The sequence below is a fragment of the Balaenoptera borealis genome (genome assembly GCF_965194805.1).
Source record: "Balaenoptera borealis genome assembly, contig: HAP1_SCAFFOLD_2067, whole genome shotgun sequence".
Lineage (NCBI taxonomy): Eukaryota > Metazoa > Chordata > Mammalia > Artiodactyla > Balaenopteridae > Balaenoptera > Balaenoptera borealis.
This window is the reverse complement of record NW_028122202.1, coordinates 1-60185: the sequence shown is the minus strand read 5'-3', so window position 1 is coordinate 60185 and position 60185 is coordinate 1. Positions and strand designations below refer to the sequence as shown.

At 46.0% G+C, this 60185-nt stretch overlaps 1 protein-coding gene across 1 annotated transcript; it reads left to right on the top strand.

The window, feature by feature from the left end:
• Positions 1-22572: 22572 nt before the first annotated feature.
• On the top strand, positions 22573-54845 carry LOC309622303 (uncharacterized protein; the record flags this gene model as incomplete). Its single annotated transcript, XM_082409420.1, has 6 exons — positions 22573-22656; positions 25549-26298; positions 27577-29488; positions 47898-48013; positions 50902-51651; positions 52930-54845. Coding segments are annotated over 6 exons (5528 nt in total), but the record flags the coding sequence as incomplete, so codon positions are not given.
• Between the last annotated feature and the right edge of the window lie 5340 nt (positions 54846-60185).

The window sequence follows — 60185 nt, the reverse complement described above, 5'->3', positions numbered from 1 at the left end:
GTGTCAACCTGTTTCCCACAGAAACCAAAAAGTCTACATGCATCTCTTTTCTCCTGTGCCCTTTCACCTTACCTGCTCCCAATTCTCCACCAACGTCCTCCTCTTTCTCTAATTATTCTCCTCTTCATTTTGCTTGGCCTTGCCCCCAAGCATGCAAGACAGAGAGTCCTAGAGGTCCAAGATTCTAGAGTGGCTGTTTGCAAGGCGGAGGAGATTACAGTAACTGCCACACTGTATATACTTCTGTGCAAAGAAAAAGGGACAGTGTTCAGAATGTCTCTCACATATAACAAGAGCTGGAGATGGCAGGATACCTGTGTGGCCCAAGGAACTAGAGCTAGCAAATTATGGGCCAAACAATTGCAACCAAAGGCTGGAAGAGGAAAGGTCTGCAACCAGCTCTGTCTCCTAGCTCTCTGGTATTTGCTGCCAACGGGCAGAGTCTATTTCGTGAAGCATCAAGCACTGAAAAGAAGACTCCTGCTGCTGGAAGGTGACAGGAAGTAACGTCCAATGCAAGATCAAGGCTTGTCCTCGAAGCAATGCCCATAATGGAAGAAAAAAAAAAAAGAGAAAGCGGAAGAGAAATGTTAAGTCGCAAGTCCAACCTGGCCCCCAGCCTAGCCCAGCCCAAGGAAGGTAGGAGTCAAGGAGAAGAAACTAAAAGAGAAGAGCCTTGGACCACAACATTCTCCACAAGGTACACTCAAGAAACTTCACCCTACTCTTGAACCAAGTTACAAAGAGAGCTTCTTAATCCCTACTTTGGCTCCTTAAAAGCTGCTATCAGTTCACTCATTAGACACATCTGATTTCAGAACAACTGTAATAGTTCAAACTAGATGGCTCTTTCCTTCCTAAGGATTATTAATTAAATAAGATCTATATAGCTCTAAGTATATGATACATAAAATAGAATACTCTGTAGAATATAAGTAACTCTTAGTTCAGTGTATTAATGAACGTCTGTAAGAAATGTTGCAATGATTTCCCTAATGGAAGAGCCTGGGGGAGGTAAATCTGTCTTCTAGGATTTCCTCCTCCCCAAAGCTCAGAAACTCAGGTGTTGTTTTAGCTCTCCTACACTCTCTTCACCCAAGCCCGCCTTCCTGTTGGGGATCGGACCTCCCTATTGGCTCTCTCATACCTTTCAACTGCCTGCTTTGTGACATCACTCTCCTCCCAAACCTACTACCACTTGGTAGAGCCTTGGGGTTTCCGTGGAGCTGTTTGGACCAGTAACCAGTGACCTCTGTACTGGACACGTGCGCCGTTCAGCTGCAGCCACTCAGACATCCTCTAGTGTTGTCTCCTCATCCCTTGTACCTGCAGTGGATGCTTCCTCTTCTCTGACCATGTCAGGTAAGAAAAGAAACTTTGGAAAGTTTTGCGTTCGATTTCTTTTGCCCCTAAATTGAGTAGGAGATTCAAAATAGCATGGAATAATGAGGGAAAGTATTGAACTACACGTCTGGAGACCTAATTTCACTTTTGACTTTGACGTTTACTATCTGTGTGACTTTGGACAAATCACTGGCTGTCTCACAAAGCCTGTTGCTTTCCTTAACTGTTACGTTAGGATACCACATTGGGTTGATCACTCTGATCCCCTTCTTTTCCAGTATTGAGCCTTAAAGGGTACCCATGTAGAAAACGAAATCAGACACTTCTCAAGAGTGTTTCAACAGAAACACAGAAAAGCCAGGGGACATAGAAAACTAGCAATATATACCAAGATGTTTCATCTCTAATGGTCTCCCCTCCACTAGGATTTCGACTAGTTGAAAAGAGAGAATAGGGAGAGAGGATGGAGAGTACTGGGCTCTACAGGGAGGCACAGAGTCGAGCGTAAGGAAGTTTAGGACGGTTTTCATTAGCACAGGCCAACAGGCACCAAGAGATGGGAGAAAATGTAAGAATGAAGAGGGAAAGCATAGAGGAGCTCTCAAGAAAAACGGAGTTTGCAATGGAATGCTGATGGGAACCAAAGATTTTCAATTAAAGCAGAAACAGCACAGAGGGAAACCTGCTCAGAGCAGGGCAAAACCAAGTTGATGGTAGCAAACCCTTACATTAACAGACTTAAGAAGGAAAGTAAGGCCAGAACAGGGGATCACCGGGAAAGGCAGCTTATCAGAAAAGTCATACTCCGTTTTCTTTCTTTTATTGCCTCTCTGAATACAGTTGGCCACTTGACAGTTTTGAATATAAACATTTTAGAAATACGTTTTAGAAATGATGCCTCCTATAAACAAGCAACCACAGTGGTTATCTAGGGGGCTGCTTTTCAGTGTTTTATTCTTTCTAATTTTTAAACTAGGTAGACATTTCACCAATTCAACATTTTAAGTGATATCTTCTAAATTGAATCAGAAGGACTATTTTCCTTGGTGTGATATGTAGGTTCTAAGGCAAGGCTGCTTTTCATTTTTACAGTTATTTCCTTCCTAACACAGAGAGCACATTGATCAACAGCCATCGTTCGCTTGTAGATCTTAGCTACCGAAGAAGAAGAAGAAGAAGAAAAAGTCAGGCCCCACATCTCTAATTCCCCCCACTTAGGGAATTCCCTGGCGGTCCAGTGCTTAGGACTCGGTGCTTTCACGGCCAGGGCCACGCGGCGCGGCCAAAGAAACAAAACAAACAAACATCCACGTTTATCGAAAACCATATTGTGGAGTCCTGTGGATTTTCTTACACTTGAAAATCTTTTTTAATTGGATTCTAGGCATGATGGTTTTTTGAGGTTTTGGGATGCCATCTTCTTGGATGCTGAAGATGATTCTAATCTAAGTTCTAGGATAAATCCAAAAACCTTCCTGATACATTTTAAGCTTCCTTTCTGCTTATTATATAAGCTATATTCATTGAAATATATATTTCTCCTAGGCTTAATACCTCTTACTTGCTGGGTAAAAATATGAAGGAGCACAATAATGAAACTCTTTTACACTTATTATTTTGCTGTCTGCTTCGTACCGGTTTTCATTGAAATACTTGTCTATATGTGTTGTGGCTACCTATACATGCACATTTATTGCATTCTGTTGCTTGTTATGCATTTTTTACTGACATACCTTCTCTGTCTGTATGCATTGGCTAGGAATTCATTCACCTCTATCACCTCCATCGTGTCTTCTGGTTAATAGTATTCACTAAAATAGAGTGGGCAAAATTCACTTTCATAATATTGCATGGATGGTACAGAATGCCATTTGTTAGTAAATTCATTAGGCTTCGATACTTGCCACATACCCCAGTTTTCATTAATATCTATGGATTTCTTTTTCGTTAACGTAATATGCTTGTCATGATTTTTCTTTGTCTTTCTAGAACTTATTGTATCTTCCTCCATATAAATCATACGCAATAGATCAGCTTATTCATCTATTAATTATTACTGCTATTATTATTGGTGGTGGTGTTATAACCACTTTACAGGTGAGGAATCTGAAGTAATCAGATAACTCTTCCCTTTCCAAAAGCACTTAAGAAATCCACTTTCGGGTAATCATTTTGAGGTAGGATGAGAAACCAGGCTTGAAGAGGGCAAAAATGACTCTTTCAATTCACCAGTTGGACTGAGCTGTACGTCACCTCTAGGTAATAGCGTGGGAACTGCACAAGCAAAGGGAGACACTGAAGACGACAATGGTAACAGCCGTACTGTTTTCTAATGGACAAAAAAAATGCCTATATTATAAGTTCTATTTCTCCTGCTTTCTGGCAGTATCATGCTCAGAGTGGAGTCCTGGCAAGGAAGTCAGGATACTTAGGTTCTGAAACCTGGTAATGATACTAACATAATGAGAGAACTTGAACAAGTCAACCCGACCTCTCTGAGCCTCAGTTTCCTTACTCACGAAATGAGACTGAGAACATCGAAGTTCTCTAAGGGCCTCCTAGTTCTAAAATGCTTCCAGTCTAGGAAATAGCATAGAAGTCAATACGAGTGCAGGCTGAAGGGAAAGACAGGGCAGGGAGAAGGTTGCTTCCAGCCTAGAGAACAATCTCTGAACCACACCACTTGGCTCTTCTGCCCGTCTGTGCCCAAGATGGGAGCACAGGCAGTTAATAGAGAAGAGTGGAAAACTGCTCAGTCCTTACAGCCATCATCAACTGTCTGATTTTGGGTTTCTCAGGAAGTAGTGATAGTAGAGGTGTCCTGATAGCAAGAACCTTCAGATGATGCCGTTCCTCAAACGTAGTGAGAATTTCTCAACCTCCCTGAGTTTTTCATGACCCTCTTGTTCTTACAGAAAATTTCCAACATCCATCTCTACTTGGAACTCTAGATTCTCTGCAGCATTCTCCTCCTGTGGTGAGCAATGCAACTTCCCTAACACGAAGTGTCTGCAACTTCTCCAGAGTCTCTGCCCCTGCCGTCAGTTCGGCATCGGCTACTGGTACCCCTTTCCAGACACTCATGGGTAGTGCCTACCTTTACCAACATTCTAGCACGACTATGTTATCTGGAGTTACGGACCACAGCCAGATCTCCACTTCAGCTGCTTCCTATCCAGGTGTTCTTGAGTGGGACATCACAGCAAGCACTGAAAAGAATTCTTCTTCACTCGGAGACTTTACTCTGGCACTCACTGACCGCCACACAGCTGCCTCCTCCATGTTTCTGGCAGCCCAGTATGATAAAACTTCAGACGCCAAGAACATGGTCCCTCTACATCCATCGCTTTCTGCCAGCCTTGCTCAGGGAACACCATCTCAGATTCCAAATCAGGGGCAGAGCCGCCTGCCACTTCCCTGCCAGGAAGGGAGCCAGGTATATTACTATAACCAAGGCACACTGGGGTCTTTACTGTATGGAGAACTTGGCTCCTGCCCGCAATCCTACGGCTCGGCGTCATACACAGGAAGTCGGGCCTCTGGGCAACCAGAAATGGGAATGGGACCGAAGGAGATTCAGCCCACAAATATCCGACCACCAGCTTCCACCTCTGCAGTCTGCCACCCTGTGTCTGCTCAACGCATCACAGAAACAAGTTTTCAAGGTGAGTATAACAAACGCCAGAGAAAGTTGAAGAATGAGGTCGGCATTCAAAAATGGGGTCAAATCGACAGCTGGGAAGGGGTGTAGAGGCAGGTAGAATTCAGATCCTGAGCCTTTAATAACCACTACCTTCGCTCAGTGCCCTCTGTTTTTAGACTCTCTATGAGAACACCTAGGGCTTCCCTGGTGGCGCCGTGGTTAAGAATCCGCCTGCCAATGCAATGCGGGGGACACGGGTTCGAGCCCTGGTCTGCGAAGATCCCACATGCCGTGCAGCAACTAAGCGCATGTGCCACAACGACGGAGCCTGCATTCTAGAGCCCGTGAGCCTCAACTACCGAAGCCCACGTGCCTACAGCCCATGCTCCGCAACAAGAGAAGCCACCGCGATGAGAAGCCCGCACACCGCAACCAAGAGTAGCCCCCGCTAGCCGCCAACTAGAGAAAGCCCGTGCACAGCAATGAGAGACCCAGTGCAGCCAAAAACATAAATACGTAGAATAAATAAGTTCAAACAGTAAATAAATACATAAACATAAATTACAAAAAAAAAAGAACACCTAATGCAGGTGGGACGGTGGGAGGGCCACTGTAGAGGTCATCTATGCTACATGTACAAGAACCCCGAGAGCACACCAATCGGTACCACACTTTTCACTGCTGTAGCCGATCGTTCCCCCTGTACTGCCACACTGTAGCACTCCCTTCCCTCATCTACTGCTATAGTCTCTTCGGAAGGTGTTTCAGAACTCTTGTTATGAGAGTGCCAGTTGAACTGTCCTCACTTCCTTCATTTATACCAGGATTGAAGACCTTGTGGTCCGAGATCCTGTCCAGAGAGCAAGCAGGCTAAGACTCTGTCTTTGTTGATGTATTTCATCAGCAAGGGCTCTACCCCCTCTCCTAGTTCATGGTGTGACGTGTTCTTGGCCTCTCGGGAAAGTGGGGAGAATGGAAAGGACCCTATATGAGAATGCTAGGCTTTGTAAAACATTTCAGGTTTTTAAAAATAAGACTCATTTTGTATTGGACTTATAAACAGTCCTATGAAATACAAAGCGAGCCGAGAATCAGCGACAGGAAAGGCTCACCAGTAAGAATTACAACAGTCACCGCTTACCTCGTAGCATAGGGCACTGTCCGTGATCCTTAAGAAGAGTTAGTAGAAATGCCTTGCCCATCTTGCCCCTGAACCCCTTGAAAGGTACACGACTGCTGTGTTGGTGTTTAGGGGGAGCATCTCACTTACCAGGGACTGACTTCTCCCTTGATCCCTTTGTAGGGATGGAGACCTCCCCCCTGGTGATGAAAAATTCCCTGGGATTGCAACCTCCAAGCCAGACGTTTTGTGTGACACAAAGTCAAGAACTCCCCAAGTCCTGCAGTAGCAGAAACAGCCACATACTTGAGAGTAACCCACCATCTGAACTTGGGGACATTTCAGTGACAGCTCCAGTCCAGAGTGCCAGGCGTCTCCTGGCCCTGCCTCCAGCTCCAAGCCAGGGACAAATAGAGAGTAAGCACGTGGATGATATCAAAACCAAGCTTTCAAAGCCTCTGGATGCCTACCAGATCCCAACAGAGAACCAAGATCCTCCACTACTCCCTTTAGGAATCCCTGATATTCACCAGCCGCTGGCCTGCACCGATCCCCTCAGCCAAGAGGAGCAGCCTGGTTCTGAAAATGCTGATCTGGGAGAGAACAGCCGGAGTCGTCAGGACCTAGGGACACTTGAAAATGGGATTGAACCTAGCAGTGGTCTTGCAGACATTACTACACTGGCGGAGGATATTCACCTTCCCCAGCTCTTTAATCCTTTGAAAGATCTTGATCAATCCCAAGGTCCCAACGTGATCAAAGCTAAAGACACCAGAGCCATTAAGGTGAATCAGGTGCAGGAAAAGCCAAGTGTCATAAAGGTTCCCTCTGATCAACCCAGGAAGAACAAACAGAAAGCCTCTGAGCCTATCAGTGGCGCTCCCAAGGCCAAAATCCAGCCAAAGAATCCAGAGTGCCTGTTAGGGGGAGAAGTGGTTACATGCCACGCTGCAGTCAGTGACAGGGCTCCTGTGAACACGGCCAAGCACTCTCAAGGCAAACCTCAGAAAGCTGCATCCAGAAAGATCAGCAAAACTAAGAGCCACGGGCAGGAAAAGACCAAAAGGACCAGAGGGAGAAACAAGGCTGAGGAGAACAAGCAGTCAGGGAACAAAGTCAAGGCAGAAGAGAAGCCAGCAATCCCCCACACGAAGCGAAAGGAACACCAAACTGAGCTTCTCCAACAGAGCTTTCAAAAGCCTCGAACCTCCCTTGGCGTGCGCATGCTGGAGTCTGTGAAGGTTCTTCATGCGCTGGGGAAGAAGAATGAGACGAAAACTGGGCTCTCTTCCTGTCGGCTCTTGGGAAAGTCAAGCAACCCCAAAGACCCCCAGCCACCCCCAGCTATCCAGCCATGGCGGCATACCCCACGTGAGGGGAAGGGTCCTGAGAAAACGCAAGTCCAAGCCCAGAAACCAGACAGCAGTGCTGAAACAGAGTGTCCGTCTCCAGCCCAGTATGAGCGGCCTCCTCCTGGGAAGGTCAAGTTGATACCTCTGCCTTTTTCTGCCTGGGACAAGCCTCAAGCTCGACCCGCTCCTCGGAGGCCACAGTCTCTGGCCTCACATCGGCCTGCTGGGGCTTACCGTGCCCAGCCTGGTTCTACTGACTCAGCTCAACCTGCTGCAGCCAATTCATCCCAGCCAGCTCCTGCCTCTTTGCCAGGCCCCGCCAAACCAGCTCAGCCAACTGTGACCAACCCAACCCAACCGGCTTGGCCCAACCATACCCAGCCTCGTGTCCCTCAGTCTGCTGCTCCTAGGCCTGCACCCTCCAAAACTTCATCTGGCGCTCCTCTCCAGCGGGAGCCTGTTCCCCCTGCTGTGAATAAGCGCCAGTCCCCACCCAAGCTCCAAACCCACTTTCTACTCCAAGACTTCAGCAAGCAACGAGTTCCATGGAGGGAACCCAACGTGCCTGAGCCAGTCATGTCAAAGCCCATCGAACAAGAGCAGAGGCCAGAGCGAGAGGCCATGAAGAGGCGGGCTCAACAACAACGGGAGAATGCTGCCAGATACACCTCTTCGGGCAAGCTGCAATTTTTCACCGAGAGGGAAAACGAAATGGAAATTGCCGACTACTACGGATACGTCAAGTGAGAGCTGCTAGGATTCTTGGTGCCACCTTGGCTACCAGCTGTTCTTCCATACACAGGTAAGACAGGTATAGAACTGAATAAGTAAATGGAATACAATTAATAGACGAGTAACAAACCTTTCGAATTTTCAGATGCTGCTAACTGGGGCGTGAGAAAGGAAGGACTGAAAGTTGGATGGGAGAATGAAGGAAAGGGGTAAAAACTGAGCAAAGAGGAAGGAACTTGGCCCAGGGCTAGGAAGGCCAAAAGAGACGTATGGATTTAGGAAAGGAAGCAGGAGCGAGGATGAAATGGCAGAAGTAAAAAGCAGGGTCAGAGGTCTGGGTTGAAAGAACACAATTGGAGTAGAGTTGAAGGTGACAGAAGATGAGTCTAGGTTTACTAGGAGAAATAGAAAAAGTCTCTCGGGGACGCTGGCCTTAAGTCTCACAACCACCAGATAGGTATTTCAGAAAACAAGAGGTTCAGGACACATCTCTGAAAGGTCTGAGTTGCCTTATTCAGGTGTGACTGTAGTGGGGGAATAGGGAAATCTACCAGAGAAGTGGCTAGGGCTCAGAGTTATCCTAGGGGCAGCTGACGACAGGGGCAGAGCCAAGGGAACTGCTGGATCAGGAGGCCCACGAACAAAGCAGGGGCATAGCCGCCTGTCACTTCCCTGCCAGGAAGGAAGCCAGGTATATTACTGTAACCAAGGCACACTGGGGTCTTTACTGTATGGAGAACTTGGCTCCTGCCCGCAATCCTACGGCTCGGCGTCACACACAGGAAGTAGGGCCTCTGGGCAACCAGAAATGGGAATGGGACTGAAGGAGATTCAGCCCACAAATATCCGACCACCAGCTTCCACCTCTGCAGTCTGCCACCCTGTGTCTGCTCAACGCATCACAGAAACAAGTTTTCAAGGTGAGTATACAGACGGCAGAGAAAAGTTGAACAATGAGGTCAGCATTCAAAAATGGGGTCAAATCGACAGCTGGGAAGGGGTGTAGAGACAGGTAGAATTTAGATCCTGAGCCTTTAATAACCACTACCTTCTCTCAGTGCTCTCTGTTTTTAGACTCTATATGAGAACACCTAGGGCTTCCCTGGTGGCGCCTGCCAATGCAGGGGACACGGGTTCGAGCCCTGGTCTGCGAAGATCCCACATGCCGTGCAGCAACTAAGCGCATGTGCCACGACGACGGAGCCTGCATTCTAGAGCCCGTGAGCCTCAACTACCGAAGCCCACGTGCCTACAGCCCATGCTCCGCAACAAGAGAAGCCACCGCGATGAGATGCCCGCACACCGCAACCGAGAGTAGCCCCCGCTAGCCGCCAACTAGAGAAAGCCCGTGCACAGCAATGAGAGACCCAGTGCAGCCAAAAACATAAATACGTAGAATAAATAAGTTCAAACAGTAAATAAATACATAAACATAAATTACAAAAAAAAAGAACACCTAATGCAGGTGGGAAGGTGGGAGGGCCACCGTAGAGGTCATCTATGCTACATGTACAAGAACCCCGAGAGCACACCAATCGGTACCACACTTTTCACTGCTGTAGCCGATCGTTCCCCCTGTACTGCCACACTGTAGCACTCCCTTCCCTCATCTACTGCTATAGTCTCTTCGGAAGGTGTTTCCGAACTCTTGTTATCAGAGTGCCAGTTGAACTGTCCTCACTTCCTTCATTTATACCAGGATTGAAGACCTTGTGGTCCGAGATCCTGTCCAGAGAGCAAGCAGGCTAAGGCTCTGTCTTTGTTGATGTATTTCATCAGAAAGGGCTCTACCCCCTCTCCTAGTTCATGGTGTGAAGTGTTCTTGGCCTCTCGGGAAAGTGGGGAGAATGGAAAGGACCCTATATGAGAATGCTAGGCTCTGTAAAACATTTCAGGTTTTTAAAAATAAGACTCATTTTGTATTGGACTGACAACAGTCCTATGAAATACAAAGAAAGCCGAGAATCAGTGACAGGAAAGGATCACCAGTAAGAACTACAGCAGTCACCGCTTACCTCGTAGCATAGGGCACTGTCCGTGATCCTTAAGAAGAGTTAGTAGAAATGCCTTGCCCATCTTGCCCCTGAACCCCTTGAAAGGTACACGACTGCTGTGTTGGTGTTTAGGGGGAGCATCTCACTTACCAGGGACTGACTTCTCCCTTGATTCCTCTGTAGTGATGGAGACTTCCCCGCTGATGAAAAATTCCCTGGGATTGCAACCTCCAAGCCAGACAGCTTTCCTATGGAATGACAGAGAACTTGTCAAGGTGAAACACCAGTCTGCGGGAGAAAGGGAGGAAGAGAATGATGGAAATCGTTTCTGGGAAACTATTTTTACATTATGTGTTGTTTGTTCCCGGTAAATAAACTGAAATCTTCTTAACAGTACAACAAAATCTAAACCACTAAAGCCAACAATACAGGAGTATAACGTTCGAAAAAAATTTCTTTGGCTGCGCAGCATGTGGGATCTTAGCTCCCCAACCAGGGATTGAACCCACGCCTGCTGCATTGGAAGCGCAGAGTCTTCACCACGGGACCACCGGGGAAGTCCCAGGACTATCACTTTTAAAGGAGAAGGTACAAACCCCTCGGTTCTATGAACTGGAGATTTTTAGTAAGAAGTCAATATATTTGTTGTTAGGCACATTTTATGTTAGGCTGTCTCCCTGCACAGGATGCAGGCGCCTTGAGAATGGAAGTCATATCCCTCTATAGTACGTCCCTCTTCTTTCTGCTTTGCAGTTTGCTGCTCCACTTGTTCAACCCCACCTAGTAATAACCTATACTTCCCTTGTTCCTGTTTTCCCATCTGGAAAACAGACAAAAGGCAACCAAACAACGCAAAGGTCTCAACAAATAAGGGATATCCAAAACCAGAGATGGCCAGAACTTCTGTACCCCTGATGAAATAGTCCTCATAAAAAACCTGATAATCAAATTCCTTAATGCTAGGAATCACAGTGAAAAATAGTATCTGAACTGACTTCTGTCAGATGAGTGAGAACTAAGGTTAATTCAGTGTATCTGAAGCATAGAAAGTGAGGGCAAAAGTGGCACAAGATGGGGCTAGAGAAGCAGAGAGGATTCTAGACCACGCAGAGTCTTAAAGGCCAACAGTGTGTTTTCTATTCTCAAAACAATGTTTGTGAGCGATGTTTATGAGCAACGTTCCAACTTGCTTTGAAGGTTTCTTGTGTGAAGAGTGGATTGGAAGGAAACAAGATATATGGACACCAGTTAGGACCTAATCGCAACAGACAGGCAAGTTCAGTATTAGGAAGTTGAGGAAGAGCTGGCTGACAGATTCCAAAGAAATTCAGGAGATGAACTGAAGCGGGCTTAATGGGGTAGGAGATGGAGGAAAGGAAGGTCTTAGGGAATTCAAGGGTTTACTGCACACATGAGCAAAGTCTCAAAATTAATCATTTGAACGTACAGAGGCGGATCTCCCAAATGACACCGGTTAGGAAGCAACGGTACGCCCTTTAGAATTCCTAGAGACAACACAAATCAACTGTTTCGATGGAAAATTCGGCGGGACTCTTGATTTCCATGGGAATACAGAGAAAAGAGACACTGATCTGGCTTGCAGGTATATTTAGGAAGTTGTTAGCCGGACATCACCTACTAGTATCATGTAAGTAGGCCGTCCGAAGTAGGAAGCTTAGGGGAAAAACCTGGAGGAAAACTTAAAAGCTTAAGCCACACCTCTACACTACACCACCTTTCACAATTTCTTCTCAGATAAGCATCATCCCCATCAGTGAAGAAACTCGTTCGTACCTCATAATAGGAAAAACAGGCCTAAAGATTCAATGTGTGTCTTGGGAGGTCCCATCTATGCGATATCTTCCTGGGACCAGAAAAGGCCCCAGGAAGATCCATCTCTGCACCCCTGAAAGCTTACCACCAAGGAAAATGACTAGGTCCATAGATTTCCTCCCTCAAACCAGCTTACCTCACACATAGATCATTAGCAACTCCGCCCTTACTCACATTATCACAGTCACAAGAGTGGTTAGGGAGAAAAGCACTAACCAGGGGAACTAAAACAGAGGCAATCCAGGCCAAGCTGGGCTGGTGGCAGATATCTTGCTCCTTACGCTCGGGTGCATAATGCGACTCACCACAGTGCCTTTTTCACAGACCCTTTTGAACGTTTCTCCACAGAATCCAACAGCTCAAGTTAGTTCATGACGCTTCAAGGTCAACAATCGTCAAGAGAAAAACATGCAATATGTCTTACAATGTTGGATTCCTTACAAACAGGACAAGGAGATAACCATGTAGACAAAACCAGAGCATTTGAAAACATCTGTATTCTACAAACACACCAGTGAATGCTATAAATAAGGTACTATGACATAAAACAAAATGAAAACTAGATGTGAGACTCTTCTCTTCAGTGTACAGACTTCATGGCAGTTGCTGCACACTATCTAGCTACTTAGATCTTTAACTCTCTGTTCTGTTAATACCAAATGAGGCCCAAGTGTGTCAACCTGTTTCCCACAGAAACCAAAAAGTCTACATGCATCTCTTTTCTCCTGTGCCCTTTCACCTTACCTGCTCCCAATTCTCCACCAACGTCCTCCTCTTTCTCTAATTATTCTCCTCTTCATTTTGCTTGGCCTTGCCCCCAAGCATGCAAGACAGAGAGTCCTAGAGGTCCAAGATTCTAGAGTGGCTGTTTGCAAGGCGGAGGAGATTACAGTAACTGCCACACTGTATATACTTCTGTGCAAAGAAAAAGGGACAGTGTTCAGAATGTCTCTCACATATAACAAGAGCTGGAGATGGCAGGATACCTGTGTGGCCCAAGGAACTAGAGCTAGCAAATTATGGGCCAAACAATTGCAACCAAAGGCTGGAAGAGGAAAGGTCTGCAACCAGCTCTGTCTCCTAGCTCTCTGGTATTTGCTGCCAACGGGCAGAGTCTATTTCGTGAAGCATCAAGCACTGAAAAGAAGACTCCTGCTGCTGGAAGGTGACAGGAAGTAACGTCCAATGCAAGATCAAGGCTTGTCCTCGAAGCAATGCCCATAATGGAAGAAAAAAAAAAAAGAGAAAGCGGAAGAGAAATGTTAAGTCGCAAGTCCAACCTGGCCCCCAGCCTAGCCCAGCCCAAGGAAGGTAGGAGTCAAGGAGAAGAAACTAAAAGAGAAGAGCCTTGGACCACAACATTCTCCACAAGGTACACTCAAGAAACTTCACCCTACTCTTGAACCAAGTTACAAAGAGAGCTTCTTAATCCCTACTTTGGCTCCTTAAAAGCTGCTATCAGTTCACTCATTAGACACATCTGATTTCAGAACAACTGTAATAGTTCAAACTAGATGGCTCTTTCCTTCCTAAGGATTATTAATTAAATAAGATCTATATAGCTCTAAGTATATGATACATAAAATAGAATACTCTGTAGAATATAAGTAACTCTTAGTTCAGTGTATTAATGAACGTCTGTAAGAAATGTTGCAATGATTTCCCTAATGGAAGAGCCTGGGGGAGGTAAATCTGTCTTCTAGGATTTCCTCCTCCCCAAAGCTCAGAAACTCAGGTGTTGTTTTAGCTCTCCTACACTCTCTTCACCCAAGCCCGCCTTCCTGTTGGGGATCGGACCTCCCTATTGGCTCTCTCATACCTTTCAACTGCCTGCTTTGTGACATCACTCTCCTCCCAAACCTACTACCACTTGGTAGAGCCTTGGGGTTTCCGTGGAGCTGTTTGGACCAGTAACCAGTGACCTCTGTACTGGACACGTGCGCCGTTCAGCTGCAGCCACTCAGACATCCTCTAGTGTTGTCTCCTCATCCCTTGTACCTGCAGTGGATGCTTCCTCTTCTCTGACCATGTCAGGTAAGAAAAGAAACTTTGGAAAGTTTTGCGTTCGATTTCTTTTGCCCCTAAATTGAGTAGGAGATTCAAAATAGCATGGAATAATGAGGGAAAGTATTGAACTACACGTCTGGAGACCTAATTTCACTTTTGACTTTGACGTTTACTATCTGTGTGACTTTGGACAAATCACTGGCTGTCTCACAAAGCCTGTTGCTTTCCTTAACTGTTACGTTAGGATACCACATTGGGTTGATCACTCTGATCCCCTTCTTTTCCAGTATTGAGCCTTAAAGGGTACCCATGTAGAAAACGAAATCAGACACTTCTCAAGAGTGTTTCAACAGAAACACAGAAAAGCCAGGGGACATAGAAAACTAGCAATATATACCAAGATGTTTCATCTCTAATGGTCTCCCTCCACTAGGATTTCGACTAGTTGAAAAGAGAGAATAGGGAGAGAGGATGGAGAGTACTGGGCTCTACAGGGAGGCACAGAGTCGAGCGTAAGGAAGTTTAGGACGGTTTTCATTAGCACAGGCCAACAGGCACCAAGAGATGGGAGAAAATGTAAGAATGAAGAGGGAAAGCATAGAGGAGCTCTCAAGAAAAACGGAGTTTGCAATGGAATGCTGATGGGAACCAAAGATTTTCAATTAAAGCAGAAACAGCACAGAGGGAAACCTGCTCAGAGCAGGGCAAAACCAAGTTGATGGTAGCAAACCCTTACATTAACAGACTTAAGAAGGAAAGTAAGGCCAGAACAGGGGATCACCGGGAAAGGCAGCTTATCAGAAAAGTCATACTCCGTTTTCTTTCTTTTATTGCCTCTCTGAATACAGTTGGCCACTTGACAGTTTTGAATATAAACATTTTAGAAATACGTTTTAGAAATGATGCCTCCTATAAACAAGCAACCACAGTGGTTATCTAGGGGGCTGCTTTTCAGTGTTTTATTCTTTCTAATTTTTAAACTAGGTAGACATTTCACCAATTCAACATTTTAAGTGATATCTTCTAAATTGAATCAGAAGGACTATTTTCCTTGGTGTGATATGTAGGTTCTAAGGCAAGGCTGCTTTTCATTTTTACAGTTATTTCCTTCCTAACACAGAGAGCACATTGATCAACAGCCATCGTTCGCTTGTAGATCTTAGCTACCGAAGAAGAAGAAGAAGAAGAAAAAGTCAGGCCCCACATCTCTAATTCCCCCCACTTAGGGAATTCCCTGGCGGTCCAGTGCTTAGGACTCGGTGCTTTCACGGCCAGGGCCACGCGGCGCGGCCAAAGAAACAAAACAAACAAACATCCACGTTTATCGAAAACCATATTGTGGAGTCCTGTGGATTTTCTTACACTTGAAAATCTTTTTTAATTGGATTCTAGGCATGATGGTTTTTTGAGGTTTTGGGATGCCATCTTCTTGGATGCTGAAGATGATTCTAATCTAAGTTCTAGGATAAATCCAAAAACCTTCCTGATACATTTTAAGCTTCCTTTCTGCTTATTATATAAGCTATATTCATTGAAATATATATTTCTCCTAGGCTTAATACCTCTTACTTGCTGGGTAAAAATATGAAGGAGCACAATAATGAAACTCTTTTACACTTATTATTTTGCTGTCTGCTTCGTACCGGTTTTCATTGAAATACTTGTCTATATGTGTTGTGGCTACCTATACATGCACATTTATTGCATTCTGTTGCTTGTTATGCATTTTTTACTGACATACCTTCTCTGTCTGTATGCATTGGCTAGGAATTCATTCACCTCTATCACCTCCATCGTGTCTTCTGGTTAATAGTATTCACTAAAATAGAGTGGGCAAAATTCACTTTCATAATATTGCATGGATGGTACAGAATGCCATTTGTTAGTAAATTCATTAGGCTTCGATACTTGCCACATACCCCAGTTTTCATTAATATCTATGGATTTCTTTTTCGTTAACGTAATATGCTTGTCATGATTTTTCTTTGTCTTTCTAGAACTTATTGTATCTTCCTCCATATAAATCATACGCAATAGATCAGCTTATTCATCTATTAATTATTACTGCTATTATTATTGGTGGTGGTGTTATAACCACTTTACAGGTGAGGAATCTGAAGTAATCAGATAACTCTTCCCTTTCCAAAAGCACTTAAGAAATCCACTTTCGGGTAATCATTTTGAGGTAGGATGAGAAACCAGGCTTGAAGAGGGCAAAAATGACTCTTTCAATTCACCAGTTGGACTGAGCTGTACGTCACCTCTAGGTAATAGCGTGGGAACTGCACAAGCAAAGGGAGACACTGAAGACGACAATGGTAACAGCCGTACTGTTTTCTAATGGACAAAAAAAATGCCTATATTATAAGTTCTATTTCTCCTGCTTTCTGGCAGTATCATGCTCAGAGTGGAGTCCTGGCAAGGAAGTCAGGATACTTAGGTTCTGAAACCTGGTAATGATACTAACATAATGAGAGAACTTGAACAAGTCAACCCGACCTCTCTGAGCCTCAGTTTCCTTACTCACGAAATGAGACTGAGAACATCGAAGTTCTCTAAGGGCCTCCTAGTTCTAAAATGCTTCCAGTCTAGGAAATAGCATAGAAGTCAATACGAGTGCAGGCTGAAGGGAAAGACAGGGCAGGGAGAAGGTTGCTTCCAGCCTAGAGAACAATCTCTGAACCACACCACTTGGCTCTTCTGCCCGTCTGTGCCCAAGATGGGAGCACAGGCAGTTAATAGAGAAGAGTGGAAAACTGCTCAGTCCTTACAGCCATCATTAACTGTCTGATTTTGGGTTTCTCAGGAAGTAGTGATAGTAGAGGTGTCCTGATAGCAAGAACCTTCAGATGATGCCGTTCCTCAAACGTAGTGAGAATTTCTCAACCTCCCTGAGTTTTTCATGACCCTCTTGTTCTTACAGAAAATTTCCAACATCCATCTCTACTTGGAACTCTAGATTCTCTGCAGCATTCTCCTCCTGTGGTGAGCAATGCAACTTCCCTAACACGAAGTGTCTGCAACTTCTCCAGAGTCTCTGCCCCTGCCGTCAGTTCGGCATCGGCTACTGGTACCCCTTTCCAGACACTCATGGGTAGTGCCTACCTTTACCAACATTCTAGCACGACTATGTTACCTGGAGTTACGGACCACAGCCAGATCTCCACTTCAGCTGCTTCCTATCCAGGTGTTCTTGAGTGGGACATCACAGCAAGCACTGAAAAGAATTCTTCTTCACTCGGAGACTTTACTCTGGCACTCACTGACCGGCATACAGCTGCTTCCTCCATGTTTCTGGCAGCCCAGTATGATAAAACTTCAGACGCCAATAACATGGTCCCTCTACATCCATCGCTTTCTGCCAGCCTTGCTCAGGGAACACCATCTCAGATTCCAAATCAGGGGCAGAGCCACCTGTCACTTACCTACCAGGAAGGAAGCCAGGTATATTACTATAACCAAGGCACACTGGGGTCTTTACTGTATGGAGAACTTGGCTCCTGCCCGCAATCCTATGGCTCTGTGTCATACACAGGAAGTAGGGCCTCTGTGCAACCAGAAATGGGAATGGGACTGAAGGAGATTCAGCCCACAAATATCCGACCACCAGCTTCCACCTCTGCAATCTGCCACCCTGTGTCTGCTCAACGCATCACAGAAACAAGTTTTCAAGGTGAGTACACAAACGGCAGAGAAAGTTGAAGAATGAGGTCGGCATTCAAAAATGGGGTCAAATCGACAGCTGGGAAGGGGTGTAGAGACAGGTAGAATTTAGATCCTGAGCCTTTAATAACCACTACCTTCTCTCAGTGCTCTCTGTTTTTAGACTCTATGTAAGAACACCTAGGGCTTCCCTGGTGGCGCCGTGGTTAAGAATCCGCCTGCCAATGCAATGCGGGGGACACGGGTTCGAGCCCTGGTCTGGGAAGATCCCACATGCCGTGGAGCAACTAAGCCCATGTGCCACAACGACTGACCCTGCATCCTAGAGCCCGTGAGCCGCAACTACCGAAGCCCACGCGCCTAGAGCGCATGCTCCGCAACAAGAGACGCCACCGCGAGGAGAAGCCCGCACACCACAACCAAGAGTAGACCCCGCTAGCCGCCAACTAGAGAAAGCCCGTGCACAGCAATGAGAGACCCAGTGCAGCCAAAAAAATAAATACGTAGAATAAATAAGTTCAAACAATAAATAAATACATAAACATAAATTACAAAAAAAAGAACACCTAATGCAGGTGGGAAGGTGGGAGGGCCACTGTAGAGGTCATCTATGCTACATGTCCAAGAACCCCGAGAGCACACCAATCGGTACCACACTTTTCACTGCTGTAGCCGATCATTCCCCCTGTACTACCACACTGTAGCACTCCCTTCCCTCATCTACTGCTATAGTCTCTTTGGAAGGTGTTTCAGAACTCTTGTTATGAGAGTGCCAGTTGAACTGTCCTCACTTCCTTCATTTATACCAGGATTGAAGACCTTGTGGTCCGAGATCCTGTCCAGAGAGCAAGCAGGCTAAGACTCTGTCTTTGTTGATGTATTTCATCAAAAAGGGCTCTACCCCCTCTCCTACTTCATGGTGTGAAGTGTTCTTAGCCTCTCGGGAAAGTGGGGAGAATGGAAAGGACCCTATATGAGAATGCTAGGCTCTGTAAAACATTTCAGGTTTTTAAAAATAAGACTCATTTTGTATTGGACTTACAACAGTCCTATGAAATACAAAGAAAGCCGAGAATCAGTGACAGGAAAGGATCACCAGTAAGAATTACAGCAGTCACCGCTTACCTCGTAGCATAGGGCACTGTCCATGATCCTTAAGAAGAGTTAGTAGAAATGCCTTGCCCATCTTGCCCCTGAACCCCTTGAAAGGTACACGACTGCTGTGTTGGTGTTTAGGGGGAGCATCTCACTTACCAGGGACTGACTTCTCCCTTGATTCCTCTGTAGTGATGGAGACTTCCCCGCTGATGAAAAATTCCCTGGGATTGCAACCTCCAAGCCAGACAGCTTTCCTATGGAATGACAGAGAACTTGTCAAGGTGAAACACCAGTCTGCGGGAGAAAGGGAGGAAGAGAATGATGGAAATCGTTTCTGGGAAACTATTCTTACATTATGTGTTGTTTGTTCCCGGTAAATAAACTGAAATCTTCTTAACAGTAAAACAAAATCTAAACCACTAAAGCCAATAATACAGGAGTATAACTTTTGAAAAAAATTTCTTTGGCTGCGCAGCATGTGGGATCTTAGCTCCCCAACCAGGGATTGAACCCACGCCTGCTGCATTGGAAGCGCAGAGTCTTCACCACGGGACCACCGGGGAAGTCCCAGGACTATCACTTTTAAAGGAGAAGGTACAAACCCCTCGGTTCTATGAACTGGAGATTTTTAGTAAGAAGTCAATATATTTGTTGTTAGGCTCATTTTATGTTAGGCTGTCTCCCTGCACAGGATGCAGGCGCCTTGAGGATGGAAGTCATATCCCTCTATAGTACGTCCCTCTTCTTTCTGCTTTGCAGTTTGCTGCTCCACTTGCTCAACCCCACCTAGTAATAACCTATACTTCCCTTGTTCCTGTTTTCCCATCTGGAAAACAGACAAAAGGCAACCAAACAACGCAAAGGTCTCAACAAATAAGGGATATCCAAAACCAGAGATGGCCAGAACTTCTGTACCCCTGATGAAATAGTCCTCATACAAAACCTGATAATCAAATTCCTTAATGCTAGGAATCACAGTGAAAAATAGTATCTGAACTGACTTCTGTCAGATGAGTGAGAACTAAGGTTAATTCAGTGTATCTGAAGCATAGAAAGTGAGGGCAAAAGTGGCACAAGATGGGGCTAGAGAAGCAGAGAGGATTCTAGACCACGCAGAGTCTTAAAGGCCAACAGTGTGTTTTCTATTCTCAAAACAATGCTTGTGAGCGATGTTTATGAGCAACGTTCCAACTTGCTTTGAAGGTTTCTTGTGTGAAGAGTGGATTGGAAGGAAACAAGATATATGGACACCAGTTAGGACCTAATCGCAACAGACAGGCAAGTTCAGTATTAGGAAGTTGAGGAAGAGCTGGCTGACAGATTCCAAAGAAATTCAGGAGATGAACTGAAGCGGGCTTAATGGGGTAGGAGATGGAGGAAAGGAAGGTCTTAGGGAATTCAAGGGTTTACTGCACACATGAGCAAAGTCTCAAAATTAATCATTTGAACGTACAGAGGCGGATCTCCCAAATGACACCGGTTAGGAAGCAACGGTACGCCCTTTAGAATTCCTAGAGACAACACAAATCAACTGTTTCGATGGAAAATTCGGCGGGACTCTTGATTTCCATGGGAATACAGAGAAAAGAGACACTGATCTGGCTTGCAGGTATATTTAGGAAGTTGTTAGCCGGACATCACCTACTAGTATCATGTAAGTAGGCCGTCCGAAGTAGGAAGCTTAGGGGAAAAACCTGGAGGAAAACTTAAAAGCTTAAGCCACACCTCTACACTACACCACCTTTCACAATTTCTTCTCAGATAAGCATCATCCCCATCAGTGAAGAAACTCGTTCGTACCTCATAATAGGAAAAACAGGCCTAAAGATTCAATGTGTGTCTTGGGAGGTCCCATCTATGCGATATCTTCCTGGGACCAGAAAAGGCCCCAGGAAGATCCATCTCTGCACCCCTGAAAGCTTACCACCAAGGAAAATGACTAGGTCCATAGATTTCCTCCCTCAAACCAGCTTACCTCACACATAGATCATTAGCAACTCCGCCCTTACTCACATTATCACAGTCACAAGAGTGGTTAGGGAGAAAAGCACTAACCAGGGGAACTAAAACAGAGGCAATCCAGGCCAAGCTGGGCTGGTGGCAGATATCTTGCTCCTTACGCTCGGGTGCATAATGCGACTCACCACAGTGCCTTTTTCACAGACCCTTTTGAACGTTTCTCCACAGAATCCAACAGCTCAAGTTAGTTCATGACGCTTCAAGGTCAACAATCGTCAAGAGAAAAACATGCAATATGTCTTACAATGTTGGATTCCTTACAAACAGGACAAGGAGATAACCATGTAGACAAAACCAGAGCATTTGAAAACATCTGTATTCTACAAACACACCAGTGAATGCTATAAATAAGGTACTATGACATAAAACAAAATGAAAACTAGATGTGAGACTGTTCTCTTCAGTGTACAGACTTCATGGCAGTTGCTGCACACTATCTAGCTACTTAGATCTTTAACTCTCTGTTCTGTTAATACCAAATGAGGCCCAAGTGTGTCAACCTGTTTCCCACAGAAACCAAAAAGTCTACATGCATCTCTTTTCTCCTGTGCCCTTTCACCTTACCTGCTCCCAATTCTCCACCAACGTCCTCCTCTTTCTCTAATTATTCTCCTCTTCATTTTGCTTGGCCTTGCCCCCAAGCATGCAAGACAGAGAGTCCTAGAGGTCCAAGATTCTAGAGTGGCTGTTTGCAAGGCGGAGGAGATTACAGTAACTGCCACACTGTATATACTTCTGTGCAAAGAAAAAGGGACAGTGTTCAGAATGTCTCTCACATATAACAAGAGCTGGAGATGGCAGGATACCTGTGTGGCCCAAGGAACTAGAGCTAGCAAATTATGGGCCAAACAATTGCAACCAAAGGCTGGAAGAGGAAAGGTCTGCAACCAGCTCTGTCTCCTAGCTCTCTGGTATTTGCTGCCAACGGGCAGAGTCTATTTCGTGAAGCATCAAGCACTGAAAAGAAGACTCCTGCTGCTGGAAGGTGACAGGAAGTAACGTCCAATGCAAGATCAAGGCTTGTCCTCGAAGCAATGCCCATAATGGAAGAAAAAAAAAAAAGAGAAAGCGGAAGAGAAATGTTAAGTCGCAAGTCCAACCTGGCCCCCAGCCTAGCCCAGCCCAAGGAAGGTAGGAGTCAAGGAGAAGAAACTAAAAGAGAAGAGCCTTGGACCACAACATTCTCCACAAGGTACACTCAACAAACTTCACCCTACTCTTGAACCAAGTTACAAAGAGAGCTTCTTAATCCCTACTTTGGCTCCTTAAAAGCTGCTATCAGTTCACTCATTAGACACATATGATTTCAGAACAACTGTAATAGTTCAAACTAGATGGCTCTTTCCTTCCTAAGGATTATTAATTAAAGAAGATCTATATAGCTCTAAGTATATGATACATAAAATAGAATACTCTGTAGAATATAAGTAACTCTTAGTTCAGTGTATTAATGAACGTCTGTAAGAAATGTTGCAATGATTTCCCTAATGGAAGAGCCTGGGGGAGGTAAATCTGTCTTCTAGGATTTCCTCCCCAGAGCTCAGAAACTCAGGTGTTGTTTTAGCTCTCCTACACTCTCTTCACCCAAGCCCGCCTTCCTGTTGGGGATCGGACCTCCCTATTGGCTCTCTCATACCTTTCAACTGCCTGCTTTGTGACATCACTCTCCTACCAAACCTACTACCACTTGGTAGAGTCTTGGGGTTTCCGTGGAGCTGTTTGGACCAGTAACCAGTGACCTCTGTACTGGACACGTGCGCCGTTCAGCTGCAGCCACTCAGACATCCTCTAGTGTTGTCTCCTCATCCCTTGTACCTGCAGTGGATGCTTCCTCTTCTCTGACCATGTCAGGTAAGAAAAGAAACTTTGGAAAGTTTTGCGTTCGATTTCTTTTGCCCCTAAATTGAGTAGGAGATTCAAAATAGCATGGAATAATGAGGGAAAGTATTGAACTACACGTCTGGAGACCTAATTTCACTTTTGACTTTGACGTTTACTATCTGTGTGACTTTGGACAAATCACTGGCTGTCTCACAAAGCCTGTTGCTTTCCTTAACTGTTACGTTAGGATACCACGTTGGGTTGATCACTCTGATCCCCTTCTTTTCCAGTATTGAGCCTTAAAGGGTACCCATGTAGAAAACGAAATCAGACACTTCTCAAGAGTGTTTCAACAGAAACATAGAAAAGCCAGGGGACATAGAAAACTAGCAATATATACCAAGATGTTTCATCTCTAATGGTCTCCCTCCACTAGGATTTCGACTAGTTGAAAAGAGAGAATAGGGAGAGAGGATGGAGAGTACTGGGCTCTACAGGGAGGCACAGAGTCGAGCGTAAGGAAGTTTAGGATGGTTTTCATTAGCACAGGCCAACAGGCACCAAGAGATGGGAGAAAATGTAAGAATGAAGAGGGAAAGCATAGAGGAGCTCTCAAGAAAAACGGAGTTTGCAATGGAATGCTGATGGGAACCAAAGATTTTCAATTAAAGCAGAAACAGCACAGAGGGAAACCTGCTCAGAGCAGGGCAAAACCAAGTTGATGGTAGCAAACCCTTACATTAACAGACTAAGAAGGAAAGTAAGGCCAGAACAGGGGATCACCAGGAAAGGCAGCTTATCAGAAAAGTCATACTCCGTTTTCTTTCTTTTATTGCCTCTCTGAATACAGTTGGCCACTTGACAGTTTTGAATATAAACATTTTAGAAATACGTTTTAGAAATGATGCCTCCTATAAACAAGCAACCACAGTGGTTATCTAGGGGGCTGCTTTTCAGTGTTTTATTCTTTCTAATTTTTAAACTAGGTAGACATTTCACCAATTCAACATTTTAAGTGATATCTTCTAAATTGAATCAGAAGGACTATTTTCCTTGGTGTGATATGTAGGTTCTAAGGCAAGGCTGCTTTTCATTTTTACAGTTATTTCCTTCCTAACACAGAGAGCACATTGATCAACAGCCATCGTTCGCTTGTAGAGCTTAGCTACCGAAGAAGAAGAAGAAAAAGTCAAGCCCCACATCTCTAATTCCCCCCCCCACTTAGGGAATTCCCTGGCGGTCCAGTGCTTAGGACTCGGTGCTTTCACGGCCAGGGCCACGCGGCGCGGCCAAAGAAACAAAACAAACAAACATCCACGTTTATCGAAAACCATATTGTGGAGTCCTGTGGATTTTCTTACATTTGAAAATCTTTTTTAATTGGATTCTAGGCATGATGGTTTTTTGAGGTTTTGGGATGCCATCTTCTTGGATGCTGAAGATGATTCTAATCTAAGTTCTAGGATAAATCCAAAAACCTTCCTGATACATTTTAAGCTTCCTTTCTGCTTATTATATAAGCTATATTCATTGAAATATATATTTCTCCTAGGCTTAATACCTCTTACTTGCTGGGTAAAAATATGAAGGAGCACAATAATGAAACTCTTTTACACTTATTATTTTGCTGTCTGCTTCGTACCGGTTTTCATTGAAATACTTGTCTATATGTGTTGTGGCTACCTATACATGCACATTTATTGCATTCTGTTGCTTGTTATGCATTTTTTACTGACATACCTTCTCTGTCTGTATGCATTGGCTAGGAATTCATTCACCTCTATCACCTCCATCGTGTCTTCTGGTTAATAGTATTCACTAAAATAGAGTGGGCAAAATTCACTTTCATAATATTGCATGGATAGTACAGAATGCCATTTGTTAGTAAATTCATTAGGCTTCGATACTTGCCACATACCCCAGTTTTCATTAATATCTATGGATTTCTTTTTCGTTAACGTAATATGCTTGTCATGATTTTTCTTTGTCTTTCTAGAACTTATTGTATCTTCCTCCATATAAATCATACGCAATAGATCAGCTTATTCATCTATTAATTATTACTGCTATTATTATTGGTGGTGGTGTTATAACCACTTTATAGGTGAGGAATCTGAAGTAATCAGATAACTTTTCCCTTTCCAAAAGCACTTAAGAAATCCACTTTCGGGTAATCATTTTGAGGTAGGATGAGAAACCAGGCTTGAAGAGGGCAAAAATGACTCTTTCAATTCACCAGTTGGACTGAGCTGTACGTCACCTCTAGGTAATAGCGTGGGAACTGCACAAGCAAAGGGAGACACTGAAGACGACCATGGTAATAGCCGAACTGTTTTCTAATGGACAAAAAAAATGCCTATATTATAAGTTCTATTTCTCCTGCTTTCTGGCAGTATCATGCTCAGAGTGGAGTCCTGGCAAGGAAGTCAGGATACTTAGGTTCTGAAACCTGGTAATGATACTAACATAATGAGAGAACTTGAACAAGTCAACCCGACCTCTCTGAGCCTCAGTTTCCTTACTCACGAAATGAGACTGAGAACATCGAAGTTCTCTAAGGGCCTCCTAGTTCTAAAATGCTTCCAGTCTAGGAAATAGCATAGAAGTCAATACGAGTGCAGGCTGAAGGGAAAGACAGGGCAGGGAGAAGGTTGCTTCCAGCCTAGAGAACAATCTCTGAACCACACCACTTGGCTCTTCTGCCCGTCTGTGCCCAAGATGGGAGCACAGGCAGTGAATAGAGAAGAGTGGAAAACTGCTCAGTCCTTACAGCCATCATTAACTGTCTGATTTTGGGTTTCTCAGGAAGTAGTGATAGTAGAGGTGTCCTGATAGCAAGAACCTTCAGATGATGCCGTTCCTCAAACGTAGTGAGAATTTCTCAACCTCCCTGAGTTTTTCATGACCCTCTTGTTCTTACAGAAAATTTCCAACATCCATCTCTACTTGGAACTCTAAATTCTCTGCAGCATTCTCCTCCTGTGGTGAGCAATGCAACTTCCCTAACACGAAGTGTCTGCAACTTCTCCAGAGTCTCTGCCCCTGCCGTCAGTTCGGCATCGGCTACCGGTACCCCTTTCCAGACACTCATGGGTAGTGCCTACCTTTACCAACATTCTAGCACGACTATGTTATCTGGAGTTACTGACCACAGCCAGATCTCCACTTCAGCTGCTTCCTATCCAGGTGTTCTTGAGTGGGACATCACAGCAAGCACTGAAAAGAATTCTTCTTCACTCGGAGACTTTACTCTGGCACTCACTGACCGCCACACAGCTGCCTCCTCCATGTTTCTGGCAGCCCAGTATGATAAAACTTCAGACGCCAAGAACATGGTCCCTCTACATCCATCGCTTTCTGCCAGCCTTGCTCAGGGAACACCATCTCAGATTCCAAATCAGGGGCAGAGCCGCCTGTCACTTCCCTGCCAGGAAGGAAGCCAGGTATATTACTATAACCAAGGCACACTGGGGTCTTTACTGTATGGAGAACTTGGCTCCTGCCCGCAATCCTACGGCTCGGCGTCATACACAGGAAGTCGGGCCTCTGGGCAACCAGAAATGGGAATGGGACTGAAGGAGATTCAGCCCACAAATATCCGACCACCAGCTTCCACCTCTGCAGTCTGCCACCCTGTGTCTGCTCAACGCATCACAGAAACAAGTTTTCAAGGTGAGTATAACAAACGCCAGAGAAAGTTGAAGAATGAGGTCGGCATTCAAAAATGGGGTCAAATCGACAGCTGGGAAGGGGTGTAGAGGCAGGTAGAATTTAGATCCTGAGCCTTTAATAACCACTACCTTCGCTCAGTGCCCTCTGTTTTTAGACTCTATATGAGAACACCTAGGGCTTCCCTGGTGGCGCCGTGGTTAAGAATCCGCCTGCCAATGCAATGCGGGGGACACGGGTTCGAGCCCTGGTCTGCGAAGATCCCACATGCCGTGCAGCAACTAAGCGCATGTGCCACAACGACGGAGCCTGCATTCTAGAGCCCGTGAGCCTCAACTACCGAAGCCCGCGTGCCTACAGCCCATGCTCCGCAACAAGAGAAGCCACCGCGATGAGAAGCCCGCACACCGCAACCGAGAGTAGCCCCCGCTAGCCGCCAACTAGAGAAAGCCCGTGCACAGCAATGAGAGACCCAGTGCAGCCAAAAACATAAATACGTAGAATAAATAAGTTCAAACAGTAAATAAATACATAAACATAAATTACAAAAAAAAGAACACCTAATGCAGGTGGGAAGGTGGGAGGGCCACTGTAGAGGTCATCTATGCTACATGTACAAGAACGCCGAGAGCACACCAATCGGTACCACACTTTTCACTGCTGTAGCCGATCGTTCCCCCTGTACTGCCACACTGTAGCACTCCCTTCCCTCATCTACTGCTATAGTCTCTTCGGAAGGTGTTTCAGAACTCTTGTTATGTGAGTGCCAGTTGAACTGTCCTCACTTCCTTCATTTATACCAGGATTGAAGACCTTGTGGTCCGAGATCCTGTCCAGAGAGCAAGCAGGCTAAGACTCTGTCTTTGTTGATGTGTTTCATCAGCAAGGGCTCTACCCCCTCTCCTAGTTCATGGTGTGACGTGTTCTTGGCCTCTCGGGAAAGTGGGGAGAATGGAAAGGACCCTATATGAGAATGCTAGGCTTTGTAAAACATTTCAGGTTTTTAAAAATAAGACTCATTTTGTATTGGACTTATAACAGTCCTATGAAATACAAAGCGAGCCGAGAATCAGTGACAGGAAAGGCTCACCAGTAAGAATTACAACAGTCACCGCTTACCTCGTAGCATAGGGCACTGTCCGTGATCCTTAAGAAGAGTTAGTAGAAATGCCTTGCCCATCTTGCCCCTGAACCCCTTGAAAGGTACATGACTGCTGTGTTGGTGTTTAGGGGGAGCATCTCACTTACCAGGGACTGACTTCTCCCTTGATCCCTTCGTAGGGATGGAGACCTCCCCCCTGGTGATGAAAAATTCCCTGGGATTGCAACCTCCAAGCCAGACGTTTTGTGTGACACAAAGTCAAGAACTCCCCAAGTCCTGCAGTAGCAGAAACAGCCACATACTTGAGAGTAACCCACCATCTGAACTTGGGGACATTTCAGTGACAGCTCCAGTCCAGAGTGCCAGGCGTCTCCTGGCCCTGCCTCCAGCTCCAAGCCAGGGACAAATAGAGAGTAAGCACGTGGATGATATCAAAACCAAGCTTTCAAAGCCTCTGGATGCCTACCAGATCCCAACAGAGAACCAAGATCCTCCACTACTCCCTTTAGGAATCCCTGATATTCACCAGCCGCTGGCCTGCACCGATCCCCTCAGCCAAGAGGAGCAGCCTGGTTCTGAAAATGCTGATCTGGGAGAGAACAGCCGGAGTCGTCAGGACCTAGGGACACTTGAAAATGGGATTGAACCTAGCAGTGGTCTTGCAGACATTACTACACTGGCGGAGGATATTCACCTTCCCCAGCTCTTTAATCCTTTGAAAGATCTTGATCAATCCCAAGGTCCCAACGTGATCAAAGCTAAAGACACCAGAGCCATTAAGGTGAATCAGGTGCAGGAAAAGCCAAGTGTCATAAAGGTTCCCTCTGATCAACCCAGGAAGAACAAACAGAAAGCCTCTGAGCCTATCAGTGGCGCTCCCAAGGCCAAAATCCAGCCAAAGAATCCAGAGTGCCTGTTAGGGGGAGAAGTGGTTATATGCCACGCTGCAGTCAGTGACAGGGCTCCTGTGAACACGGCCAAGCACTCTCAAGGCAAACCTCAGAAAGCTGCATCCAGAAAGATCAGCAAAACTAAGAGCCACGGGCAGGAAAAGACCAAAAGGACCAGAGGGAGAAACAAGGCTGAGGAGAACAAGCAGTCAGGGAACAAAGTCAAGGCAGAAGAGAAGCCAGCAATCCCCCACACGAAGCGAAAGGAACACCAAACTGAGCTTCTCCAACAGAGCTTTCAAAAGCCTCGAACCTCCCTTGGCGTGCGCATGCTGGAGTCTGTGAAGGTTCTTCATGCGCTGGGGAAGAAGAATGAGACGAAAACTGGGCGCTCTTCCTGTCGGCTCTTGGGAAAGTCAAGCAACCCCAAAGACCCCCAGCCACCCCCAGCTATCCAGCCATGGCGGCATACCCCACGTGAGGGGAAGGGTCCTGAGAAAACGCAAGTCCAAGCCCAGAAACCAGACAGCAGTGCTGAAACAGAGTGTCCGTCTCCAGCCCAGTATGAGCGGCCTCCTCCTGGGAAGGTCAAGTTGATACCTCTGCCTTTTTCTGCCTGGGACAAGCCTCAAGCTCGACCCGCTCCTCGGAGGCCACAGTCTCTGGCCTCACATCGGCCTGCTGGGGCTTACCGTGCCCAGCCTGGTTCTACTGACTCAGCTCAACCTGCTGCAGCCAATTCATCCCAGCCAGCTCCTGCCTCTTTGCCAGGCCCCGCCAAACCAGCTCAGCCAACTGTGACCAACCCAACCCAACCGGCTTGGCCCAACCATACCCAGCCTCGTGTCCCTCAGTCTGCTGCTCCTAGGCCTGCACCCTCCAAAACTTCATCTGGCGCTCCTCTCCAGCGGGAGCCTGTTCCCCCTGCTGTGAATAAGCGCCAGTCCCCACCCAAGCTCCAAACCCACTTTCTACTCCAAGACTTCAGCAAGCAACGAGTTCCATGGAGGGAACCCAACGTGCCTGAGCCAGTCATGTCAAAGCCCATCGAACAAGAGCAGAGGCCAGAGCGAGAGGCCATGAAGAGGCGGGCTCAACAACAACGGGAGAATGCTGCCAGATACACCTCTTCGGGCAAGCTGCAATTTTTCACCGAGAGGGAAAACGAAATGGAAATTGCCGACTACTACGGATACGTCAAGTGAGAGCTGCTAGGATTCTTGGTGCCACCTTGGCTACCAGCTGTTCTTCCATACACAGGTAAGACAGGTATAGAACTGAATAAGTAAATGGAATACAATTAATAGACGAGTAACAAACCTTTCGAATTTTCAGATGCTGCTAACTGGGGCGTGAGAAAGGAAGGACTGAAAGTTGGATGGGAGAATGAAGGAAAGGGGTAAAAACTGAGCAAAGAGGAAGGAACTTGGCCCAGGGCTAGGAAGGCCAAAAGAGACGTATGGATTTAGGAAAGGAAGCAGGAGCGAGGATGAAATGGCAGAAGTAAAAAGCAGGGTCAGAGGTCTGGGTTGAAAGAACACAATTGGAGTAGAGTTGAAGGTGACAGAAGATGAGTCTAGGTTTACTAGGAGAAATAGAAAAAGTCTCTCGGGGACGCTGGCCTTAAGTCTCACAACCACCAGATAGGTATTTCAGAAAACAAGAGGTTCAGGACACATCTCTGAAAGGTCTGAGTTGCCTTATTCAGGTGTGACTGTAGTGGGGGAATAGGGAAATCTACCAGAGAAGTGGCTAGGGCTCAGAGTTATCCTAGGGGCAGCTGACGACAGGGGCAGAGCCAAGGGAACTGCTGGATCAGGAGGCCCACGAACAAAGCAGGGGCATAGCCGCCTGTCACTTCCCTGCCAGGAAGGAAGCCAGGTATATTACTGTAACCAAGGCACACTGGGGTCTTTACTGTATGGAGAACTTGGCTCCTGCCCGCAATCCTACGGCTCGGCGTCACACACAGGAAGTAGGGCCTCTGGGCAACCAGAAATGGGAATGGGACTGAAGGAGATTCAGCCCACAAATATCCGACCACCAGCTTCCACCTCTGCAGTCTGCCACCCTGTGTCTGCTCAACGCATCACAGAAACAAGTTTTCAAGGTGAGTATACAGACGGCAGAGAAAAGTTGAACAATGAGGTCGGCATTCAAAAATGGGGTCAAATCGACAGCTGGGAAGGGGTGTAGAGACAGGTAGAATTTAGATCCTGAGCCTTTAATAACCACTACCTTCTCTCAGTGCTCTCTGTTTTTAGACTCTATATGAGAACACCTAGGGCTTCCCTGGTGGCGCCTGCCAATGCAGGGGACACGGGTTCGAGCCCTGGTCTGCGAAGATCCCACATGCCGTGCAGCAACTAAGCGCATGTGCCACGACGACGGAGCCTGCATTCTAGAGCCCGTGAGCCTCAACTACCGAAGCCCACGTGCCTACAGCCCATGCTCCGCAACAAGAGAAGCCACCGCGATGAGATGCCCGCACACCGCAACCGAGAGTAGCCCCCGCTAGCCGCCAACTAGAGAAAGCCCGTGCACAGCAATGAGAGACCCAGTGCAGCCAAAAACATAAATACGTAGAATAAATAAGTTCAAACAGTAAATAAATACATAAACATAAATTACAAAAAAAAAGAACACCTAATGCAGGTGGGAAGGTGGGAGGGCCACCGTAGAGGTCATCTATGCTACATGTACAAGAACCCCGAGAGCACACCAATCGGTACCACACTTTTCACTGCTGTAGCCGATCGTTCCCCCTGTACTGCCACACTGTAGCACTCCCTTCCCTCATCTACTGCTATAGTCTCTTCGGAAGGTGTTTCAGAACTCTTGTTATGAGAGTGCCAGTTGAACTGTCCTCACTTCCTTCATTTATACCAGGATTGAAGACCTTGTGGTCCGAGATCCTGTCCAGAGAGCAAGCAGGCTAAGGCTCTGTCTTTGTTGATGTATTTCATCAGAAAGGGCTCTACCCCCTCTCCTAGTTCATGGTGTGAAGTGTTCTTGGCCTCTCGGGAAAGTGGGGAGAATGGAAAGGACCCTATATGAGAATGCTAGGCTCTGTAAAACATTTCAGGTTTTTAAAAATAAGACTCATTTTGTATTGGACTGACAACAGTCCTATGAAATACAAAGAAAGCCGAGAATCAGTGACAGGAAAGGATCACCAGTAAGAACTACAGCAGTCACCGCTTACCTCGTAGCATAGGGCACTGTCCGTGATCCTTAAGAAGAGTTAGTAGAAATGCCTTGCCCATCTTGCCCCTGAACCCCTTGAAAGGTACACGACTGCTGTGTTGGTGTTTAGGGGGAGCATCTCACTTACCAGGGACTGACTTCTCCCTTGATTCCTCTGTAGTGATGGAGACTTCCCCGCTGATGAAAAATTCCCTGGGATTGCAACCTCCAAGCCAGACAGCTTTCCTATGGAATGACAGAGAACTTGTCAAGGTGAAACACCAGTCTGCGGGAGAAAGGGAGGAAGAGAATGATGGAAATCGTTTCTGGGAAACTATTTTTACATTATGTGTTGTTTGTTCCCGGTAAATAAACTGAAATCTTCTTAACAGTACAACAAAATCTAAACCACTAAAGCCAACAATACAGGAGTATAACGTTCGAAAAAAATTTCTTTGGCTGCGCAGCATGTGGGATCTTAGCTCCCCAACCAGGGATTGAACCCACGCCTGCTGCATTGGAAGCGCAGAGTCTTCACCACGGGACCACCGGGGAAGTCCCAGGACTATCACTTTTAAAGGAGAAGGTACAAACCCCTCGGTTCTATGAACTGGAGATTTTTAGTAAGAAGTCAATATATTTGTTGTTAGGCACATTTTATGTTAGGCTGTCTCCCTGCACAGGATGCAGGCGCCTTGAGAATGGAAGTCATATCCCTCTATAGTACGTCCCTCTTCTTTCTGCTTTGCAGTTTGCTGCTCCACTTGTTCAACCCCACCTAGTAATAACCTATACTTCCCTTGTTCCTGTTTTCCCATCTGGAAAACAGACAAAAGGCAACCAAACAACGCAAAGGTCTCAACAAATAAGGGATATCCAAAACCAGAGATGGCCAGAACTTCTGTACCCCTGATGAAATAGTCCTCATACAAAACCTGATAATCAAATTCCTTAATGCTAGGAATCACAGTGAAAAATAGTATCTGAACTGACTTCTGTCAGATGAGTGAGAACTAAGGTTAATTCAGTGTATCTGAAGCATAGAAAGTGAGGGCAAAAGTGGCACAAGATGGGGCTAGAGAAGCAGAGAGGATTCTAGACCACGCAGAGTCTTAAAGGCCAACAGTGTGTTTTCTATTCTCAAAACAATGCTTGTGAGCGATGTTTATGAGCAACGTTCCAACTTGCTTTGAAGGTTTCTTGTGTGAAGAGTGGATTGGAAGGAAACAAGATATATGGACACCAGTTAGGACCTAATCGCAACAGACAGGCAAGTTCAGTATTAGGAAGTTGAGGAAGAGCTGGCTGACAGATTCCAAAGAAATTCAGGAGATGAACTGAAGCGGGCTTAATGGGGTAGGAGATGGAGGAAAGGAAGGTCTTAGGGAATTCAAGGGTTTACTGCACACATGAGCAAAGTCTCAAAATTAATCATTTGAACGTACAGAGGCGGATCTCCCAAATGACACCGGTTAGGAAGCAACGGTACGCCCTTTAGAATTCCTAGAGACAACACAAATCAACTGTTTCGATGGAAAATTCGGCGGGACTCTTGATTTCCATGGGAATACAGAGAAAAGAGACACTGATCTGGCTTGCAGGTATATTTAGGAAGTTGTTAGCCGGACATCACCTACTAGTATCATGTAAGTAGGCCGTCCGAAGTAGGAAGCTTAGGGGAAAAACCTGGAGGAAAACTTAAAAGCTTAAGCCACACCTCTACACTACACCACCTTTCACAATTTCTTCTCAGATAAGCATCATCCCCATCAGTGAAGAAACTCGTACCTCATAATAGGAAAAACAGGCCTAAAGATTCAATGTGTGTCTTGGGAGGTCCCATCTATGCGATATCTTCCTGGGACCAGAAAAGGCCCCAGGAAGATCCATCTCTGCACCCCTGAAAGCTTACCACCAAGGAAAATGACTAGGTCCATAGATTTCCTCCCTCAAACCAGCTTACCTCACACATAGATCATTAGCAACTCCGCCCTTACTCACATTATCACAGTCACAAGAGTGGTTAGGGAGAAAAGCACTAACCAGGGGAACTAAAACAGAGGCAATCCAGGCCAAGCTGGGCTGGTGGCAGATATCTGCTCCTTACGCTCGGGTGCATAATGCGACTCACCACAGTGCCTTTTTCACAGACCCTTTTGAACGTTTCTCCACAGAATCCAACAGCTCAAGTTAGTTCATGACGCTTCAAGGTCAACAATCGTCAAGAGAAAAACATGCAATATGTCTTACAATGTTGGATTCCTTACAAACAGGACAAGGAGATAACCATGTAGACAAAACCAGAGCATTTGAAAACATCTGTATTCTACAAACACACCAGTGAATGCTATAAATAAGGTACTATGACATAAAACAAAATGAAAACTAGATGTGAGACTCTTCTCTTCAGTGTACAGACTTCATGGCAGTTGCTGCACACTATCTAGCTACTTAGATCTTTAACTCTCTGTTCTGTTAATACCAAATGAGGCCCAAGTGTGTCAACCTGTTTCCCACAGAAACCAAAAAGTCTACATGCATCTCTTTTCTCCTGTGCCCTTTCACCTTACCTGCTCCCAATTCTCCACCAACGTCCTCCTCTTTCTCTAATTATTCTCCTCTTCATTTTGCTTGGCCTTGCCCCCAAGCATGCAAGACAGAGAGTCCTAGAGGTCCAAGATTCTAGAGTGGCTGTTTGCAAGGCGGAGGAGATTACAGTAACTGCCACACTGTATATACTTCTGTGCAAAGAAAAAGGGACAGTGTTCAGAATGTCTCTCACATATAACAAGAGCTGGAGATGGCAGGATACCTGTGTGGCCCAAGGAACTAGAGCTAGCAAATTATGGGCCAAACAATTGCAACCAAAGGCTGGAAGAGGAAAGGTCTGCAACCAGCTCTGTCTCCTAGCTCTCTGGTATTTGCTGCCAACGGGCAGAGTCTATTTCGTGAAGCATCAAGCACTGAAAAGAAGACTCCTGCTGCTGGAAGTTGACAGGAAGTAACGTCCAATGCAAGATCAAGGCTTGTCCTCGAAGCAATGCCCATAATGGAAGAGAAAAAAAAAAGAGAAAGCGGAAGTGAAATGTTAAGTCGCAAGTCCAACCTGGCCCCCAGCCTAGCCCAGCCCAAGGAAGGTAGGAGTCAAGGAGAAGAAACTAAAAGAGAAGAGCCTTGGACCACAACATTCTCCACAAGGTACACTCAAGAAACTTCACCCTACTCTTGAACCAAGTTACAAAGAGAGCTTCTTAATCCCTACTTTGGCTCCTTAAAAGCTGCTATCAGTTCACTCATTAGACACATATGATTTCAGAACAACTGTAATAGTTCAAACTAGATGGCTCTTTCCTTCCTAAGGATTATTAATTAAAGAAGATCTATATAGCTCTAAGTATATGATACATAAAATAGAATACTCTGTAGAATATAAGTAACTCTTAGTTCAGTGTATTAATGAACGTCTGTAAGAAATGTGGCAATGATTTCCCTAATGGAAGAGCCTGGGGGAGGTAAATCTGTCTTCTAGGATTTCCTCCCCAGAGCTCAGAAACTCAGGTGTTGTTTTAGCTCTCCTACACTCTCTTCACCCAAGCCCGCCTTCCTGTTGGGGATCGGACCTCCCTATTGGCTCTCTCATACCTTTCAACTGCCTGCTTTGTGACATCACTCTCCTACCAAACCTACTACCACTTGGTAGAGTCTTGGGGTTTCCGTGGAGCTGTTTGGACCAGTAACCAGTGACCTCTGTACTGGACACGTGCGCCGTTCAGCTGCAGCCACTCGGACATCCTCTAGTGTTGTCTCCTCATCCCTGGTACCTGCAGTGGATGCTTCCTCTTCTCTGACCATGTCAGGTAAGAAAAGAAACTTTGGAAAGTTTTGCGTTCGATTCTTTTGCCCCTAAATTGAGTAGGAGATTCAAAATAGCATGGAATAATGAGGGAAAGTATTGAACTACACGTCTGGAGACCTAATTTCACTTTTGACTTTGACGTTTACTATCTGTGTGACTTTGGACAAATCACTGGCTGTCTCACAAAGCCTGTTGCTTTCCTTAACTGTTACGTTAGGATACCACGTTGGGTTGATCACTCTGATCCCCTTCTTTTCCAGTATTGAGCCTTAAAGGGTACCCATGTAGAAAACGAAATCAGACACTTCTCAAGAGTGTTTCAACAGAAACATAGAAAAGCCAGGGGACATAGAAAACTAGCAATATATACCAAGATGTTTCATCTCTAATGGTCTCCCTCCACTAGGATTTCGACTAGTTGAAAAGAGAGAATAGGGAGAGAGGATGGAGAGTACTGGGCTCTACAGGGAGGCACAGAGTCGAGCGTAAGGAAGTTTAGGATGGTTTTCATTAGCACAGGCCAACAGGCACCAAGAGATGGGAGAAAATGTAAGAATGAAGAGGGAAAGCATAGAGGAGCTCTCAAGAAAAACGGAGTTTGCAATGGAATGCTGATGGGAACCAAAGATTTTCAATTAAAGCAGAAACAGCACAGAGGGAAACCTGCTCAGAGCAGGGCAAAACCAAGTTGATGGTAGCAAACCCTTACATTAACAGACTAAGAAGGAAAGTAAGGCCAGAACAGGGGATCACCAGGAAAGGCAGCTTATCAGAAAAGTCATACTCCGTTTTCTTTCTTTTATTGCCTCTCTGAATACAGTTGGCCACTTGACAGTTTTGAATATAAACATTTTAGAAATACGTTTTAGAAATGATGCCTCCTATAAACAAGCAACCACAGTGGTTATCTAGGGGGCTGCTTTTCAGTGTTTTATTCTTTCTAATTTTTAAACTAGGTAGACATTTCACCAATTCAACATTTTAAGTGATATCTTCTAAATTGAATCAGAAGGACTATTTTCCTTGGTGTGATATGTAGGTTCTAAGGCAAGGCTGCTTTTCATTTTTACAGTTATTTCCTTCCTAACACAGAGAGCACATTGATCAACAGCCATCGTTCGCTTGTAGATCTTAGCTACCGAAGAAGAAGAAGAAGAAGAAGAAAAAGTCAAGCCCCACATCTCTAATTCCCCCCACTTAGGGAATTCCCTGGCGGTCCAGTGCTTAGGACTCGGTGCTTTCACGGCCAGGGCCACGCGGCGCGGCCAAAGAAACAAAACAAACAAACATCCACATTTATCGAAAACCATATTGTGGAGTCCTGTGGATTTTCTTACATTTGAAAATCTTTTTTAATTGGATTCTAGGCATGATGGTTTTTTGAGGTTTTGGGATGCCATCTTCTTGGATGCTGAAGATGATTCTAATCTAAGTTCTAGGATAAATCCAAAAACCTTCCTGATACATTTTAAGCTTCCTTTCTGCTTATTATATAAGCTATATTCATTGAAATATATATTTCTCCTAGGCTTAATACCTCTTACTTGCTGGGTAAAAATATGAAGGAGCACAATAATGAAACTCTTTTACACTTATTATTTTGCTGTCTGCTTCGTACCGGTTTTCATTGAAATACTTGTCTATATGTGTTGTGGCTACCTATACATGCACATTTATTGCATTCTGTTGCTTGTTATGCATTTTTTACTGACATACCTTCTCTGTCTGTATGCATTGGCTAGGAATTCATTCACCTCTATCACCTCCATCGTGTCTTCTGGTTAATAGTATTCACTAAAATAGAGTGGGCAAAATTCACTTTCATAATATTGCATGGATGGTACAGAATGCCATTTGTTAGTAAATTCATTAGGCTTCGATACTTGCCACATACCCCAGTTTTCATTAATATCTATGGATTTCTTTTTCGTTAACGTAATATGCTTGTCATGATTTTTCTTTGTCTTTCTAGAACTTATTGTATCTTCCTCCATATAAATCATACGCAATAGATCAGCTTATTCATCTATTAATTATTACTGCTATTATTATTGGTGGTGGTGTTATAACCACTTTACAGGTGAGGAATCTGAAGTAATCAGATAACTCTTCCCTTTCCAAAAGCACTTAAGAAATCCACTTTCGGGTAATCATTTTGAGGTAGGATGAGAAACCAGGCTTGAAGAGGGCAAAAATGACTCTTTCAATTCACCAGTTGGACTGAGCTGTACGTCACCTCTAGGTAATAGCGTGGGAACTGCACAAGCAAAGGGAGACACTGAAGACGACAATGGTAACAGCCGTACTGTTTTCTAATGGACAAAAAAAATGCCTATATTATAAGTTCTATTTCTCCTGCTTTCTGGCAGTATCATGCTCAGAGTGGAGTCCTGGCAAGGAAGTCAGGATACTTAGGTTCTGAAACCTGGTAATGATACTAACATAATGAGAGAACTTGAACAAGTCAACCCGACCTCTCTGAGCCTCAGTTTCCTTACTCACGAAATGAGACTGAGAACATCGAAGTTCTCTAAGGGCCTCCTAGTTCTAAAATGCTTCCAGTCTAGGAAATAGCATAGAAGTCAATACGAGTGCAGGCTGAAGGGAAAGACAGGGCAGGGAGAAGGTTGCTTCCAGCCTAGAGAACAATCTCTGAACCACACCACTTGGCTCTTCTGCCCGTCTGTGCCCAAGATGGGAGCACAGGCAGTTAATAGAGAAGAGTGGAAAACTGCTCAGTCCTTACAGCCATCATCAACTGTCTGATTTTGGGTTTCTCAGGAAGTAGTGATAGTAGAGGTGTCCTGATAGCAAGAACCTTCAGATGATGCCGTTCCTCAAACGTAGTGAGAATTTCTCAACCTCCCTGAGTTTTTCATGACCCTCTTGTTCTTACAGAAAATTTCCAACATCCATCTCTACTTGGAACTCTAAATTCTCTGCAGCATTCTCCTCCTGTGGTGAGCAATGCAACTTCCCTAACACGAAGTGTCTGCAACTTCTCCAGAGTCTCTGCCCCTGCCGTCAGTTCGGCATCGGCTACCGGTACCCCTTTCCAGACACTCATGGGTAGTGCCTACCTTTACCAACATTCTAGCACGACTATGTTATCTGGAGTTACTGACCACAGCCAGATCTCCACTTCAGCTGCTTCCTATCCAGGTGTTCTTGAGTGGGACATCACAGCAAGCACTGAAAAGAATTCTTCTTCACTCGGAGACTTTACTCTGGCACTCACTGACCGCCACACAGCTGCCTCCTCCATGTTTCTGGCAGCCCAGTATGATAAAACTTCAGACGCCAAGAACATGGTCCCTCTACATCCATCGCTTTCTGCCAGCCTTGCTCAGGGAACACCATCTCAGATTCCAAATCAGGGGCAGAGCCGCCTGTCACTTCCCTGCCAGGACGGAAGCCAGGTATATTACTATAACCAAGGCACACTGGGGTCTTTACTGTATGGAGAACTTGGCTCCTGCCCGCAATCCTACGGCTCGGCGTCATACACAGGAAGTCGGGCCTCTGGGCAACCAGAAATGGGAATGGGACTGAAGGAGATTCAGCCCACAAATATCCGACCACCAGCTTCCACCTCTGCAGTCTGCCACCCTGTGTCTGCTCAACGCATCACAGAAACAAGTTTTCAAGGTGAGTATAACAAACGCCAGAGAAAGTTGAAGAATGAGGTCGGCATTCAAAAATGGGGTCAAATCGACAGCTGGGAAGGGGTGTAGAGGCAGGTAGAATTTAGATCCTGAGCCTTTAATAACCACTACCTTCGCTCAGTGCCCTCTGTTTTTAGACTCTATATGAGAACACCTAGGGCTTCCCTGGTGGCGCCGTGGTTAAGAATCCGCCTGCCAATGCAATGCGGGGGACACGGGTTCGAGCCCTGGTCTGCGAAGATCCCACATGCCGTGCAGCAACTAAGCGCATGTGCCACAACGACGGAGCCTGCATTCTAGAGCCCGTGAGCCTCAACTACCGAAGCCCACGTGCCTACAGCCCATGCTCCGCAACAAGAGAAGCCACCGCGATGAGAAGCCCGCACACCGCAACCGAGAGTAGCCCCCGCTAGCCGCCAACTAGAGAAAGCCCGTGCACAGCAATGAGAGACCCAGTGCAGCCAAAAACATAAATACGTAGAATAAATAAGTTCAAACAGTAAATAAATACATAAACATAAATTACAAAAAAAAGAACACCTAATGCAGGTGGGAAGGTGGGAGGGCCACTGTAGAGGTCATCTATGCTACATGTACAAGAACGCCGAGAGCACACCAATCGGTACCACACTTTTCACTGCTGTAGCCGATCGTTCCCCCTGTACTGCCACACTGTAGCACTCCCTTCCCTCATCTACTGCTATAGTCTCTTCGGAAGGTGTTTCAGAACTCTTGTTATGTGAGTGCCAGTTGAACTGTCCTCACTTCCTTCATTTATACCAGGATTGAAGACCTTGTGGTCCGAGATCCTGTCCAGAGAGCAAGCAGGCTAAGACTCTGTCTTTGTTGATGTGTTTCATCAGCAAGGGCTCTACCCCCTCTCCTAGTTCATGGTGTGACGTGTTCTTGGCCTCTCGGGAAAGTGGGGAGAATGGAAAGGACCCTATATGAGAATGCTAGGCTTTGTAAAACATTTCAGGTTTTTAAAAATAAGACTCATTTTGTATTGGACTTATAACAGTCCTATGAAATACAAAGCGAGCCGAGAATCAGTGACAGGAAAGGCTCACCAGTAAGAATTACAACAGTCACCGCTTACCTCGTAGCATAGGGCACTGTCCGTGATCCTTAAGAAGAGTTAGTAGAAATGCCTTGCCCATCTTGCCCCTGAACCCCTTGAAAGGTACATGACTGCTGTGTTGGTGTTTAGGGGGAGCATCTCACTTACCAGGGACTGACTTCTCCCTTGATCCCTTTGTAGGGATGGAGACCTCCCCCCTGGTGATGAAAAATTCCCTGGGATTGCAACCTCCAAGCCAGACGTTTTGTGTGACACAAAGTCAAGAACTCCCCAAGTCCTGCAGTAGCAGAAACAGCCACATACTTGAGAGTAACCCACCATCTGAACTTGGGGACATTTCAGTGACAGCTCCAGTCCAGAGTGCCAGGCGTCTCCTGGCCCTGCCTCCAGCTCCAAGCCAGGGACAAATAGAGAGTAAGCACGTGGATGATATCAAAACCAAGCTTTCAAAGCCTCTGGATGCCTACCAGATCCCAACAGAGAACCAAGATCCTCCACTACTCCCTTTAGGAATCCCTGATATTCACCAGCCGCTGGCCTGCACCGATCCCCTCAGCCAAGAGGAGCAGCCTGGTTCTGAAAATGCTGATCTGGGAGAGAACAGCCGGAGTCGTCAGGACCTAGGGACACTTGAAAATGGGATTGAACCTAGCAGTGGTCTTGCAGACATTACTACACTGGCGGAGGATATTCACCTTCCCCAGCTCTTTAATCCTTTGAAAGATCTTGATCAATCCCAAGGTCCCAACGTGATCAAAGCTAAAGACACCAGAGCCATTAAGGTGAATCAGGTGCAGGAAAAGCCAAGTGTCATAAAGGTTCCCTCTGATCAACCCAGGAAGAACAAACAGAAAGCCTCTGAGCCTATCAGTGGCGCTCCCAAGGCCAAAATCCAGCCAAAGAATCCAGAGTGCCTGTTAGGGGGAGAAGTGGTTATATGCCACGCTGCAGTCAGTGACAGGGCTCCTGTGAACACGGCCAAGCACTCTCAAGGCAAACCTCAGAAAGCTGCATCCAGAAAGATCAGCAAAACTAAGAGCCACGGGCAGGAAAAGACCAAAAGGACCAGAGGGAGAAACAAGGCTGAGGAGAACAAGCAGTCAGGGAACAAAGTCAAGGCAGAAGAGAAGCCAGCAATCCCCCACACGAAGCGAAAGGAACACCAAACTGAGCTTCTCCAACAGAGCTTTCAAAAGCCTCGAACCTCCCTTGGCGTGCGCATGCTGGAGTCTGTGAAGGTTCTTCATGCGCTGGGGAAGAAGAATGAGACGAAAACTGGGCGCTCTTCCTGTCGGCTCTTGGGAAAGTCAAGCAACCCCAAAGACCCCCAGCCACCCCCAGCTATCCAGCCATGGCGGCATACCCCACGTGAGGGGAAGGGTCCTGAGAAAACGCAAGTCCAAGCCCAGAAACCAGACAGCAGTGCTGAAACAGAGTGTCCGTCTCCAGCCCAGTATGAGCGGCCTCCTCCTGGGAAGGTCAAGTTGATACCTCTGCCTTTTTCTGCCTGGGACAAGCCTCAAGCTCGACCCGCTCCTCGGAGGCCACAGTCTCTGGCCTCACATCGGCCTGCTGGGGCTTACCGTGCCCAGCCTGGTTCTACTGACTCAGCTCAACCTGCTGCAGCCAATTCATCCCAGCCAGCTCCTGCCTCTTTGCCAGGCCCCGCCAAACCAGCTCAGCCAACTGTGACCAACCCAACCCAACCGGCTTGGCCCAACCATACCCAGCCTCGTGTCCCTCAGTCTGCTGCTCCTAGGCCTGCACCCTCCAAAACTTCATCTGGCGCTCCTCTCCAGCGGGAGCCTGTTCCCCCTGCTGTGAATAAGCGCCAGTCCCCACCCAAGCTCCAAACCCACTTTCTACTCCAAGACTTCAGCAAGCAACGAGTTCCATGGAGGGAACCCAACGTGCCTGAGCCAGTCATGTCAAAGCCCATCGAACAAGAGCAGAGGCCAGAGCGAGAGGCCATGAAGAGGCGGGCTCAACAACAACGGGAGAATGCTGCCAGATACACCTCTTCGGGCAAGCTGCAATTTTTCACCGAGAGGGAAAACGAAATGGAAATTGCCGACTACTACGGATACGTCAAGTGAGAGCTGCTAGGATTCTTGGTGCCACCTTGGCTACCAGCTGTTCTTCCATACACAGGTAAGACAGGTATAGAACTGAGTAAGTAAATGGAATACAATTAATAGACGAGTAACAAACCTTTCGAATTTTCAGATGCTGCTAACTGGGGCGTGAGAAAGGAAGGACTGAAAGTTGGATGGGAGAATGAAGGAAAGGGGTAAAAACTGAGCAAAGAGGAAGGAACTTGGCCCAGGGCTAGGAAGGCCAAAAGAGACGTATGGATTTAGGAAAGGAAGCAGGAGCGAGGATGAAATGGCAGAAGTAAAAAGCAGGGTCAGAGGTCTGGGTTGAAAGAACACAATTGGAGTAGAGTTGAAGGTGACAGAAGATGAGTCTAGGTTTACTAGGAGAAATAGAAAAAGTCTCTCGGGGACGCTGGCCTTAAGTCTCACAACCACCAGATAGGTATTTCAGAAAACAAGAGGTTCAGGACACATCTCTGAAAGGTCTGAGTTGCCTTATTCAGGTGTGACTGTAGTGGGGGAATAGGGAAATCTACCAGAGAAGTGGCTAGGGCTCAGAGTTATCCTAGGGGCAGCTGACGACAGGGGCAGAGCCAAGGGAACTGCTGGATCAGGAGGCCCACGAACAAAGCAGGGGCATAGCCGCCTGTCACTTCCCTGCCAGGAAGGAAGCCAGGTATATTACTGTAACCAAGGCACACTGGGGTCTTTACTGTATGGAGAACTTGGCTCCTGCCCGCAATCCTACGGCTCGGCGTCACACACAGGAAGTAGGGCCTCTGGGCAACCAGAAATGGGAATGGGACTGAAGGAGATTCAGCCCACAAATATCCGACCACCAGCTTCCACCTCTGCAGTCTGCCACCCTGTGTCTGCTCAACGCATCACAGAAACAAGTTTTCAAGGTGAGTATACAGACGGCAGAGAAAAGTTGAACAATGAGGTCAGCATTCAAAAATGGGGTCAAATCGACAGCTGGGAAGGGGTGTAGAGACAGGTAGAATTTAGATCCTGAGCCTTTAATAACCACTACCTTCTCTCAGTGCTCTCTGTTTTTAGACTCTATATGAGAACACCTAGGGCTTCCCTGGTGGCGCCTGCCAATGCAGGGGACACGGGTTCGAGCCCTGGTCTGCGAAGATCCCACATGCCGTGCAGCAACTAAGCGCATGTGCCACGACGACGGAGCCTGCATTCTAGAGCCCGTGAGCCTCAACTACCGAAGCCCACGTGCCTACAGCCCATGCTCCGCAACAAGAGAAGCCACCGCGATGAGATGCCCGCACACCGCAACCGAGAGTAGCCCCCGCTAGCCGCCAACTAGAGAAAGCCCGTGCACAGCAATGAGAGACCCAGTGCAGCCAAAAACATAAATACGTAGAATAAATAAGTTCAAACAGTAAATAAATACATAAACATAAATTACAAAAAAAAAGAACACCTAATGCAGGTGGGAAGGTGGGAGGGCCACCGTAGAGGTCATCTATGCTACATGTACAAGAATCCCGAGAGCACACCAATCGGTACCACACTTTTCACTGCTGTAGCCGATCGTTCCCCCTGTACTGCCACACTGTAGCACTCCCTTCCCTCATCTACTGCTATAGTCTCTTCGGAAGGTGTTTCAGAACTCTTGTTATGAGAGTGCCAGTTGAACTGTCCTCACTTCCTTCATTTATACCAGGATTGAAGACCTTGTGGTCCGAGATCCTGTCCAGAGAGCAAGCAGGCTAAGGCTCTGTCTTTGTTGATGTATTTCATCAGAAAGGGCTCTACCCCCTCTCCTAGTTCATGGTGTGAAGTGTTCTTGGCCTCTCGGGAAAGTGGGGAGAATGGAAAGGACCCTATATGAGAATGCTAGGCTCTGTAAAACATTTCAGGTTTTTAAAAATAAGACTCATTTTGTATTGGACTGACAACAGTCCTATGAAATACAAAGAAAGCCGAGAATCAGTGACAGGAAAGGATCACCAGTAAGAACTACAGCAGTCACCGCTTACCTCGTAGCATAGGGCACTGTCCGTGATCCTTAAGAAGAGTTAGTAGAAATGCCTTGCCCATCTTGCCCCTGAACCCCTTGAAAGGTACACGACTGCTGTGTTGGTGTTTAGGGGGAGCATCTCACTTACCAGGGACTGACTTCTCCCTTGATTCCTCTGTAGTGATGGAGACTTCCCCGCTGATGAAAAATTCCCTGGGATTGCAACCTCCAAGCCAGACAGCTTTCCTATGGAATGACAGAGAACTTGTCAAGGTGAAACACCAGTCTGCGGGAGAAAGGGAGGAAGAGAATGATGGAAATCGTTTCTGGGAAACTATTTTTACATTATGTGTTGTTTGTTCCCGGTAAATAAACTGAAATCTTCTTAACAGTACAACAAAATCTAAACCACTAAAGCCAACAATACAGGAGTATAACGTTCGAAAAAAATTTCTTTGGCTGCGCAGCATGTGGGATCTTAGCTCCCCAACCAGGGATTGAACCCACGCCTGCTGCATTGGAAGCGCAGAGTCTTCACCACGGGACCACCGGGGAAGTCCCAGGACTATCACTTTTAAAGGAGAAGGTACAAACCCCTCGGTTCTATGAACTGGAGATTTTTAGTAAGAAGTCAATATATTTGTTGTTAGGCACATTTTATGTTAGGCTGTCTCCCTGCACAGGATGCAGGCGCCTTGAGAATGGAAGTCATATCCCTCTATAGTACGTCCCTCTTCTTTCTGCTTTGCAGTTTGCTGCTCCACTTGCTCAACCCCACCTAGTAATAACCTATACTTCCCTTGTTCCTGTTTTCCCATCTGGAAAACAGACAAAAGGCAACCAAACAACGCAAAGGTCTCAACAAATAAGGGATATCCAAAACCAGAGATGGCCAGAACTTCTGTACCCCTGATGAAATAGTCCTCATACAAAACCTGATAATCAAATTCCTTAATGCTAGGAATCACAGTGAAAAATAGTATCTGAACTGACTTCTGTCAGATGAGTGAGAACTAAGGTTAATTCAGTGTATCTGAAGCATAGAAAGTGAGGGCAAAAGTGGCACAAGATGGGACTAGAGAAGCAGAGAGGATTCTAGACCACGCAGAGTCTTAAAGGCCAACAGTGTGTTTTCTATTCTCAAAACAATGCTTGTGAGCGATGTTTATGAGCAACGTTCCAACTTGCTTTGAAGGTTTCTTGTGTGAAGAGTGGATTGGAAGGAAACAAGATATATGGACACTAGTTAGGACCTAATCGCAACAGACAGGCAAGTTCAGTATTAGGAAGTTGAGGAAGAGCTGGCTGACAGATTCCAAAGAAATTCAGGAGATGAACTGAAGCGGGCTTAATGGGGTAGGAGATGGAGGAAAGGAAGGTCTTAGGGAATTCAAGGGTTTACTGCACACATGAGCAAAGTCTCAAAATTAATCATTTGAACGTACAGAGGCGGATCTCCCAAATGACACCGGTTAGGAAGCAACGGTACGCCCTTTAGAATTCCTAGAGACAACACAAATCAACTGTTTCGATGGAAAATTCGGCGGGACTCTTGATTTCCATGGGAATACAGAGAAAAGAGACACTGATCTGGCTTGCAGGTATATTTAGGAAGTTGTTAGCCGGACATCACCTACTAGTATCATGTAAGTAGGCCGTCCGAAGTAGGAAGCTTAGGGGAAAAACCTGGAGGAAAACTTAAAAGCTTAAGCCACACCTCTACACTACACCACCTTTCACAATTTCTTCTCAGATAAGCATCATCCCCATCAGTGAAGAAACTCGTACCTCATAATAGGAAAAACAGGCCTAAAGATTCAATGTGTGTCTTGGGAGGTCCCATCTATGCGATATCTTCCTGGGACCAGAAAAGGCCCCAGGAAGATCCATCTCTGCACCCCTGAAAGCTTACCACCAAGGAAAATGACTAGGTCCATAGATTGCCTCCCTCAAACCAGCTTACCTCACACATAGATCATTAGCAACTCCGCCCTTACTCACATTATCACAGTCACAAGAGTGGTTAGGGAGAAAAGCACTAACCAGGGGAACTAAAACAGAGGCAATCCAGGCCAAGCTGGGCTGGTGGCAGATATCTTGCTCCTTACGCTCGGGTGCATAATGCGACTCACCACAGTGCCTTTTTCACAGACCCTTTTGAACGTTTCTCCACAGAATCCAACAGCTCAAGTTAGTTCATGACGCTTCAAGGTCAACAATCGTCAAGAGAAAAACATGCAATATGTCTTACAATGTTGGATTCCTTACAAACAGGACAAGGAGATAACCATGTAGACAAAACCAGAGCATTTGAAAACATCTGTATTCTACAAACACACCAGTGAATGCTATAAATAAGGTACTATGACATAAAACAAAATGAAAACTAGATGTGAGACTGTTCTCTTCAGTGTACAGACTTCATGGCAGTTGCTGCACACTATCTAGCTACTTAGATCTTTAACTCTCTGTTCTGTTAATACCAAATGAGGCCCAAGTGTGTCAACCTGTTTCCCACAGAAACCAAAAAGTCTACATGCATCTCTTTTCTCCTGTGCCCTTTCACCTTACCTGCTCCCAATTCTCCACCAACGTCCTCCTCTTTCTCTAATTATTCTCCTCTTCATTTTGCTTGGCCTTGCCCCCAAGCATGCAAGACAGAGAGTCCTAGAGGTCCAAGATTCTAGAGTGGCTGTTTGCAAGGCGGAGGAGATTACAGTAACTGCCACACTGTATATACTTCTGTGCAAAGAAAAAGGGACAGTGTTCAGAATGTCTCTCACATATAACAAGAGCTGGAGATGGCAGGATACCTGTGTGGCCCAAGGAACTAGAGCTAGCAAATTATGGGCCAAACAATTGCAACCAAAGGCTGGAAGAGGAAAGGTCTGCAACCAGCTCTGTCTCCTAGCTCTCTGGTATTTGCTGCCAACGGGCAGAGTCTATTTCGTGAAGCATCAAGCACTGAAAAGAAGACTCCTGCTGCTGGAAGTTGACAGGAAGTAACGTCCAATGCAAGATCAAGGCTTGTCCTCGAAGCAATGCCCATAATGGAAGAGAAAAAAAAAAGAGAAAGCGGAAGAGAAATGTTAAGTCGCAAGTCCAACCTGGCCCCCAGCCTAGCCCAGCCCAAGGAAGGTAGGAGTCAAGGAGAAGAAACTAAAAGAGAAGAGCCTTGGACCACAACATTCTCCACAAGGTACACTCAAGAAACTTCACCCTACTCTTGAACCAAGTTACAAAGAGAGCTTCTTAATCCCTACTTTGGCTCCTTAAAAGCTGCTATCAGTTCACTCATTAGACACATATGATTTCAGAACAACTGTAATAGTTCAAACTAGATGGCTCTTTCCTTCCTAAGGATTATTAATTAAAGAAGATCTATATAGCTCTAAGTATATGATACATAAAATAGAATACTCTGTAGAATATAAGTAACTCTTAGTTCAGTGTATTAATGAACGTCTGTAAGAAATGTGGCAATGATTTCCCTAATGGAAGAGCCTGGGGGAGGTAAATCTGTCTTCTAGGATTTCCTCCTCCCCAAAGCTCAGAAACTCAGGTGTTGTTTTAGCTCTCCTACACTCTCTTCACCCAAGCCCGCCTTCCTGTTGGGGATCGGACCTCCCTATTGGCTCTCTCATACCTTTCAACTGCCTGCTTTGTGACATCACTCTCCTACCAAACCTACTACCACTTGGTAGAGTCTTGGGGTTTCCGTGGAGCTGTTTGGACCAGTAACCAGTGACCTCTGTACTGGACACGTGCGCCGTTCAGCTGCAGCCACTCGGACATCCTCTAGTGTTGTCTCCTCATCCCTGGTACCTGCAGTGGATGCTTCCTCTTCTCTGACCATGTCAGGTAAGAAAAGAAACTTTGGAAAGTTTTGCGTTCGATTCTTTTGCCCCTAAATTGAGTAGGAGATTCAAAATAGCATGGAATAATGAGGGAAAGTATTGAACTACACGTCTGGAGACCTAATTTCACTTTTGACTTTGACGTTTACTATCTGTGTGACTTTGGACAAATCACTGGCTGTCTCACAAAGCCTGTTGCTTTCCTTAACTGTTACGTTAGGATACCACGTTGGGTTGATCACTCTGATCCCCTTCTTTTCCAGTATTGAGCCTTAAAGGGTACCCATGTAGAAAACGAAATCAGACACTTCTCAAGAGTGTTTCAACAGAAACATAGAAAAGCCAGGGGACATAGAAAACTAGCAATATATACCAAGATGTTTCATCTCTAATGGTCTCCCTCCACTAGGATTTCGACTAGTTGAAAAGAGAGAATAGGGAGAGAGGATGGAGAGTACTGGGCTCTACAGGGAGGCACAGAGTCGAGCGTAAGGAAGTTTAGGATGGTTTTCAGTAGCACAGGCCAACAGGCACCAAGAGATGGGAGAAAATGTAAGAATGAAGAGGGAAAGCATAGAGGAGCTCTCAAGAAAAACGGAGTTTGCAATGGAATGCTGATGGGAACCAAAGATTTTCAATTAAAGCAGAAACAGCACAGAGGGAAACCTGCTCAGAGCAGGGCAAAACCAAGTTGATGGTAGCAAACCCTTACATTAACAGACTAAGAAGGAAAGTAAGGCCAGAACAGGGGATCACCAGGAAAGGCAGCTTATCAGAAAAGTCATACTCCGTTTTCTTTCTTTTATTGCCTCTCTGAATACAGTTGGCCACTTGACAGTTTTGAATATAAACATTTTAGAAATACGTTTTAGAAATGATGCCTCCTATAAACAAGCAACCACAGTGGTTATCTAGGGGGCTGCTTTTCAGTGTTTTATTCTTTCTAATTTTTAAACTAGGTAGACATTTCACCAATTCAACATTTTAAGTGATATCTTCTAAATTGAATCAGAAGGACTATTTTCCTTGGTGTGATATGTAGGTTCTAAGGCAAGGCTGCTTTTCATTTTTACAGTTATTTCCTTCCTAACACAGAGAGCACATTGATCAACAGCCATCGTTCGCTTGTAGAGCTTAGCTACCGAAGAAGAAGAAGAAAAAGTCAAGCCCCACATCTCTAATTCCCCCCACTTAGGGAATTCCCTGGCGGTCCAGTGCTTAGGACTCGGTGCTTTCACGGCCAGGGCCACGCGGCGCGGCCAAAGAAACAAAACAAACAAACATCCACGTTTATCGAAAACCATATTGTGGAGTCCTGTGGATTTTCTTACATTTGAAAATCTTTTTTAATTGGATTCTAGGCATGATGGTTTTTTGAGGTTTTGGGATGCCATCTTCTTGGATGCTGAAGATGATTCTAATCTAAGTTCTAGGATAAATCCAAAAACCTTCCTGATACATTTTAAGCTTCCTTTCTGCTTATTATATAAGCTATATTCATTGAAATATATATTTCTCCTAGGCTTAATACCTCTTACTTGCTGGGTAAAAATATGAAGGAGCACAATAATGAAACTCTTTTACACTTATTATTTTGCTGTCTGCTTCGTACCGGTTTTCATTGAAATACTTGTCTATATGTGTTGTGGCTACCTATACATGCACATTTATTGCATTCTGTTGCTTGTTATGCATTTTTTACTGACATACCTTCTCTGTCTGTATGCATTGGCTAGGAATTCATTCACCTCTATCACCTCCATCGTGTCTTCTGGTTAATAGTATTCACTAAAATAGAGTGGGCAAAATTCACTTTCATAATATTGCATGGATGGTACAGAATGCCATTTGTTAGTAAATTCATTAGGCTTCGATACTTGCCACATACCCCAGTTTTCATTAATATCTATGGATTTCTTTTTCGTTAACGTAATATGCTTGTCATGATTTTTCTTTGTCTTTCTAGAACTTATTGTATCTTCCTCCATATAAATCATACGCAATAGATCAGCTTATTCATCTATTAATTATTACTGCTATTATTATTGGTGGTGGTGTTATAACCACTTTACAGGTGAGGAATCTGAAGTAATCAGATAACTTTTCCCTTTCCAAAAGCACTTAAGAAATCCACTTTCGGGTAATCATTTTGAGGTAGGATGAGAAACCAGGCTTGAAGAGGGCAAAAATGACTCTTTCAATTCACCAGTTGGACTGAGCTGTACGTCACCTCTAGGTAATAGCGTGGGAACTGCACAAGCAAAGGGAGACACTGAAGACGACAATGGTAACAGCCGTACTGTTTTCTAATGGACAAAAAAAATGCCTATATTATAAGTTCTATTTCTCCTGCTTTCTGGCAGTATCATGCTCAGAGTGGAGTCCTGGCAAGGAAGTCAGGATACTTAGGTTCTGAAACCTGGTAATGATACTAACATAATGAGAGAACTTGAACAAGTCAACCCGACCTCTCTGAGCCTCAGTTTCCTTACTCACGAAATGAGACTGAGAACATCGAAGTTCTCTAAGGGCCTCCTAGTTCTAAAATGCTTCCAGTCTAGGAAATAGCATAGAAGTCAATACGAGTGCAGGCTGAAGGGAAAGACAGGGCAGGGAGAAGGTTGCTTCCAGCCTAGAGAACAATCTCTGAACCACACCACTTGGCTCTTCTGCCCGTCTGTGCCCAAGATGGGAGCACAGGCAGTGAATAGAGAAGAGTGGAAAACTGCTCAGTCCTTACAGCCATCATTAACTGTCTGATTTTGGGTTTCTCAGGAAGTAGTGATAGTAGAGGTGTCCTGATAGCAAGAACCTTCAGATGATGCCGTTCCTCAAACGTAGTGAGAATTTCTCAACCTCCCTGAGTTTTTCATGACCCTCTTGTTCTTACAGAAAATTTCCAACATCCATCTCTACTTGGAACTCTAAATTCTCTGCAGCATTCTCCTCCTGTGGTGAGCAATGCAACTTCCCTAACACGAAGTGTCTGCAACTTCTCCAGAGTCTCTGCCCCTGCCGTCAGTTCGGCATCGGCTACCGGTACCCCTTTCCAGACACTCATGGGTAGTGCCTACCTTTACCAACATTCTAGCACGACTATGTTATCTGGAGTTACTGACCACAGCCAGATCTCCACTTCAGCTGCTTCCTATCCAGGTGTTCTTGAGTGGGACATCACAGCAAGCATTGAAAAGAATTCTTCTTCACTCGGAGACTTTACTCTGGCACTCACTGACCGCCACACAGCTGCCTCCTCCATGTTTCTGGCAGCCCAGTATGATAAAACTTCAGACGCCAAGAACATGGTCCCTCTACATCCATCGCTTTCTGCCAGCCTTGCTCAGGGAACACCATCTCAGATTCCAAATCAGGGGCAGAGCCGCCTGTCACTTCCCTGCCAGGACGGAAGCCAGGTATATTACTATAACCAAGGCACACTGGGGTCTTTACTGTATGGAGAACTTGGCTCCTGCCCGCAATCCTACGGCTCGGCGTCATACACAGGAAGTCGGGCCTCTGGGCAACCAGAAATGGGAATGGGACTGAAGGAGATTCAGCCCACAAATATCCGACCACCAGCTTCCACCTCTGCAGTCTGCCACCCTGTGTCTGCTCAACGCATCACAGAAACAAGTTTTCAAGGTGAGTATAACAAACGCCAGAGAAAGTTGAAGAATGAGGTCGGCACTCAAAAATGGGGTCAAATCGACAGCTGGGAAGGGGTGTAGAGGCAGGTAGAATTTAGATCCTGAGCCTTTAATAACCACTACCTTCGCTCAGTGCCCTCTGTTTTTAGACTCTCTATGAGAACACCTAGGGCTTCCCTGGTGGCGCCGTGGTTAAGAATCCGCCTGCCAATGCAATGCGGGGGACACGGGTTCGAGCCCTGGTCTGCGAAGATCCCACATGCCGTGCAGCAACTAAGCGCATGTGCCACAACGACGGAGCCTGCATTCTAGAGCCCGTGAGCCTCAACTACCGAAGCCCACGTGCCTACAGCCCATGCTCCGCAACAAGAGAAGCCACCGCGATGAGAAGCCCGCACACCGCAACCGAGAGTAGCCCCCGCTAGCCGCCAACTAGAGAAAGCCCGTGCACAGCAATGAGAGACCCAGTGCAGCCAAAAACATAAATACGTAGAATAAATAAGTTCAAACAGTAAATAAATACATAAACATAAATTACAAAAAAAAGAACACCTAATGCAGGTGGGAAGGTGGGAGGGCCACTGTAGAGGTCATCTATGCTACATGTACAAGAACGCCGAGAGCACACCAATCGGTACCACACTTTTCACTGCTGTAGCCGATCGTTCCCCCTGTACTGCCACACTGTAGCACTCCCTTCCCTCATCTACTGCTATAGTCTCTTCGGAAGGTGTTTCAGAACTCTTGTTATGTGAGTGCCAGTTGAACTGTCCTCACTTCCTTCATTTATACCAGGATTGAAGACCTTGTGGTCCGAGATCCTGTCCAGAGAGCAAGCAGGCTAAGACTCTGTCTTTGTTGATGTGTTTCATCAGCAAGGGCTCTACCCCCTCTCCTAGTTCATGGTGTGACGTGTTCTTGGCCTCTCGGGAAAGTGGGGAGAATGGAAAGGACCCTATATGAGAATGCTAGGCTTTGTAAAACATTTCAGGTTTTTAAAAATAAGACTCATTTTGTATTGGACTTATAACAGTCCTATGAAATACAAAGCGAGCCGAGAATCAGTGACAGGAAAGGCTCACCAGTAAGAATTACAACAGTCACCGCTTACCTCGTAGCATAGGGCACTGTCCGTGATCCTTAAGAAGAGTTAGTAGAAATGCCTTGCCCATCTTGCCCCTGAACCCCTTGAAAGGTACATGACTGCTGTGTTGGTGTTTAGGGGGAGCATCTCACTTACCAGGGACTGACTTCTCCCTTGATCCCTTTGTAGGGATGGAGACCTCCCCCCTGGTGATGAAAAATTCCCTGGGATTGCAACCTCCAAGCCAGACGTTTTGTGTGACACAAAGTCAAGAACTCCCCAAGTCCTGCAGTAGCAGAAACAGCCACATACTTGAGAGTAACCCACCATCTGAACTTGGGGACATTTCAGTGACAGCTCCAGTCCAGAGTGCCAGGCGTCTCCTGGCCCTGCCTCCAGCTCCAAGCCAGGGACAAATAGAGAGTAAGCACGTGGATGATATCAAAACCAAGCTTTCAAAGCCTCTGGATGCCTACCAGATCCCAACAGAGAACCAAGATCCTCCACTACTCCCTTTAGGAATCCCTGATATTCACCAGCCGCTGGCCTGCACCGATCCCCTCAGCCAAGAGGAGCAGCCTGGTTCTGAAAATGCTGATCTGGGAGAGAACAGCCGGAGTCGTCAGGACCTAGGGACACTTGAAAATGGGATTGAACCTAGCAGTGGTCTTGCAGACATTACTACACTGGCGGAGGATATTCACCTTCCCCAGCTCTTTAATCCTTTGAAAGATCTTGATCAATCCCAAGGTCCCAACGTGATCAAAGCTAAAGACACCAGAGCCATTAAGGTGAATCAGGTGCAGGAAAAGCCAAGTGTCATAAAGGTTCCCTCTGATCAACCCAGGAAGAACAAACAGAAAGCCTCTGAGCCTATCAGTGGCGCTCCCAAGGCCAAAATCCAGCCAAAGAATCCAGAGTGCCTGTTAGGGGGAGAAGTGGTTATATGCCACGCTGCAGTCAGTGACAGGGCTCCTGTGAACACGGCCAAGCACTCTCAAGGCAAACCTCAGAAAGCTGCATCCAGAAAGATCAGCAAAACTAAGAGCCACGGGCAGGAAAAGACCAAAAGGACCAGAGGGAGAAACAAGGCTGAGGAGAACAAGCAGTCAGGGAACAAAGTCAAGGCAGAAGAGAAGCCAGCAATCCCCCACACGAAGCGAAAGGAACACCAAACTGAGCTTCTCCAACAGAGCTTTCAAAAGCCTCGAACCTCCCTTGGCGTGCGCATGCTGGAGTCTGTGAAGGTTCTTCATGCGCTGGGGAAGAAGAATGAGACGAAAACTGGGCGCTCTTCCTGTCGGCTCTTGGGAAAGTCAAGCAACCCCAAAGACCCCCAGCCACCCCCAGCTATCCAGCCATGGCGGCATACCCCACGTGAGGGGAAGGGTCCTGAGAAAACGCAAGTCCAAGCCCAGAAACCAGACAGCAGTGCTGAAACAGAGTGTCCGTCTCCAGCCCAGTATGAGCGGCCTCCTCCTGGGAAGGTCAAGTTGATACCTCTGCCTTTTTCTGCCTGGGACAAGCCTCAAGCTCGACCCGCTCCTCGGAGGCCACAGTCTCTGGCCTCACATCGGCCTGCTGGGGCTTACCGTGCCCAGCCTGGTTCTACTGACTCAGCTCAACCTGCTGCAGCCAATTCATCCCAGCCAGCTCCTGCCTCTTTGCCAGGCCCCGCCAAACCAGCTCAGCCAACTGTGACCAACCCAACCCAACCGGCTTGGCCCAACCATACCCAGCCTCGTGTCCCTCAGTCTGCTGCTCCTAGGCCTGCACCCTCCAAAACTTCATCTGGCGCTCCTCTCCAGCGGGAGCCTGTTCCCCCTGCTGTGAATAAGCGCCAGTCCCCACCCAAGCTCCAAACCCACTTTCTACTCCAAGACTTCAGCAAGCAACGAGTTCCATGGAGGGAACCCAACGTGCCTGAGCCAGTCATGTCAAAGCCCATCGAACAAGAGCAGAGGCCAGAGCGAGAGGCCATGAAGAGGCGGGCTCAACAACAACGGGAGAATGCTGCCAGATACACCTCTTCGGGCAAGCTGCAATTTTTCACCGAGAGGGAAAACGAAATGGAAATTGCCGACTACTACGGATACGTCAAGTGAGAGCTGCTAGGATTCTTGGTGCCACCTTGGCTACCAGCTGTTCTTCCATACACAGGTAAGACAGGTATAGAACTGAGTAAGTAAATGGAATACAATTAATAGACGAGTAACAAACCTTTCGAATTTTCAGATGCTGCTAACTGGGGCGTGAGAAAGGAAGGACTGAAAGTTGGATGGGAGAATGAAGGAAAGGGGTAAAAACTGAGCAAAGAGGAAGGAACTTGGCCCAGGGCTAGGAAGGCCAAAAGAGACGTATGGATTTAGGAAAGGAAGCAGGAGCGAGGATGAAATGGCAGAAGTAAAAAGCAGGGTCAGAGGTCTGGGTTGAAAGAACACAATTGGAGTAGAGTTGAAGGTGACAGAAGATGAGTCTAGGTTTACTAGGAGAAATAGAAAAAGTCTCTCGGGGACGCTGGCCTTAAGTCTCACAACCACCAGATAGGTATTTCAGAAAACAAGAGGTTCAGGACACATCTCTGAAAGGTCTGAGTTGCCTTATTCAGGTGTGACTGTAGTGGGGGAATAGGGAAATCTACCAGAGAAGTGGCTAGGGCTCAGAGTTATCCTAGGGGCAGCTGACGACAGGGGCAGAGCCAAGGGAACTGCTGGATCAGGAGGCCCACGAACAAAGCAGGGGCATAGCCGCCTGTCACTTCCCTGCCAGGAAGGAAGCCAGGTATATTACTGTAACCAAGGCACACTGGGGTCTTTACTGTATGGAGAACTTGGCTCCTGCCCGCAATCCTACGGCTCGGCGTCACACACAGGAAGTAGGGCCTCTGGGCAACCAGAAATGGGAATGGGACTGAAGGAGATTCAGCCCACAAATATCCGACCACCAGCTTCCACCTCTGCAGTCTGCCACCCTGTGTCTGCTCAACGCATCACAGAAACAAGTTTTCAAGGTGAGTATACAGACGGCAGAGAAAAGTTGAACAATGAGGTCAGCATTCAAAAATGGGGTCAAATCGACAGCTGGGAAGGGGTGTAGAGACAGGTAGAATTTAGATCCTGAGCCTTTAATAACCACTACCTTCTCTCAGTGCTCTCTGTTTTTAGACTCTATATGAGAACACCTAGGGCTTCCCTGGTGGCGCCTGCCAATGCAGGGGACACGGGTTCGAGCCCTGGTCTGCGAAGATCCCACATGCCGTGCAGCAACTAAGCGCATGTGCCACGACGACGGAGCCTGCATTCTAGAGCCCGTGAGCCTCAACTACCGAAGCCCACGTGCCTACAGCCCATGCTCCGCAACAAGAGAAGCCACCGCGATGAGATGCCCGCACACCGCAACCGAGAGTAGCCCCCGCTAGCCGCCAACTAGAGAAAGCCCGTGCACAGCAATGAGAGACCCAGTGCAGCCAAAAACATAAATACGTAGAATAAATAAGTTCAAACAGTAAATAAATACATAAACATAAATTACAAAAAAAAAGAACACCTAATGCAGGTGGGAAGGTGGGAGGGCCACCGTAGAGGTCATCTATGCTACATGTACAAGAACCCCGAGAGCACACCAATCGGTACCACACTTTTCACTGCTGTAGCCGATCGTTCCCCCTGTACTGCCACACTGTAGCACTCCCTTCCCTCATCTACTGCTATAGTCTCTTCGGAAGGTGTTTCCGAACTCTTGTTATCAGAGTGCCAGTTGAACTGTCCTCACTTCCTTCATTTATACCAGGATTGAAGACCTTGTGGTCCGAGATCCTGTCCAGAGAGCAAGCAGGCTAAGGCTCTGTCTTTGTTGATGTATTTCATCAGAAAGGGCTCTACCCCCTCTCCTAGTTCATGGTGTGAAGTGTTCTTGGCCTCTCGGGAAAGTGGGGAGAATGGAAAGGACCCTATATGAGAATGCTAGGCTCTGTAAAACATTTCAGGTTTTTAAAAATAAGACTCATTTTGTATTGGACTGACAACAGTCCTATGAAATACAAAGAAAGCCGAGAATCAGTGACAGGAAAGGATCACCAGTAAGAACTACAGCAGTCACCGCTTACCTCGTAGCATAGGGCACTGTCCGTGATCCTTAAGAAGAGTTAGTAGAAATGCCTTGCCCATCTTGCCCCTGAACCCCTTGAAAGGTACACGACTGCTGTGTTGGTGTTTAGGGGGAGCATCTCACTTACCAGGGACTGACTTCTCCCTTGATTCCTCTGTAGTGATGGAGACTTCCCCGCTGATGAAAAATTCCCTGGGATTGCAACCTCCAAGCCAGACAGCTTTCCTATGGAATGACAGAGAACTTGTCAAGGTGAAACACCAGTCTGCGGGAGAAAGGGAGGAAGAGAATGATGGAAATCGTTTCTGGGAAACTATTTTTACATTATGTGTTGTTTGTTCCCGGTAAATAAACTGAAATCTTCTTAACAGTACAACAAAATCTAAACCACTAAAGCCAACAATACAGGAGTATAACGTTCGACAAAAATTTCTTTGGCTGCGCAGCATGTGGGATCTTAGCTCCCCAACCAGGGATTGAACCCACGCCTGCTGCATTGGAAGCGCAGAGTCTTCACCACGGGACCACCGGGGAAGTCCCAGGACTATCACTTTTAAAGGAGAAGGTACAAACCCCTCGGTTCTATGAACTGGAGATTTTTAGTAAGAAGTCAATATATTTGTTGTTAGGCACATTTTATGTTAGGCTGTCTCCCTGCACAGGATGCAGGCGCCTTGAGAATGGAAGTCATATCCCTCTATAGTACGTCCCTCTTCTTTCTGCTTTGCAGTTTGCTGCTCCACTTGCTCAACCCCACCTAGTAATAACCTATACTTCCCTTGTTCCTGTTTTCCCATCTGGAAAACAGACAAAAGGCAACCAAACAACGCAAAGGTCTCAACAAATAAGGGATATCCAAAACCAGAGATGGCCAGAACTTCTGTACCCCTGATGAAATAGTCCTCATACAAAACCTGATAATCAAATTCCTTAATGCTAGGAATCACAGTGAAAAATAGTATCTGAACTGACTTCTGTCAGATGAGTGAGAACTAAGGTTAATTCAGTGTATCTGAAGCATAGAAAGTGAGGGCAAAAGTGGCACAAGATGGGACTAGAGAAGCAGAGAGGATTCTAGACCACGCAGAGTCTTAAAGGCCAACAGTGTGTTTTCTATTCTCAAAACAATGCTTGTGAGCGATGTTTATGAGCAACGTTCCAACTTGCTTTGAAGGTTTCTTGTGTGAAGAGTGGATTGGAAGGAAACAAGATATATGGACACTAGTTAGGACCTAATCGCAACAGACAGGCAAGTTCAGTATTAGGAAGTTGAGGAAGAGCTGGCTGACAGATTCCAAAGAAATTCAGGAGATGAACTGAAGCGGGCTTAATGGGGTAGGAGATGGAGGAAAGGAAGGTCTTAGGGAATTCAAGGGTTTACTGCACACATGAGCAAAGTCTCAAAATTAATCATTTGAACGTACAGAGGCGGATCTCCCAAATGACACCGGTTAGGAAGCAACGGTACGCCCTTTAGAATTCCTAGAGACAACACAAATCAACTGTTTCGATGGAAAATTCGGCGGGACTCTTGATTTCCATGGGAATACAGAGAAAAGAGACACTGATCTGGCTTGCAGGTATATTTAGGAAGTTGTTAGCCGGACATCACCTACTAGTATCATGTAAGTAGGCCGTCCGAAGTAGGAAGCTTAGGGGAAAAACCTGGAGGAAAACTTAAAAGCTTAAGCCACACCTCTACACTACACCACCTTTCACAATTTCTTCTCAGATAAGCATCATCCCCATCAGTGAAGAAACTCGTTCGTACCTCATAATAGGAAAAACAGGCCTAAAGATTCAATGTGTGTCTTGGGAGGTCCCATCTATGCGATATCTTCCTGGGACCAGAAAAGGCCCCAGGAAGATCCATCTCTGCACCCCTGAAAGCTTACCACCAAGGAAAATGACTAGGTCCATAGATTGCCTCCCTCAAACCAGCTTACCTCACACATAGATCATTAGCAACTCCGCCCTTACTCACATTATCACAGTCACAAGAGTGGTTAGGGAGAAAAGCACTAACCAGGGGAACTAAAACAGAGGCAATCCAGGCCAAGCTGGGCTGGTGGCAGATATCTTGCTCCTTACGCTCGGGTGCATAATGCGACTCACCACAGTGCCTTTTTCACAGACCCTTTTGAACGTTTCTCCACAGAATCCAACAGCTCAAGTTAGTTCATGACGCTTCAAGGTCAACAATCGTCAAGAGAAAAACATGCAATATGTCTTACAATGTTGGATTCCTTACAAACAGGACAAGGAGATAACCATGTAGACAAAACCAGAGCATTTGAAAACATCTGTATTCTACAAACACACCAGTGAATGCTATAAATAAGGTACTATGACATAAAACAAAATGAAAACTAGATGTGAGACTGTTCTCTTCAGTGTACAGACTTCATGGCAGTTGCTGCACACTATCTAGCTACTTAGATCTTTAACTCTCTGTTCTGTTAATACCAAATGAGGCCCAAGTGTGTCAACCTGTTTCCCACAGAAACCAAAAAGTCTACATGCATCTCTTTTCTCCTGTGCCCTTTCACCTTACCTGCTCCCAATTCTCCACCAACGTCCTCCTCTTTCTCTAATTATTCTCCTCTTCATTTTGCTTGGCCTTGCCCCCAAGCATGCAAGACAGAGAGTCCTAGAGGTCCAAGATTCTAGAGTGGCTGTTTGCAAGGCGGAGGAGATTACAGTAACTGCCACACTGTATATACTTCTGTGCAAAGAAAAAGGGACAGTGTTCAGAATGTCTCTCACATATAACAAGAGCTGGAGATGGCAGGATACCTGTGTGGCCCAAGGAACTAGAGCTAGCAAATTATGGGCCAAACAATTGCAACCAAAGGCTGGAAGAGGAAAGGTCTGCAACCAGCTCTGTCTCCTAGCTCTCTGGTATTTGCTGCCAACGGGCAGAGTCTATTTCGTGAAGCATCAAGCACTGAAAAGAAGACTCCTGCTGCTGGAAGTTGACAGGAAGTAACGTCCAATGCAAGATCAAGGCTTGTCCTCGAAGCAATGCCCATAATGGAAGAGAAAAAAAAAAGAGAAAGCGGAAGAGAAATGTTAAGTCGCAAGTCCAACCTGGCCCCCAGCCTAGCCCAGCCCAAGGAAGGTAGGAGTCAAGGAGAAGAAACTAAAAGAGAAGAGCCTTGGACCACAACATTCTCCACAAGGTACACTCAAGAAACTTCACCCTACTCTTGAACCAAGTTACAAAGAGAGCTTCTTAATCCCTACTTTGGCTCCTTAAAAGCTGCTATCAGTTCACTCATTAGACACATATGATTTCAGAACAACTGTAATAGTTCAAACTAGATGGCTCTTTCCTT